The following is a 72,089-nucleotide window of genomic DNA, read 5'->3' as shown; positions in this document are numbered from 1 at the left end:
TACGCATCTGAAACATATCATTTCTTATCTTCAAAGTGTACTAATATTGGTCTGAATGATGTGTCTTTTGATGATCTTGATTGCAAACAAATATTTTTTAATATATGATTTTATTTTGATATTGAAAAGATTTATTGTGCTTCATATATACATTGCTGAAAAACCTTGATTAAGAAATTGAGTTCTATAAATACATATACTTCAATGGTCATCTATATTTTTTTTTTCCTCTCCTACATTGTTAAAGACTTTCATCAAAATATATATGTATATATATTATTAAAAGAGTGAATGATCTCAAGTCTAGAAATATTTCAGCTCACTCAAATGATTCTTAAAAGAAAGAAAATGTAAATGCTCTTGAAAGAATTTGAGCTTTAAATGAATCATTTTCTGATTAATATTTCAGTACATTTTCTCAAAGATTAAGAGGAAGCATAACTTGTTCTTAAAAGATTAAAAAGAGTGATTGCTATAAATTTTGAATAACTCTAGATCACTCTACATTCTTGATATCATAAAGGTTCAGTTTTATTCACGTTTATCATTAAAATCTGAAATTCAACTAAAGATAAGAGAAAGAATACTAAATGTAAAGTGGTATTAAACTTTGTGCTTCATTGAATATCTTTTGAAAGTTGGATTTTTATATGTACTTAATTGGTAAATCACTTGTTTTGAAAACTAAGTGAAAAGGATTCCATTTGTCTTAGTATTGGAAATTTACTTTGGAATCTACTAATGAGCTCTTATTGGCTTGCACTTTAGTGTTTCAATCATGAGCCAATTCATTTTAATTGATTTTGATGCTATGATCTTTAAAGGAGTAAAAGAAAGTCTTTAAGAGAGGTTTAAAAGAACTTTCAATGCCCTGAATTTTATATATCCTACATTGCATAAATTCATGTCTTGGTATCTATGCTCCAATACTTTTATATCATGAAAGAACTTTGAAGTCATTAAGAATTAAGGATTCAACATAATCTTATATTTTTTGAGTATATAAGTTTTGATCTTTATCTGCTCTTATACTATACTCTAAAAATTAATTAGATTGCTCTCATGTTGCTATATACTTAATATATTAAAAAAAAAAAGGAGGATATTGGATTTTCATTCGTGCTTTCTTTGAATATTATTCTTGATACTCCTTGAAATAACTTGAAAAAGATTCCATCTACACTTGATTTCAAAACTATCTTTGGAATCTACATTTAGAGATCACTTCTGGCTTATATTCTAAATATCTCATTCCTAAAGCCAAACACATAGAAATAAGATATCATTTTATTAGGGATCATGTGCAAAATGGAAACATATGAGCATATATGCACTGAAAAATAATTAGCCGACATATTCACAAAACCCTTGAGTGAAGATAGATTCTGCACGCTAAGGAGGAAATTAGGCATATGTGATCCGTTTTATTGAAGAGATATAAAAAGGAAGCAAGCAGTCTCATGATACATTCCTCCCATTTCTAAAAACCTATGAAACATGAGTCAAACTTGTAATCTATAGATTCCTTACTCATGTATCATTGTCCCAGAAAGAATTTATAAGGATTGGAAGCAAGAAAAATTTTTAGAAGCAAAAAGGAAGAGAAAAGAAAAATTCTGCACTTGGGTCGACCCAACCCAGAATAGGGTCGACCCAACGTTGAGTCGACCCAAGAAAATTCTTGAGTCGACCCAACGTCGGGACCCCACTGTTAAAAGGGGGACCCGTGAGCTATCTAGGGCACTGTTTACCCTTTGTCCTCTTCCGAAAACCCTATTTCCCACTCTCAATTAGAGTCTCCCTAGGCTGATCTTAGCATCTATATTTAGAGCCTAGGCTAGAAATCTAGTTCTCGTATGTATCTTGCCTTTTCTCATATGTATCTTGCTTTTTTCCTTATGAATCTTGTCTTTCCCTTATATCTTTAAATCTTGATTGTGGAACATTGTACTTTTCATCATTTTGAGCATTAATATATGAAAATGTTCCTATTTTGATCAATGAAGTCTGAAGTTTGTTCTTTATTGCATCTTTTCCCATATATATGTTTTTGATGATAACAAAAAGGGGGAGAAGAGAAGGAAAGAGTATATAAAGGAGAAGAGAAGGAAAGAGTATATAAAAGAGAAGAGAAGGAAAGAGTATATAAAAGAGAAGAGAAGGAAAGAGTATATAAAGGGAGAAGAAAGAGTATTACTTTTGTGAGAAAGAGTGAGTAAAGAAGTTATGAAAAGAAAAGAGAAATAAATGGGCAAACAAATTGAAAATCATATAAGAAAGCTTACATATCAAAGGGGGAGCAATTTGTAACAATGAAAATCATCAAATCAAAAATTTCTATCATAATTCAGAATTTGGCACATATAAATTCAGAATTTGGCACGCTCCTTTCTCACCCCGATACATAAGCTGAAACTCTTATTTTATCTCAAATTTTTGAAGTTTCATTGCTAATGAATTATAAATGAAAGGGGGAGCCATTCAAAAAATCAAATTGGCAAATTTTGAATGATATAGGGGGAGATTTCACTTATATATATGAAAAGCTGAAATTCTGAAATTCAATCCCTTTTATAAACTGATTTTAAAGACAAGTATCAATAGGCTTATACTTTTTATTTTGTAATCATCAAAAAGGGGGAGATTGAGGATGATAGTGTTATTTTGATGATTAACAAGCAATTCTCTAGAGTATGCTATAAGTTAAAATTGATACTTCATTTATAAGTTCATTGCTCTCAGTACATTTGCTTAATTGGAAATATATATATGGTCTTGTTCATTTGGATGAAACTAACCTTGAGAATGCAGCAAAGTGTGGATTGAGTCGACCCATAGGTTGATTGGGTCGACCCCGGCACATCGAGGAATCATCTGGCACACTCCTGCAAAAACAGCACAAATGAACAGTGAGTTGGGTCGACCCAAGGTAAGCAAGAGTCGACCCAACCTCCAAAGAACCTCAAAATGCAAAGGAAGAATGCTCTCTGGATTTACTGAGAGGGTCGACCCAAGAAGAAGTTGAGTCGACCCAAGTAAACCTTGAGTCGACCCAAAGAAAGGTTGAGTCGACCCAAGTGAAGAAAGGCTGAAATTCAAGGCTCTGAATTTTCTGAAGCTGACCTTGGGTCGACCCAAAGAAAGGTTGGGTCGACCCAAGGCAACAGAAGGCTGAATTTCAAGTTTCTGTGTTTTCTGAGAGGGTCGACCCAAGAAATGGTTGAGTCGACCCAAGTGAAGGTTGGGTCGACCCAAGGACAGGTTGAGCCGACCCAAACACGGGCTGAACATAACGGCTAGTTGTGCAGAAATGCTTTTTGGACTCCCAACGGCTATAAACGGCTAGTTTCTTCAATCCAACGGTCAGAAAGGACTATTTGGAGGTTGGAGAAGTATTTAAGAGGGAGTATTCATCAGAGGAAGCAAGCTTTTGGGGAAAATACATCAAGTGCATTCAAGAGAGAACCCTAGCAAGACAAGCTTCATCAAGAGCTTCATTCAAGAATCAAAGAAAGGGATTGAGCAGATTCAAAGAGGCATTAAGAGCTCCTTCCCCCATTGAAGAGTGAAGCTTCCTTGACCAAGAAGAGCAAAGCGACTTCAAAGCGATAATTTCTTTCTAACTCTTCTTGTTGTTCATATTGCTTTATATGCTCATCTAGGAGTTTAAATCTTTTCTTTTCATTTGTATAAACACTTTGTAAAGGTTCGTTGGTAAGCCCGCAAAACCAACAAAGGTTCGTTGGTAAGCCCGCAAAACCAACAAAGGTTTTTGGTGAACCCGGAAAACCAAAGTTGTATAGGTTCGTTGGTGAGCCGCAAAACCAACAAGGTTCTTGGTGAGCCCGGAAAACCAAGTGTATAGGTTCGTTGGTGAGCCCGTAAAACCAACAAGGTTTTTGGATTGTGAGCCCGGAAAATAATCCAACTGTAATCCGCAAGATTATAGTGAATTCCCAAGGGTACGCTTGGGGAGTGGACGTAGGTGCTAAGGAGAGCACCGAACCACTATATATTGGTGTGTTTGCATTGTGTTTGTGCTTTCATTTTCTCTTGCTTTATCTTCTCTTCTTGCATTAGATTAACTCACTTAAATAACCTAAGAGAGCATCCATTGCACTTAATTTAGAAAGTTTTAAAAGTACCAAAAATTTAGAAGAAACCAATTCACCCCCCCCTCTTGGATTGTCACCTTGGGCAACAAAGGGCCCGAGTAGCGATCATGAAGTTGAGAAGCAAGGGAGCCTCCAACATCTCCCGGCGTCCCCCGCAAAGTTCTGGACGCTCCGTCCAGAATTCTCCAACTCCGGCTGACCCAGTTCCTCAGGTCCAGCCGGAACAGTTCAATGCCCTGGTGCAGCAAGTCCAGGCCCTGGCCGCCGCCGTTCAAGGCTTACGGCGCGAGGAGGCTTTACCAACGCTTCCCCCGCAGGCCCAGGTCCTGCCGGAATTTCCTCCCAACGACCCGGTTCTCCCCGGCCAGAATTTGCATGGCTCCTCCAGAGCCAACAACGAAGAGCGGACTTCCCCCCAGAGAGAGCTACCGGGGGAAGATTTCAACAGAAGACTCCAGCCTTCTGAGGCTGAGTCAGCCCCGGACCGCCGTGAGCCGGTGCAAACCACGGCGACAATCCCGCGGGTGGAGGAGCTCGACCGAAAAGTTGAGCATCTGGAGCGCCAGATTGCGGCGCTCCACAGCAAGAAGGCGAGGCAAGAGGGAGACTTTGAGTTCACTACCAAGTCCCCCTTTTCTTGCCAGATCGAGGATGAGCCGGTTCCCGCGAGGTTCAAAATGCCTCAAGTAGAGCCCTACAGCGGGACGACCGACCCTCTCGACCACTTGGAGAGCTATCGGGCCCTCATGGCCCTACAAGGGTCCTCGGAGGCCATACTTTGCAAGGCCTTCCCAGCAACCCTCCGAGGGACCGCTCGGCTTTGGTTTTCTGGACTGAAGCCGAACACGGTATCCTCTTTTGAGCAGCTCGGCAGGCAGTTCGCCACCAATTTTGCTGCTAGCCGGCGCCAGCGACGGACGTCAGACTCCCTCCTGGACATCAAACAGAAAGAGGGGGAGTCCCTCAAAGAGTACCTGGACCGCTTTACCGCCGCCACATGGGAGGTTCGCGAGCTAGACCAGTCGATAGCCATGTCGGCTCTGAAGACTGGGGTTCGCTCCTACCGGTTCCTCTTCTCCATCGAGAAGAGCTTCCCGGCCGACTTCACCGAGATGTTGGCCCGAGCCCGGAAGTACGCCAAGGCCGAGGAGGCGATCGCCTCCAGGCGGGGAGCAATTGAGCCTGCCTCAAAGAAGCAGAAAAAGCGCCGCGAGGAACGCGGCCGACAAAGGAGCCGATCGCCCCGCCGTGAGAAGAATCTCCCCCGATTGAGGAGCCCACCATGGCAGCAGGAACGACCTCAGCAGAGGACCCCTCCTCGACCGAGGTCCTCGCCACGGCCTCGGACGTACCCAGGGAGGTACGAGAACTACACACCCATCAATGCTCCCCGGGCTGAGATCCTGATGGAAATCGAGGGCCGGGACTTTTTCCGACCCCCGCCTCCTATGCGGGACACGGGAGTTCCCCGTAATCCCAGGAAATGCTGTCGCTTCCATCGAGACCGTGGGCATGACACGGAGGATTGCTTCCAGCTCCGGGACGAGATAGAAGCGCTCATCCGTCGGGGAGTACTCAACCGGTTCGTGAGAAACCAGCGCGAGGAAAGGAGGCCGGCGGAGAATGTCGTACCGACCGAGAATCCGGACGACAACAGGCCTATCGCCGGCACCATCAACATGATTGGAAGGGCCTCGGCGGGAACGGCCGCCCAGGGAGCATCCCCGAAGCGCCCACGCACTGATGAAGTCATCTCGTTCTCGGACGAGGACTTAGAAGGGGTCGAGACCCCTCACGATGACGCTGTGGTCATCTCAATGATTGTAAATAGGTTTGATGTAAAGCGTGTCCTAGTTGACAATGGAAGCTCAGCCAACATTTTGTATTATCATGCCTACCAAAAAATGGGGTTGACAGAAGGACATCTCCGGAGAATCAATGCCCCGCTGGTCGGGTTCACCGGAGATTCGGTCCCGGTTGAAGGTGAGGCCAGCTTCCTTGTCACAGTTGGCCTCGCTCCCCGAGAGAGCACTGTGAGAACGGACTTCCTGGTGGTCCGTCTGCCCTCGGTCTACAACGCCATCCTTGGGCGGCCAGGGCTAAACGCCCTTCGAGCCGTGGTTTCAACACGCCATTTGCTCATGCAGTTCCCCACCGGCCAAGGAGTAGGCGAGGCCCGCGGAGATCAGCTCGTCGCCAAGCAATGCTACATGGCGGCTCGCGGAGTAAAGCAACCAGCAGAGGCGACGATTCAGCCAACGGACCCCTCATTACCTATAGAAACCCTCGATGCGAGGGACACCCTCTGGAAGAAGCAAGTAGAGCCCGGTGAGCTTCTTATTCAAGTTCCACTACAACAAAATTTTCCCGAGCTAACTGTGCAGGTCGGCTCCGGCCTCGGCGCCCGCGAGAGGAATCGCCTCGTCAGCTTCCTGCGGGACAATGCTGATGTCTTCGCCTGGTCGCTCGCGGACGTGCTGGGAATTGACCCTGAGGTCATGGTCCACCGACTCCAGGTGAAACCAACTAGCAGGCCTATAAAGCAGAAGAAAAGAGGCTCTGCCCCGGAACGACAACGAGCTGCGGCCGAGGAGGTGGACAAACTTCTCGGAGCCGGCTTCATCCGGGAGGTCTCCTACCCGGACTGGCTCGCCAACGTAGTCCTCGTCAAAAAGGCCAGCGGAAAATGGCGCATGTGCGTGGACTACACCGACCTGAACAAGGCCTGCTCGAAAGATAGCTTCTCCCTCCCAAGCATCGACCAGCTCGTCGACTCCACTTCAGGACACCAACTACTAACTTTTATGGACGCCTTTTCAGGATACAATCAAATCCGAATGGCGCCAGAAGACGAGGAGAAAACAGCCTTCATCACCGACAAGGGCACCTACTGCTATAAGGTGATGCCCTTTGGCCTGAAAAACACCGGGGCCACCTATCAGAGACTGGTCAGCCAAATTTTCAAAGACCAGATCGGCCGAAATATGGAAGTCTACGTGGACGACATGCTAGTGAAGAGCCGAGCGGCGGAACACCACATAGCCGATCTCAACGAGACATTCACCAAGCTCAGGAGATACCAAATGAAGCTCAACCCGGCGAAGTGTGCGTTCGGGGTCACCTCAGGCAAGTTCCTGGGTTTCATAGTGACCCAGCGCGGAATTGAAGCCAACCCGGAGAAAATCCGGGCACTGCAAGAGATGTCGCCTCCGAAGACAGTTAAGGAGGTGCAGCGGCTCGCAGGGCGAGTTGCTGCCTTGGGAAGGTTCGTCTCTCGGTCAGCCGAACGCTGCCTCCCTTTCTTCAAAAGCCTCAAACGGCCGAAAGACTTCCGGTGGTCAGAAGAATGCCAACGAGCCTTTGAAGAGCTCCGGAGCCTTCTGGCCTCTCCCCCGTTGCTCACCAAGCCCCAGAGGGGCGAGGTCCTTTATTTATACCTGGCCGTATCCCCGGCCGCGGTGAGCTCAGTCCTCGTCCGGAAAGAGGACAAGCTCCAAAAGCCGGTCTATTACACCAGCCGGGTTCTCAGGGATGCTGAGACCCGATATTCTAAACTTGAGAAGACCATCTTCGCTCTCATCATCTCGGCACGGAGACTCAGGCCTTACTTTCAAGCTCACACAATAGCTATATTGACCGACCAGCCTATGAAGCAAATATTGCAATGGTCGGATCGTGCGGGGAGGATCGCCAAATGGGCGGTCGAGCTCGGGGAATTCGACCTCGAATACCGGCCCAGGCCGGCTATCAAGGCCCAAATACTCGCCGACTTCATCGTGGAGTGTACCCTGCCGGATGACCCCGAGCTGCCACCCGAATCCGCGGAGGAAGCCCCGAGGCCACCATGGGTCCTGCACTCGGACGGGTCTTCAACCTCGGGGGGTAGCGGGGCCGGACTCATCCTCACCAGTCCAGACGGAGTGGTGGCCGAGCAAGCCTTGCGCCTCGAATTCCCGGCCTCGAACAACGAGGCCGAGTATGAGGCCCTCATCGCCGGGCTCAAGCTGGCGAAAGAACTGAAAGTGGAAGACCTGAGAGCCTTCAGCGACTCCCAGCTGGTAGTGAACCAGATCCAAGGAGACTTTGAAGCTAAAGAGCTATCCATGCAAAAGTATCTCCAAAAGGTGCGGGAACTCACATCTGCCCTGAATTCTTTCAGTATTCAGTATATTCCCAGAGTGAAAAACCTCAGGGCAGACCAGCTGTCCAAGTTGGCGACCTCCCGCATGAGCGAGCTTTCCAAGTGAACAATGCTCGAGTATCTCCGGACCCCCAGCACGGAGGAACCGGAGCCCACCATGTGCATCGACTCCGAGCCAAGCTGGATCGACGGGTTTGTCCGCTACCTTCAGGACGGGACCCTACCTCATGACGAGACAGAAGCTCGCCGAATCAAGCGCCAAGCCCCCCGGTATGTCTTGTACGGGAATAGACTTTATCGTCGATCATTTACTTCTCCCCTTCTCAGATGCCTCCGCCCCTCCGAGGCGGACTACGCTCTCCGAGAGGTCCATGAAGGAATCTGCGGAAATCACCTGGGGGGTCGGGCACTGGCCCATAAGATCCTGCGGCAAGGATATTACTGGCCCACACTCCAGAAGGATGCTACGGATTTCGTCCGGAAATGCGATCGGTGCCAACGGAACGCTAATGTCCAACGCCGACCTTCGGCCCTGCTGACCTCCATAATCGCCCCCTGGCCATTTGCCCAATGGGGGATCGACATCCTGGGGTGGTGGGGACACAGACCACCGTTTCCAGCATGTGTATAGGCGTCGCCGGCATGTATAGCACTTTGGCTGCCCTAGTTTTATTTCTTATGTATTTTGGTTTATTTATTATGTATTTTCGTCCTTGTTAGTTGTTGACTTGTTATGACTATATTTAGCTATGTTGTGGGGATCATGGGTAGTTATATGATGTTTTGTGGGAATCATGGGCAGTTACATAGAGGGCTATATATGAGACCCTCATGTCTATTGTTGTGAGGAGAATATTTGGATTAAAAAAAGGACTTTGCTTTGGCATCTGGTGGACTCCAGACTCCTCCCTCCTCCTTCCCCTTCTTAAATTCTTTTCTAAATCAGCTGTCCCGCATCAGTTTGGTATCAGAGCACTGTTGGGCTTTGCCTCTGTGCCAACGCCCCGATCCTCAGTCTACTTCCCTTCCCTTTCTTTCACTGCCATTTTCTGGGCCGCAGTGGGACAGTCTGCAAAAAAAAAAAATCTTTTGTTGTCTCCTCTGTCCCGAAACTCCCACAGAAATCTACCAAGTGTATGGCAGAGCACCACCGGATCCCAGGATTCCGGTGGGCACACGAAATCTACGCGGTAACCCGACCCCGGACGCCGGAGCGAGCTGACGGACCACGGGTGACTCCCTCTGTCAAAAAGAAGAGGAGCATCGCTGCCCTTCTTTCAGATCTGTCCCTCGGACCCGCCGAAGCGTCTGCCGGCCACCGCGCACACGAAGAGAGATGGGAAGACATTCCTGCGAGGAAACCCAGTGCCAGAGCAGGTGACCGGTCGACGGCCACCACCACAGACCACTGAGACCCCCCCGCACTGCTAGCGTGGACTTCGGCACGATCGGCCGCCGGGAACTGCCAGCAACCGTAGCCGCAGAGCCCGGTACCACCTCTCGAAACCGTCGGGAGGTTGAAGAAACACCAGCTAACAGGTAAGTCCCTCACCCGTTACCCAGTCTATTAACCCGGATCCGTTTCCAAAAAAAAAATAAAAAATAAAAAAAAAAGAGAGAGAGAAAAAAAAAAGAGGTCACATGACCCTCATGTGAGCCTCGCACGTGACTTCACACGTGACAGCTCCAGACGCAGCACGTGACTTGCACGTGCTGTTCAAAAAAAAAAAGAAAAGAAAAAAAAAGAAAAGAAAAAAAAAGAAAAAAAAGAGAGAGAGAGAGAGAGAGCAAGAAAGATCGTACCTGTTGCTCGACGGAGAAGAACCCTAGATCTAGGGTTCCGCCACCACTGCCGCCGTCGACGCTTCGCTGCCACGCCTCCACCGCCACTGTCGCCGCTCCCTGTTGCTGCCGCCGAGCCGCCTCTCCCTTCCGCCGCCAGGCCCTTTTCGCTCGCCGCCGCCGCTCACCTCAACGCTCGCCTCCACCGCTGTTTCCCCTCTTTTTCATCCCTCCGTTTCCCCAACCCTCGGGTTCTCCCATTTCTTCTCCCTTCAGCTCACCGAGACCCTTCTCCCTTCCATACTTCATCCCTCAAACCCTAATCTTTTTTTCTTCTCCCTCCCTTCTCACTGAGACCTCCCTCCCATCTCTTTCCCCGCGCCACCACCTCCACCTCCGTTGCCGACTCCATCGTCCGCCCTCGCCGCTTCCCTCACTCCCTAAAAAAAAAAAGCGAAGCTCTCCGCTCTCCGCCCGCTCTCCCTCAACTCTTTTCTCCACTGCTCAGAGAGTCAGAGGGACCCGAAGCCATTCCAGAAGCTTCGAGTCCCCTCTTTAATTTGTTTTCAGGCGAGCGGACCGATCCCAACGATTGGCCCGTTGTTACATGAGCCCAATAGAACCCTTGGCCCATTGCCACGCGGGCCCGGCTTTCAGGCTTCTACAGTTGGATCCAGACCCTGCCGTGAGTTGGACTTCTACAACGACACTGCAGTCAGCCATTTTTCAGCAGCATCTTCTACAACTCGTCGGGTTCCGGTTCTGCATCCTACACTCTGACATCCAAACTCATCCACTGAATCAGATCTGTAAGAAGAGGTCGTATCTTTCCTTTACATAATTATTTTTCAGCCTTTCCCTATAAACTAGTATATCTTTAGATTATTATTGTTTTCACTTCATGTTGTCGGTTTGAGATAGGACCTTAATTTTATAAAAGCCTATGCCCCTTGAAAACACATATTGAGCCTTACAAATTATTTTCAAATCCTCGAAAGGCAACTAGGAAATTTTACTTGAATCTGGTGAAACCCAAATCAATTTGAAGGACCCCACTTTCATTAGATTAACCTGCAAAGATTTTTGCATGATCCAAACCAAGGGAAGCAGTACCTAAGGTCCTAATATTTTGTTATCACCCGTGCTAATTTGAAGGTAACCGAGACCATATCAATAGTCGTCTTTTATTCAAGATTGTTGATTTTATTCTGAGTGTTAATTATATGTTTAGGATTTTTGAATTCTAGAGTATGACAACTCGCAGCGGTACCTCTTACTCACATGAGATGTCGACCAACCCAAACCAACAAGTGTTAGATGCCATAGCAGCATTAGAAACCAGATTGGGGGCAAGAATTACTGACCTTGAAACTAGGCTAAACACCCGATTGACTATGGCTGAAAATTCAATCACCAACCTCCAAGTTACTCACAACGATGGAGAGTCTGAACTTGGTGAGATTGAACCGTCCCGCCCCAGAGGCCTTGGACCCCAACACCAAAGGGACTATCTAAGAACACGTGAGACACCAGATGAGCACGTAATGCGCAGTATTAAGATCGATGCACCAAGTTATGATGGTCGTCTCGACCCAAAAGTCTTCATTGACTGGCTCGCTGATATGGACCATTACTTTGAATGGTATAATCTATCAGAAGATCGCAGAGTTCGTTTTGCAAAAATGAAGCTCACTGGTCCCGCAAAGTTGCATTGGAACACAATAGAAAATATGCTTGCTAGAGCTAGGCAACCCCCTGTGGTACAATGGGATGAAATGAAGGAGAAGTTAAAGGAAAAATATCTCCCAACATCCTATAAGAGTCGCCTGTTAGATCAGTGGCAACGACTGATTCAAGAAAACAAACCTGTGTCTGAGTACATCGCTCGCTTTGATGAGTTCTTCATGCGATGTGATGCACGCGAGAGTGTGGAATTGACCCTTTCTAGGTTTAGGTCCGGATTGCGAGATGATTTACAAAAAGAGCTTATTCTGCGTGAGGTCAATTCATTAGAACATGCTTATCAACTTGTCCAAGACATTGAGCGTTATACTAATAAGACAACCTTTAGGCGATTTGATCTTAAGGAGACCAATTATAAGAACACCCACGGTAGTCAAACTAATACTTGGAGTAAGCCTAATATTAGAAATCAAGCGACCAAGTCCCCAAAAATTAATGATCAAAAGAGTATGGGAATTTTAAGTGAACCATCCAAAATTTCTCGAGATCAGTGTTACAGATGTTTTGGTTTTGGGCATAGAGCTAGTCAATGTCCTACTAAGAAAACATTGGTCATCGAAGAAGATAGAAATGATGAAGAGAATGAGTTGGTCCATGAACCAGAGATAGACCCTGAAGAGTCAGATGAAGGTGAGGAACCGGACTCACTTGAGGGTTCCACTCCTTTAGGCGTAGTCAGGTGTGTCCTTACACAACCAAAGCGAGAAGATGATGACTGGAGGCGTCGATCCATATTTCACACCTATATCAAATGTGGCGAACATAGCTGTAAGGTTATCATCGACAGTGGGAGTTGTGTCAATGTTGTATCCACAAGAACTGTCAAGAAGCTACAGTTAAAGACAGTGCCTCACCCTAACCCCTATAATGTGTCTTGGGTGGATAAAACTGCTATACCAGTCACTGAGCGTTGTCTCGTCCAAATCAACTTTTCTGAATATAATGATAAGGTCTGGTGTGATGTTATTCCCATGGACGTCGGACACATCATCCTTGGTAGACCGTGGCTTTATGATTTGGATGTGACCATTTATGGCAAATCCAATTCCTGTTCTTTTGTTCACCAAGGAAAGAAAATTCGACTAAACCCTCTACCGCCTAGACCTTCTATTGCTGGAAAGAAGGATGTGAAGGTTGAAAAGCGCCTTCAAATCATTAGTCTTAAGGAATTTGAGAAAGCAGCAGCCCAAGGATCCATAGTCATTGTGTTAGTGTCCAAAGAAGTTGTTCCTGACTTTCAAGTAGATTTTTCGAAGGAAGTTCATCATGTTCTGGAAGAATTTAGGGATCTCTTTCCTGAGGACCTTCCTGATGAGCTTCCCCCTATGCGTGACATTCAGCACGCCATAGACTTGGTTCCAGGGGCGACTCTCCCGAACTTGCCTCATTATAGATTAAATCCGATTGAACACGCTGAATTGAAACGGCAAGTTGATGAACTACTCCAAAAAGGGTTCATCCGAGAAAGTCTTAGCCCGTGTGCGATGCCGGCGCTTCTAACGCCCAAAAAAGACGGCACTTGGAGAATGTGTGTGGATAGCAGGGCAATTAATAAGATAACGGTTAAATATCGGTTTCCAATACCTCGATTGGATGACATGCTTGATATGATGACAGGTGCCACTATCTTTTCCAAAATTGACCTTAAGAGTGGTTACCACCAAATCCGTATCCGCCCAGGTGATGAATGGAAAACAGCTTTCAAAACCAAGGATGGGTTATACGAGTGGCTAGTCATGCCCTTTGGATTAACAAATGCACCTAGTACATTTATGCGAATTATGACCCAAGTGCTAAGACCTTTCATGGGTAAATTCCTTGTAGTCTACTTTGACGATATCTTAATTTATAGCAAAAACAAGGAACAACACCTTGAGCACCTACGTTTGGTTTGCAATTCACTAAGAAAAGAAAGCCTATATGCGAATCTTAAGAAGTGTTCATTTATGACTGATCGTGTAATCTTCTTAGGATTCGTTGTTTCTTCTGAGGGTGTTTCAGCAGACCCACAGAAGGTCCAAGCTATTCTTGAATGGCCCGAACCCACTACATTATTTGAGGTGCGAAGCTTCCACGGCCTAGCCACCTTTTATAGAAGATTCATCAAGAATTTTAGTACGATCACTGCACCGATTACGGATTGCATCCGGAAAGGTGAATTTCATTGGACCGTTGCGGCCTCAAGGGCATTCCAAGAGATCAAGACTAGAATGATTGAAGCTCCGGTAATGCGTCTTCCAGATTTTACTAAAGTTTTTGAAGTCTCTTGTGACGCATCTGGTCTAGGTATAGGTGGAGTCTTAAGCCAAGACAGACATCCTATTGCATACTTCAGTGAGAAGCTAAATGATGCCAAACGAAAATATTCCACCTATGACAAAGAATTTTATGCAGTTGTACAAGCGCTGCGTCACTGGCGTCACTATCTATTACCTCAAGAGTTCGTATTATATTCTGATCATGAAGCTTTGAGGTACTTGAATTCTCAGAAACGATTGAGTTCACGACACGGAAAGTGGGCTGAATTTCTTCAAGAATACACCTTCGTGTTATGTCATAAAGCAGGAATTGACAACAAGGCAGCTGATGCCCTAAGCCGACGTGTCGCACTACTTTTGTCAGTAAGCATAAAGGTTACTGGATTTGATCGTATGATTGCCGGTTATGCAACTTGTCCAGACTTCGCTGAGATCTATGCTAGTGTGTTAGAAAGTCACACCAGGGACAATAGTGATTACCTTGTGGTTGATGCATTTCTGTTCCGAGGAAACAAGCTATGTATCCCTCAAACATCCCTTAGAGATTTTCTTGTTTGGGAACTTCATGCGGGAGGAATAGCTGGCCATTTTGGTAGAAATAAGACCATTGATATGGTCGAACAAAGATTTTATTGGCCTAGCTTAAAACGGGATGTTGCAAAAATTGTTAGTCAGTGTCGTACTTGTCATCTATCCAAACAGCGCAAACAAAACACTGGCTTATATACACCCCTTCCTGTCCCAGATCGTCCTTGGCAGGATATTAGTATGGATTTCGTGCTAGGATTGCCAAAGACTAGAAGTAAGCATGATTCCATTCTCGTGGTAGTGGATCGGTTCTCTAAGATGGCACATTTTCTACCCACTTCCAAGACTTCTGATGCCTCCAAAGTTGCGAGGATTATCTTTGATGAGGTCGTTAGGCTCCATGGGCTTCCAACCTCGATAGTGACTGATAGAGATGTCAAATTTGTTAGTTATTTTTGGAAGACCCTATGGAACTTTATGGGTACTAAGCTTAAATATTCCACAGCCTATCACCCTCAGACAGACGGGCAAACTGAGGTGGTCAACCGCAGTCTAGGAACCCTTCTACGATGTTTAGTAGGTGACCACCCAGGTAATTGGGATCTTCTTCTATCCATAGCTGAATTCGCCTACAATAGCTCTGTAAACAGGACCACTGGCTTGAGCCCTTTTGAAATTGTCTTAGGTTATGTACCGCGAAAACCTGTTGATCTTATCCTAGTAGCCCCTAACAATAGAATCTCTGAGACCGCTGAATCCTTTGCGCAACACATGCAAAATTTACATAAAGAGATTAAGAAGAAAATTGAAATCAACAATGCGAAATATAAAACGGCCGTTGACTTACGTCGACGTTATCAAGAATTTCGAGCGGGTGATGATGTAATGATCAGAATCAGACCTGAACGGTTTCCACCAGGAGCCGTTAGGAAATTGCACGCCCGAAGTATGGGTCCATACAAAATTCTGAAACGGGTTGGATCTAATGCATATGTGGTGGATATTCCAAGTGATTTTGGGATTAATCCAGTTTTTAATGTAGAAGACTTAGTTGCCTACCGAGGTCCGACAACTATTCCTACTGACCCATTCAATGAGCCTGACACTGACCTCACATCCAACTTTGAGACCCTATTTCCTGCTCCTGCCTTGCCTCCTGTACCTATTTCTCCGCAGATCACAGACACAGTGGAACAGATTTTGGACGATCAGATTGTCAGTACACAGAATGGTGGTTATCAGCGATATCTAGTCAGGTGGCATGGTCGACCTCCGTCAGATGATACTTGGATTAGCAGAGATGAGCTTCAGCGACTTGCTTCAGACCTGTTGGAGCATTACCAGACCTCCGTTTCGCCAGAGGCGAACTCCTCTCAGCTGAGGGGAGTTGGTGGGGACACAGACCACCGTTTCCAGCATGTGTATAGGCGTCGCCGGCGTGCATAGCACTTTGGCTGCCCTAGTTTTATTTCTTATGTATTTTGGTTTATTTATTATGTATTTTCGTCCTTGTTAGTTGTTGACTTGTTATGACTGTATTTAGCTATGTTGTGGGGATCATGGGTAGTTATATGATGTTTTGTGGGAATCATGGGCAGTTACATAGAGGGCTATATATGAGACCCTCATGTCTATTGTTGTGAGGAGAATATTTGGATTAAAAAAAGGACTTTGCTTTGGCATCTGGTGGACTCCAGACTCCTCCCTCCTCCTTCCCCTTCTTAAATTCTTTTCTAAATCAGCTGTCCCGCATCATGGGGCCTTTTCCCCTGGCCACTGGACAGAGAAAGTTCCTGGTGGTCTCCATCGACTACTTCACCAAATGGGTCGAAGCCGAGCCTGTAGCCCGGATCACCGAGCAAAAGATGCGGGACTTCGTGTGGAAGTCCATAATTTGCAGATTCGGATTACCCTGTATCCTTATATCCGACAATGGTCGGCAATTTGACAATGTCCACTTCAGGGAGTTTTGTTCTGAGCTCGGCATTGATCACCATTTTACCTCGGTTGCTCATCCCCAGACAAACGGGGAGACTGAGGTAACTAACCGTACTATTTTGCAGGGACTCAAGGCTAGGCTTGATCGGTCCAAAGGACAGTGGGTCGAGGACTTGTACAATGTCCTTTGGGCGTACCGGACTACGTTCCGACTGCCCACGGGAGAGACCCCATTCAACCTAGCATACGGCACTGAGGCCGTCATCCCGTTAGAGATCGGCCTGCCTTCTCCGAGGGTGGAGCACTATGACCCTGACACCAATTCCTCCCAGCTCAGGAGCAACTTGGACTTTGTTGAAGAGACACGAGAGGTCGCCCGGGTTCGTATGGCAAGATACCAACAGAGAACGGCCCAATACTACAACTCCAGAGTCAAGCCCAAGCTCTTCAAAGTGGGGGACCTCGTCCTCAGAAGAGCCGAGGCTTCTCAACCGACCGAGCAAGGAAAGCTCGCCCCAAATTGGGAAGGGCCGTATCAAATCGCTCGGGTACAACGACCAGGGGCGTACAAATTGAAGTCCCTGGAGGGGACTCTGATCCCGCGAAGCTGGAACTCTGAGAATCTACGAGTGTACTACCAATGAAACCCCGTGGGGTTTAAGACGATCGGGACCATAGATTCAATCTCTTCTCTGCAAATGAATCGCCTATTTCAATGATTACAATTCTCTTCTAATGTTGGGTCATTTTGTGATCCTCAGATTCCTCGACTGAGATCGGGATGCCCCGAGGCTCGACCGTAGAGTCCCAAACTCCCTCGACCTCGGAAAGTATCGCAGGACGATGAGACATCAGCTTGGCGCAAGATTCCCTCGACTAAGGTCGGGATGCCCCGAGGATCGACCGTAGAGTCCCAAACTCCCTCGACCTCGGGAAGCGTCGCAGGTCGGTAGAGCGTGCCCAGACCCACCGGCCTGACGAACGATCCCTCGACTAAGGTCGGAATGCCCCGAGGGTCGACCGTAGAGTCCCAAACTCCCTCGACCTCGGGAAGCGTCGCATGTCGGTAGAGCGTGCCCAGACCCACCGGCCTGACGAACGATCCCTCGACTAAGGTCGGGATGCCCCGAGGGTCGACCGTAGAGTCCCAAACTCCCTCGACCTCGAAAAGCGTCGCAGGTCGGTAGAGCGTGCCCAGACCCGCCGACCTGACGAACGATCCCTCGACTAAGGTCGGGATGCCCCGAGGGTCGACCGTAGAGTCCCAAACTCCCTCGACCTCGGGAAGCGTCGCAGGTCGGTAGAGCGTGCCCAGACCCGCCGACCTGACGAACGATCCCTCGACTAAGGTCGGGATGCCCCGAGGGTCGACCGTAGAGTCCCAAACTCCCTCGACCTCGGGAAGCATCGCAGGTCGGTAGAGCGTGCCCAGACCCGCCGACCTGACGAACGATCCCTCGACTAAGGTCGGGATGCCCCGAGGGTCGACCGTAGAGTCCCAAACTCTCTCGACCTCGGGAAGCGTCGCAGGTCGGTAGAACGTGCCCAGACCCGCCGACCTGACGAACGATCCCTCGACTAAGGTCGGGATGCCCCGAGGGTCGACCGTAGAGTCCCAAACTCCCTCGACCTCGGAAAGCATCGCAGGTCGGTAGAGCATGCCCAGACCCACCGGCCTGATGAACGATCCCTCGACTAAGGTCGGGATGCCCCGAGGGTCGACCGTAGAGTCCCAAACTCCCTCGACCTCGTGAAGCGTCGCAGGTCGGTAGAGCGTGCCCAGACCCACTGGCCTGACGAACGATCCCTCGACTAAGGTCGGGATGCCCCGAGGGTCGACCGTAGAGTCCCAAACTCCCTCGACCTCGGGAAGCGTCGCAGGTCGGTAGAGCGTGCCCAGACCCGCCGACCTGACGAACGATCCCTCGACTAAGGTCGGGATGCCCCGAGGGTCGACCGTAGAGTCCCAAACTCCCTCGACCTCGGGAAGCGTCGCAGGTCCGTAGAGTGTGCCCAGACCCACCGGCCTGACGAACGATCCCTCGACTAAGGTCGGGATGCCCCGAGGGTCGACCATAGAGTCCCAAACTCCCTCGACCTCGGGAAGCGTCGCAGGTCGGTAGAGCGTGCCTAGACCCACCGACCTGACGAACGATCCCTCGACTAAGGTCGGGATGCCCCGAGAGTCGACCGTAGAGTCCCAAACTCCCTCGACCTCGGAAAGCGTCGCAGGTCGGTAGAGTGTGCCCAGACCCACCGGCCTGACGAACGATCCCTCGACTAAGGTCGGGATGCCCCGAGGGTCGACCGTAGAGTCCCAAACTCCCTCGACCTCAGAAAGCGTCGCAGGTCGGTAAAGCGTGCCCAGACCCACCGACCTGACGAACGATCCCTCGACTAAGGTCGGGATGCCCCGAGGGTCGACCGTAGAGTTCCAAACTCCCTCGACTTCGGGAGGCACCACAGGTCAGCAAAGCGTCCACAGACCCGCCGACCTGACGCGAGATCCCTCGACCAAGGTTGGGGCGCCCCGAGGTCCGACCATAGGGTCTCAAGCTCCCTCGACCTCGCAAAGAGCTACAAATCAATAAAGTCTCCCCAGATCCTCTCAACCTCGGCGGGTGCCGTCGGGTCCGTGAGAAGCCCGAGCCCCCTTAAAGTCAAAAATGACTCCGGAGGTCGACGAGGAAGGGAGGCAACCTACTCCGCCATGTGAAGCACAACTCTGAGATTGCAAGAGGTACATCTAACTCGATGCCCTCCTTGTCAAAATTTATCTACATACTGCTAAGTGGAGTCTCATCCAGGCTACTCCAATGGGTCGGCTTAAGACCGATCTCCTAACAATATTATGCATGCTCCGCTCGTCAAATCTCCACAACTTTACAGTCTTCACAAATTAGGGCCCAACTCGGCCCCCATACGTAGACTCCGATATTTAGCTGAGAAAGTGACCCCGGCCGCGAGTGTATCAGCCGAACACGGATACCAAGGCAATCTTTAAAGACCCCAGCCTTGCTCACCAAAATTTCGGCAAAGCCCGAGAACGATAACTATGAAAACCTTCGGCGATAATTCGACTATTAGCCCGCGCTCCCTACGAAGGACCCGGGAGTCAAGTTCGGAAACCCGACTAGACTCCCCGAATAGCGGCACGAACAGACCTAGCCCGGTCTTACTTGAAGGGCTAAGGCCCGACCCCGGTGCCTTGAGAACCTAAAGGCCAGGCATGGCAACTTCTGCGATTCTAAGATCCGAGTTATAGGACTTGGAAAAATTTTCTAAAAAACCGGGGCTCGGAGCTCCCTTTGGTCGGAATGACTGGGATCCGAGAAAGCCCAGATATAGCCCAGGAAAGAGGGCGACTTTGTTAAGCAACCCGAAAACTAAAATACAAAGTTAAAAGTCGGTGAGACGGTTAGCTAAGACTCTAGCCTCATTCACGACAGGAAAAGGAAAGACGAGCACAGAATGACAAAGTATTTTCTCATTGATAAGGGGTCGGAAGGCCAATTACAAAATTGGAGGTCGGCCATTCAAAAGCCGACCTCGGATACAATGAAAAAGAAAAAATACGCCCAGTCTTAAGCGGCGGCAGCAACATCCGCGGGGTCGTCTGGCACGGCGATGACCTCGGGACCTTCAGCCGGCACAGGCTCGGGGTTGGTGGCAGGGGCCTCGGGTGCCGCATCCGGGACGCCGTCCGTCTCGGCCACCCTCGTCGAAGGCTCGGTGGGGTCATGTTCGTACAATCCTGCCTCGGATGTCAAAATGGCAGGAAGGTCTTCCGTGTCGGACCCGTAGCCCAGGTTCATCCTCGAACGGACCGTCAAAAGGTCGAACTGGGGGCAGAACCGGGCCATCTGCAGCCGGAAGTTCTCGAAACCCCGGAGGAACCCGTCCACTGTCTCCTCCTCGAGCATGTCGCGGAACTCCTGCGACCCCTTAAAGAGATCCACGGCGTTCTCGGCTCGCTCGAGCGCCCTCCTCTCCCGGGCCTCGAGCTGCTCGATTTTGAGGCGGGAGACTTCGTCTTCGTACTTGAGGCCCGCAACCTCGGACTGGACCTCCCCCAAGCGCGCCTCCGAAGCGCGCAAAACCGACCTGGTCAGGGCGTGAGCAGCCCTTTCCTCCTCAAGCGCCTCCGCCATAGCAAGGCGCCCGGCCTCGGTGGCCTCTCGCCGAGCCTCGGCCTCGGCCAACGCCGCCTCCAGCTCGGCGAGCCTTTTCTTAGCCGGCTCCAACTGCCGGCTGACCCGCCGGGTCTCTTCCTGACATCCCTGGGCGATGAACACCAGGGTGTCGAGCTCGTGAATATGCTGTAAAGAAAGAGACAAAATGATCGTGAGTTAAAAACATATGGATTCGCTAATAACTTTAAGGAAATCGAGAAAAGGACTTACCCGGGCGGTGTTGCAGTAGATACTGTCAACGACCTCTTCCAGCGAAATGTTCCGGAATTCGGCCCGGTCCGCCGGAAGCATCGCACGCCGGAACACGGCGCGTGCGACCTCAGCATCATGAATAGCTGAACTCCCCTCGGGGATAGGGGAGTCCAGCTCATCCGACTCCTCTTGAAAGTACCTTGAGGAGCTCGGCATGGAAGGAGCGAGGCCACCTCCTGATGAGCTCGGGGCCCCGGAAGCTAATTTCTGAAACCTAGCTTTGCACTGCTCGCACAACCAATGCACTTGTAGTACATCACTGTCTGGTATCTTGTCCAGGCAATATCTGGAACATCACCAGTAGTTCATCTTATAAAAACAAAAAGATACATCACATGAATTGAACATTGTGTAAAGATTGGCATCATACCGATGCTCGGCAGCAATCATGCAAATACTGCAGTGAACTAAAAGCTCTGAGTAACCTGTAACACCACATTTCTGACAAACAGTTGCCTACAATCAAGGAAAGATAAAAATCCAGCATTCACATTGTTAATTCCTTCTATCAAATTGTTAGAAAATATCTAACATACACAAGAGGACAAATACGATTTATGAAACAAGATATTAATGCCTGAACCTCATAGAATGCAGAGACTAGAACAGTTGTCAACCTTGCTTGAGGGCTATGCTTAAATCCAAACCATGTATTGTAAGATACAACTGCAATGCAAGTATGGTTGTAATATGCAACAGAAACATGGATGTATATATTTAATCCTCCAAAACTAATCATACATTTAAAATCATTTATTGCCAGACATCCAAAAGGTATAAAGCATCAAACACAGCAGTTCCAACCTTGGAATTGAATAAACAAACTTACGTTGCATTTCCAATTTTTTATACAAATATTTTCATTTTCAATATTACACTTAGTTAATTTAACATGTACATATAGTCACACAATTCTTTAGACATGTAATGCAGAAAATTAAAGCATATTACATTTAAACATCAAAAATGAACTCACTAAACCCTTGGCCGACCAGCGGAGGAACTTCAAGAGTCAGGAGTCGGCGAGACGCTACCAAGAGTTAAAAAGAGGAAGGACGAAAGTGAAATGGGGAAACACTTTGTTTGCATTAACTTTCGTTGCATCAGGGCCGAGACCCATACAACATGGCAAAACGCCAACATACAAAGAAAAGAACAAAGAAAAGTACAGAGTCAGCTTGGAGGAACCCCTGGGTCGGGAACGGCGAGCACGTCCGCGAAGGGTAGGGAGACGGTTGGAGAATCGGCAGGCAATGGCATCGGAGGGGAGTCGAGGAGGGAGACCCCACTCAGGTCAATTCCGGGGTATTTAGCGGACACCCTTGCTAGGCCTTCATCGAAGCCTAAGGCAAAGGAGTCGGACCCCGCGTCCGACATGTCACGGATGAACTCGGCGGACTGACGATAGGCCTGTACCGCCTGACGCCCGATTTCCGCGCTCTTCTCGGCCAGCGCCGCCTCCGCTCGCTCCGTAATCTGAGCTTTCGCTTCCATGACCTTCGCCACAATCCGGTCGTCCGCCTCGGAGGAGACCCTCAGCAGATCGGCCCGAGCCTCCATGTGCTTCGCCTCGGCAGCGACGCGAGCAGCCTCAGCCTCCTCCAGGCGCGAATGAAGCTCCTGGTTGCTCGCACGAGTCCCCTCCAAGGCCGACTCCAATTCGGCCAGCTTGGCTTCAAGAGATCGGATTCGGTTGCGGGCGTTGTCGGCCGACTGCTGGGCCTTCTCCCACCTCTCCCGGAAGTCGGCAGCCTTCCGGGACTGCTTTTCGGCCCGCTCCTCCGCCTTCCTGATCTCGCTTTCGAGACCCGAGGCAACCTTGAGTTGCTCCTGAGCATCCAACAGTTGCCTCTCGAGGGCAGCGAAGCCGAGTGCCCGCTCTTCGGCCACCTGGAGCCTCGTCTCGAGGTCCCTGGTCGTCCTCCCCGCCGCAGCCTGGCCTCCCTCCTCTACAGCTTTCAGTCGGCTCTCGGTCCTCGCCAGAAGCCTCGCCTGTTCCTCGTGGCTCTCCTCCAGACGGATCATGTACTGGGCGAGCTAAGAGATAGGAAAAATGAGAGCGTCAGACGGGGATCAACAGAGCCTATAAATGACGAAAGCGACCAAAAGAACACTCACCGACATGAGACAGACGCAGCTGGCAGCTCCGACTTCAGGGATCCTCATCTGCCGGACCTGCCTACGGTCCCTCTCCAGCAGCACCGTCTCGACGAGGTTTCGGGCGCCGGCGAAAGTGAAGGCCGACCCCGACTTCGCCCCGGAGCCGGACGGTGGTTCTGCAGCCTTACCCTTACCCATCGCTTGGTGGTTCTGCAGCCTCGGAGCCCCGGAGCCGACCTCGCGAGCAACGTCGCCAAATTCGAGGGCCGAATTGTCCTCGAACAGACGACACCCGGGCTGGAACGGCGTCCTCTTGGGCTTAGAAGGAGCGAGGCCAGCTCCTGATGGGCTCGGGGCCCCGGAAGCTAATTTGTGAATCCTAGCTTTGCACTGCTCACACAACCAATGAACTTGTAGTACATCACTGCCTGGTATCTTGCCCAGGCAATATCTGGAACATCAACAGTAGTTCATCTTATAAACACAAAAAGATACATCACATGAATTGAACATTGTGTAAAGATTGGCATCATACCGATGCTCGGCAGCAATCTTGCAACTACTGCAGTGAACTAAAAGCTCTGAGTAACCTGTAACACCACATTTCTGACAAACAGTTGCCTACAATCAAGGAAAGATAAAAATCCAGCATTCACATTGTTAATTCCTTCTATCAAATTGTTAGAAAATATCTAACATACACAAGAGGACAAATACGATTTATGAAACAAGATATTAATGCCTGAACCTCATAGAATGCAGAGACTAGAACAGTTGTCAACCTTGCTTGAGGGCTATGCTTAAATCCAAACCATGTATTGGAAGATACAACTGCAATGCAAGTATGGTTGTAATATGCAACAGAAACATGGATGTATATATTTAATCCTCCAAAACTAATCATACATTTAAAATCATCTATTGCCAGACATCCAAAAGGTATGAAGCATCAAACACTTGCAGTTTTAACCTTGGAATTGAATAAACAAACTTACGTTGCATTTCCAATTTTTTATACAAATATTTTCATTTTCAATATTACACTTAGTTAATTTAACATGTACATATAGTCACACAATTCTTTAGACATGTAATGCAGGAAATTAAAGTATATTACATTTAAACATCTTTTTCTTATACAGTTTGGTCAGGGGCTTAGAACCTTGAGTGATTCAATGCCAAACTTTATTGGAAAGGTGTTAGTGCAATGCTTAGTAATGCTCAAGCAAAACCGTTAACACGACACTATGAAATTTTTATTATCTTAGTGAAAATAGTGACAAAAATTCCTTACTGCAACCCCTCTGAATCAATGTTTCACATCTTCGTATTGTCTCTATCGATTCTTCATCAATTTATCACAAAACACAAATTCTGCATAAATCCTTCACCCTATATTTTACAAACCGTGTCCTTATCCCTACTATTTAGAATCAAACTTATGAATCCTCCTTTGCCTATTCATAAACAGGCTTTCCAAAATTTCTTTCATCTCTCTACCATGTGATATCTTGCCACATCTCCTTCCACCAAGTCCATAAAAATCCAACAACCTAAACTATCTTAATCGATCCCTGACACTGTCAAATACAATCTCAATGGATTCTCCGACGCTTTGTCATCAATTAATCAAACTCAATCTCTTATCTCTTAGATACTATTGAAACCATAAAAGCCCAACACAGCGACAACCTATTACTTTCACTCGTAAAAATCCAAAATTCATACCATTTCAATCAATCCATCTCGAACATATTCAAAACAGTTCAGAAAATCTTACACAACTTATATGATCTCAAACGATTACCTAACACTTTGTCCTGAATTGATGAAACTTCATTTTCTAAAACTTAATTTTTTGTTGAAAACAGAAAACAACATTGACTGTCTACTACTTACAAAAATTCAAGAATCCACAAGATCTTAAACAGTCCATCTCAAATGTACCTAGAACATTGTTGACAAATCACATGCATTCTATACAGTCTCTATCAATTCCCCAACACTTTGCCCTCAATCAACAAAACTCCATTTCTTCATATTAAATCCTGTTGAAGTCATAATGATACAGAATGATCTATGGACCAATCTAACCATTTTGGATAAATCTGAACAAACTGTAGAAGCAAGATCCATCACAACCAAGACTTAGTCAAGTACCAAATCCACAGGAAGCTATAACTTCTAATCCAGAAAGAATTTGACAATGCAACTGAAATGGAAACAATGTGAGAGTCAAGAACTAGTTTCTACCCAAATAAAAAAAAATATATGAAATTTTTTAATTTTGTAATTTATACCTTTTAATTAGGAAAGAAATCTAACCTAATTTGGATTGGACTTCTTAGAAAAATTTTCATCCTATTCTAACAAGAAATGGAATCCAAATTAAAGAAAGAAAATGGATCTCTATTGAATAGTTGAAAACTTACAAATTCTCCTCTTCTAATTAAAAAAAGTATCTGACTCAAAAAACAACAGTTTATAATATAAATAGGGAACATATATCATGATTTTGAAGAACGGGAATAGAAAGAGTGAAATCATAGATCATAGACTCCACTTTCCATCCACTAAAACGGGAGAAAGCAAAATTTTATTGCTTATATTTTATTTGAAAATTTTCAGCAGGTTGAAACAAATCCTTCCTTTTCTCTGGCCGGATCATATAAAAATTCTAGCCATCACTAACCTCCTACTTACACTTGCACATAGTACAAAATCTTATAAAACTCTAATATCCCCAACATGTTATCGATAAGAAGATAATACTGCTGCCTCCAAAAGCCCATAATTTCTCACATGTCTTCCCCTACCATATCTAAACAACTATCAACAAACAAAAAAAAGCATGCAAACAAAAAAAAAAAAAAGACCTAGAGAATCAAAACAGCGAACCCTATCCAGATTCAACGAAAAAAATCCACATTACAACTTCAAAGAAGTGCAAAACAACTTAAACCATATAAAAAAAATTAAACACAAAATAGAGAGGGAAAAGAAAATGGAAGGAAAACCATTGAATAGAAACATACCATCTCCCAAATCTCGGAGTTCTGACGCGCAAGAAGTGTTCGAAAGAAGAGGAAGAGCCCAACGCCCAAAACTATAAAAAAGAGTACGGATTCAAGAACCAAGAAAACAAACACCAAAGGAACGAACAGAAGGTATCAAAAGAAATGAAGACCCGAACAGATTTCAGTACGTCTCCATGAAGAAAAAAGTCTCATTAACCAACGAAGAAAAACAAAGGAAACAATATGCAAGAGAGCTCAAAAATAACCGAAAAGAAGGGAACAATGGCGCAGAGAGGGGGTGAGAAACAAAACCAAAGAGAGCTCCATGACAAAGAGACAGAGGAAACGAAGGCAGAAAGACGAGAAGACGGAGAGACGGAGATCAGGGAGAAATCCATCACTACCCTCACGGCGTATTTATAGGACGCCACGGAGCGCGACAGGGGAAACGCAAGAAAGGAAAACGGGTCCCCTAGCCACACCAAACCGCCCCTACGACTTGGGTAAAGATTTTTTCAATTTTCTTATTTTTTAAAAAAAATAACTCTTATATCAAGATGTTTCTATTATTTTTTAATAAATTAAAATATTCTTCTGAAATTTATATTTATTACATCCGCATCCAAATAATTTATAAAAACTACACGCACAACTAATTAAATTAACAGTATTAATAAAATTATTTATTTTGTATAAAAGATGAAAATTACTCTTAAGTGAAAAAAATATACTTTTTTATATTCTTTCGATGGTGGTTATATCATTTAAGGTTATTTTGATCATTTTAATTTTTTTTAATATAATATTTTGATTCTATTTAAAATTATATTAAGTTATGAATTAAAATGTTGGATGAAACTAAATCTTAGAGAATAAGCTTAGATTTTTTTATTATTAGATGAAAGTGTAATTTACTTCTAATTTTAAAGGAGTCCTTGGACTAGTGTAATAACCCAAAGAACTTCTTTTTGAGACCTGCCAATGGAATGGTCGAATGGGTCTCATGGACTAGTGTAAAGTTGTAGGATAGGGTACCATATTTAGACACCAAATTTATTAGAAATGAGAATAAGGATAAAACAAAGCTATTCTAGTTAATGCTATATAAGATTGATTGTTACGGAGAATGGTCATGAAAATGCTAGATCTATACATGCATTTATAAATTAAATGTGCAAACAAATGTTGAGTTAGCGGCACATGGCACAAAATTTCATAGACAATCATATGAAAATTGATACATGTCCCCTAAATCAATTGCCATTTCATGTTTGGTTCTTCTTGATGAATAACAATGTTTCTAATTTTTTGTTTCACGGACATTTTATGCTTTAGTCCTTGATCCAGTCTATAGCAAATTTAACCATATGTCAATGACTAACTATAAAATTCTTTAAATATATAAAGATTAATCATCGACATAAGTCAAACAGATGAATAGGCGCAAAGTTTTCTAAAAGCCAAATATTCTTGCATAATATCTTTCATAATTTATTTACTTTTCAAAATTTTAATTTGAAAATTTTATTTTTTTTTTAAGTTTCGCAAGCCTCTTTTACAAAAATTGATTTAAGTGCATGTAACATTTGATGTTAGCCAAAGTACCTATCCACAATTTAGGATGAGCACATGATTGGGAGCTTATATGCTAGTAAAAGGATGCCAAGTTAAGGTTCAAAAAAGTAAGGTCACTGAAAAGGTAAAATAGATCAATATATACTATTCAAGATATACAATTGCAAAGAAGGCTTGCAAGAGTGCTATACTTGTACACTAGTTTGGAAAGGAAGCTTACGCACGTTATAGGCCTGACTTTGAACTACTAAGAATAAATTGTTGGATGCTACCATTCATTGGTGGTCCAAGATTCCTAGGATTCACACGCTCGAATCTTACTAGCTTGGACATGAGTTTCTATAAATACGCTTACATGACAACAATCTAAACACGTGTAAGTTTGTCTAAGGAAATAGGCAGCAAGACAAACTGATCATAATGAGCGGTGATAATCCATTATGGGAGATCAGGCAAATTGTTAAACGTTGATTTAGTGCAAGATAGTCACTTACTTTTAGATAACGAGACAGCACAGAGCTGATGTTGACTATTACCATATTATGTGCCAAGTCCCTATTGCGTGCTCGATGTTGGGAATCATTGCCGCTGAGATTTATTTCTATCTGTATTCTTTAGTATTATTCTTTAATAGTAATCAAACTTTATTCAAAAAAAATTATGGCAAGATATAAAAAGCACTCTAGAATGTATGGCAAGGACATGCACTATTGTTAAGGCTGCAAATAGATCGGATTGACCTATGATCTGACCTGACCTGACCCACTTAGATCCGATTCGATCTATTTTGAAGGACCCGTAAGACCGAGTCGGATTTTAAAATCGGACCCGTATTATTTTTTGTGTCGGCCATTTGGGCATGGAAGGAGCGAGGCCACCTCCTGGGCACGTTCGGCCTCGGGATCTCGGGGCTGCTTGCTTCAGGGCCCCTGGTCGGCTCGGGCCCCGGGCGCTGTGAGGAACCCGAAGCCGGGCCCTCCCGATGGGCAATGGGGGCAGGGCAAGGAGGGGCCGCTGGGCCCGCGTCGTCGACGACCCTCGCCCGCCTCGGGTCGGCTGTGGAGGCCCCCGCCTCGGGGCCACTCGTCCCGGCCGACGTGGAAGCGCCGGCCGACCTCGCCTTCTTCCGAGGCTGGGGCATAGCTCCCCCGGCCTCGGCCTCTCGCCTCCTCAGGCGGGAGAAGAGGGACACGTTGCTGGTAGGCATGTGGGGGATGTCTGAAATCAAAAATTTCCCAAGTGTTAGACCAATATAAACGAAAAGAAAAGACAAACAAGAAGGTAATGCAACTGCTCTTACCCTCGGGGCGCGCCGAGCTCAGACCCACGCTCGCCAGGGCGTCCTCCCGTAGGAGCTCGGTCAGGTCGTAGCCCTTCCCGAGGGCTCGCAGAGAGTCCAGGACCCTCAGCTCCCTCCCCGAGGGCTCGGAGAGCTTGTTGAGGGCCTTCAACCGAGGGTGTCCCCACCTCGGATTGAACCCCCACGGCGCCTCGGACGCGAGGAAGAAAAATTTCCCCTTCCACTCATGAATAGAGGAAGGGGCCCCGTGAAAAAGCGACATACCGCCTCGGAAGGCGAAGTATAGTCACTCCGCGTCTGCCGGGTTCTTCTTTAATAAGAAGCACCGACGGAAGACGCTCACGGTAATCGGGATCCCATGCCCGAGACACAGGGAGAGGAACCCGATGATGGTTCTCCACGAGTTCGGAGCAAACTGTGCTGGGACGAGTTGGTACTCGACCAGCAAGTTGTTCACGAACTCATGAACGGGGAACCGCAGGCCCGCCCAGAGGGTCTCGCGGTGAACCGCGATCCGACCTGGGGGCGGCCGCGTCACCCTGTCTTCCGGCCCCGCAGTTTCGAGGCGAAACCCGGGCTGGAAGAAAAACCGGGAGCGGATTAACTCCAACTCCTCCCCCGACAGACTTGACCCTACCTCCTCCGGACCAAGACCCATTTCACAGGAGAGCGAAATGAAATTAAAAACAGAGGATGAAGATTGGGGAGGAAAAGAGAAGAGGAACCCTAGCAATCACAGGGTAGGGACCTACTGGACATTGCCGGAAATCGCTCCGGGCACCGACGACGAGGTTCGGTTGAGGAAGGAAGCAAGGGAGAAAGACAAAATGAGAGGCAACCAAATAGAATCCTTAGGGCAGACTCGCGGGGTTTATATAGACCCCCCCTGACGGCCCAGATCAACAGGGTCGGTTTCCATCTCCCGACCAGATTGCGCCACGTGTCGACCTCGGAGGCCGAGGCACCGTATTCACTCCGGATCAATAAATTGGGTACGAAATCGAAGCCCTGTCCCATCGGATCTCGGGGCCTCATAATGGGTCCGCAGAATCGAATCGCCTTGAAGAACGAGCGGACGGCACCCCCGCTCCCCTCATTTAATAAGGCCCTGGGGCACGTGGAGCCACGATGTAGCCTCCACCTCGCCGGATCCATAATCCAGTAATACGAGATCGGAAGCGTCCGACCCTAGGTCATGCCGCGTGTCCGTTTTGAAGCCTGTAACGGCACACTCATTGATGAGCGGGGAGTCTCGATTACGGGATCGAGGCGCCGCCTCGTCGAGCTTGAGGACCCTCATCATGGGTCCGCCGCACAAAGCGACCTCGACGATCCAAGAGACGCCACCCCCGCTTCGAGAAGCGTAAGGATACGAACTTCATCATAAGTTCGCTGAATAAAGCAACCTCGAGGCGCCAAAGGGCACAGGTTTCACCATAAAAACTCCGAGAAACACAAGGATGCGGATGAGATTCGCCCCCCAACTTTAATGATAGACTTTACTTCCCACGTCCGAGCCCGCAAGCCGCTCGAACTCGGAAGTCGGGGATAGTGTTGGGGGAATAAGATTTTTCCCCCCAATGACACAAATGCCCCCAAGAAGCCGCACAATCGCCGACCCTGGACAGCCGAAGTCGGCGTCCGACCTCGGAGCGCCCGACCTCAAGACATCCGACCCCGAGACCTCCGACCTAGGAAAATCCTGATGATCAAAGTCTACCCTTGTCAACCACCTACTACGGCCATGCCCCTCTGAGGTCCGGCCGAGGACCATACCCTGACGCCCCTCCGGCATTTATTGCGCATGGCCACTGTAACCCTCCGGTTCACTCAACAATTAATGCGGATCTCCGGCTTACTCCACAATTAATGCGGATCTCCGGCTTACTCCACAATTAATGCGCATGGCTCCTGTCATCTACGGATCCTCAGCTCTCCACAGCAAGTTAGCCCAGCAGAGTCTAGTCAACTATGATAAGTCTCTGATCTCGGCCATACCTCCGACACCAATGCAATAATTCGCCTGGCAGCGCCCCAGTTCGGGTCGTACGACGACCTCACCGCCGACATCAATGTAATAATTCGCCTGATCGTGCGCCGACCTGGACAACATGCCGATCCGTACTACGGCCTCGCCCCGTCACATCACAGGTACACCGACCCCCGCCTATAAAAGGGAACCTTGGCTTCCCAGGTGAGGGGTTGGAAAATTACGCCTTCTACAAACACTATTGCTCTCCTTTTTACACACTTTGCCCCCCTCTCTAACTTGAGCGTCGGAGGGCCGGCGCCGGAAAGCCCGGCCACCGGCTTGTCTGCAGGCACCCCAGACGGAGGACGCCGCCCGCCGACGGATCGCCGCCCCGCCGCGAGGACATGCTGCTCCTTCTCTCCAACCACCCCAGACGGAGGACGCCGCCCGCCGACCGGTCGCCGCCCCACCGTGGTGACCTACCGCCGCTCCCTCTCCTCGACCGAAGATTGCCCCCGGGTCCAATTTCCAGCAACAAGACTATATGGGGTGATAAAACTTACGAAAAGATAAAACCAATGATGCCTTGATCTTCAAAACCAGTCTGACTGCAACTACGAGAAGATCCAGATGTGCCCCTCATCGCTCACGCGTAACATCTTGATTTTCCATCAGAAGTAATACCGTAAAAATGGGTGTTATCTTTGCTAGTTTATGTAAAATTTAATTTTATCGTAACCACCACAAAATACATCGCATCACCATATTGAAGACTAGTTTTGAATTAGAGTCCAAATCAAATTAAAACAACTACAGCAAATTCTGGTGTGTGTTAGTATGGGCCACATCCGGATGGGCTCAATCGAAACAGTTTGGCCTTCTAGCTAGGTTGTGAAGAAAATTTAGAAGAGAAGAAGAGAGAAGAATAGAGATGAGAGAAGCTGTGGAATGAATGATGATCCCATTATTATCAGTCGGTTTGAACTACATGAGCTTATATAGAGCTCACTCCCCAGTTTAAAGAAATACAACAGATTGTCGTTGGGAAAACGGATTCTGGTGGGATTCCGTTTCAGAACAGAATTAGTCGAGCTTGAAACATTTCAACTGAAACGTTTTGGTCTGAGGAGGGAAAGGGCTGTAAGGCTTTCGGTATCCGTTGAGAGGTTGGTCGCATTATAGTTTCCAACCATCTAAGTGACCAAAATATTGTTGTCCGTTCCTGTTTACCTAAAAATATGCTAAACAGATCGTTGTTAGAACCGACAAACAAAGTTTAAATTAATTTTACTCTTACCTGTTCTACTCGAAGAATAGTGGTCGTAAGAGGTCGATCCACAGGGAGACGGTTGGAGTTGCATAAAAATCAAAACATTCACTCGGATTCGAAATCGATTTTTGAATGATAGAAGAAAAACATTACTTCGAGGATGTTAAATGATTCTCTGATCTACCATAGAATGTTTTCTATTTGAAAATAACGAAAAGACAGGTTCTTAGAAATCGAAGAGCATTTATAAATTTGATGAAAAAGAAGAGCTCTGGCATAAATTAAAATGGATGAAAACAGTACTAAGAAGATTGAAGCCTGGAACATAAATTGCATAAAAGAAAATTTAATATATTACATAAAAAATTACAGAATCTGCATAACAAAATAAAAGAATAGAAATTAAAATTGCAACAGAAAGAAAAAACATAAAGCTCTCAAATAAAACTAAAACTAAAACTAAACCCAAGAACACATTGCTCTGTTTTCAAATTTCTTTGAAAACAGAGCACGGCTTCTTTTTTTCTTCTCTTCAAACAGGGCTATCTTCTCCCAGCCGATGGCCTCCTTTGTTTCTTGGCCCCCAACCGAGAGCTCCCTCCCTCCATGGTGCAATGCCCCTTATATAGATCCCCACAAAATATCAGCCAGCAAGCACGTGGAGAGTAGGGGAAAACAGACGGATGATCAATGGGAGGAAGGAGAGGGCGGACGCGATCTGTGAGGCGGACGCTTGGGATTTCAAATTCGGAAGAGAGCTGGACTGCCGGTGATGCGTGGGATGATTGCTCGCGGATGCTGGAGACGTTGATCCGGAAAGGAGGATGCTGCGGGATCACTGGGAAGCATCACGGGATGCTGAGAGGCTGACTTGGAACGGACGCGAAGGAGGCTGGGAGAAGGACGTGATCCATGGAGGGGGTGATTCACGGATGGCTGAATCACGGGTGATTGCTGGGACTCCGGGAGCTTCGAAGAATTCCTTCTTTGGACCACGGAAGCGTGGGAGTGCTGGGTCGGAGGCTAATTTGGACGATAGGGAAGATGCTGGATACTTGCTTGGAATGCTCAAATGGAGAAGGAAATAGACATGGATTTCCTTCTTTGGGCCACGGTTGAGAGGCGGGAGTGCATCACGGGATGGACGTGGGAGGCTGAAGAGCACTGCAGGATTCTTGGATGCGGGATTCGGGAAGCTTGGACGCGGCTGGAACACTGCGGGAGGAAGAAGATGAACAGTGTTTTCACGTAATACTGTTCATATGAACAGTGTCATCGCGGAATACAGTGATTTCAGCGATGAATAGTATTTTCAGCTATTTTTCATTGGATTGGAGGTTAAAAAGATCTTTTTGTGATGAAGTGAGAGTCAGAATCTCTATTTCGGAAGAGTGCGGGTGCTAATCCGGAAAGGAGGGAACGCGATGATCACTGGAAGATCGCACGCGGGCTCGGATGTTTGGGTGCAAATGTGCTCGATTAGATCATGGCAGGATTGGGCCCGTGCGGTTTGGAGCCATGATGCATTAAAATTTTAATTTGTAATAACCTGTGTCAAACAAAAATATAATATTAAACCAGTGAATTTATCATTATCAGTTAGTAATAACACTAATTTAGGTGATATGTAGATCGCACTTTTATGCTCTCATCATGACGTAAGTCACAACAACATATGATTGCCGCAATCAAGATGCGATGACATTACAAAAGTCACACTAAAAGATTGTTAAAAAAGAAACTCTTAACAAAAATCACCGAGATAAATCAAACTAGCATGATCAATATCTTTTGCTAACAATCATTCTTGACCGTGAGTTCCCTACTATAGGAAAAAAGAATATATGAGAAAAAAAAATATTGTGGAGATCTTTTTATACCTACCTTATGAGGCAGACATCATTTATATTTATAGTTGAGAATATACAAGAGATTACAGCTAGGATGATACAAAGATAGAAAAAAATAACAAATAGATCCCTAGGATCAATTCTAAATTTATGCTATTCAAAATTCGAAATTCTTAGAATTATGGATCCTTAATAAGGGGCTTGATATGGAGCAGAGATGAAGATACTGCTGCTACCTACATTTCAAAGTTTTCCTGCATGTACCCCTCAAAAGCACTACATTTCTCCGTTGAGGATACTTCCATACATCAGCTGGATGCTTTGGACTTCGAATTTCCTCATGAAAGAGCAAGTCAGATGTGAACCACAAGTTTTCCCTCGGAAAGTTTGGACACAGGTAGTCGTATAGACTAATACGTTATTACTGGGTAGTTTCTCTTTCTAATTTGCATGCCGGAGAAAATGATAGCTCTGGTCCAACTTTCTCATTTCTTGTTGAATAATGAACCACTCCCTTTCCTTATTTCTTGTCCTCTCCATGGATGTAGTTCGTTTCTCCTTCCCATCCTTGTTGTTTAGTTACGTGCCAGCTCACACAATTTCCAACAAAGATATCATTCCAAATGCAAATGAGTAGCATAAGTTTCGACAGGGAACAATGCAAAACCGACGTTTTATTTTTCTAAGTGATCCTTTTCCTTGATCTTTGAACACGTACTTGAGCAACCCGGATTGGAATGAGTGATTTCAGTGCATTAGAAAAGAGTTCTATGTCTTTTGGGCCATGTCACTTGTGATATGGAGCTTGAATAACCGTGAATGTGGACAGAACATTGCAAATAGTAGTGTCTGTAAGAGATTTATTGACAAAGAAATCTGCATTCAAGTGATTCTAGAGAGAATCGGTAATGATGTATGCAAAAGTGCTTGATAGGACCAGTTGAATATGCATAAAGATAATTGTGCAATATGGTATTGAAAAGTAAATCAAATGGTGCTATATTATGGAATCTGCATTAGAGATCAAGGCAGCCCATAGTAATTATATTGACAACTGATGCTGTTATTAAATTAATATGGTTCACACAAGAGAACAACTTGTATGTATCATTGTTATGTAAAAGAAGTTAATCAAAGGCATGTTTGCTGATATCTTATTTTATAAAATCTACTATCTTGCACACCCTAGCAGATTTTAGATTTTGCAAGAATATGATCACTTTGTCGAAAGAGGCATATTATAGGCATGCATTTGTAGGCCACAACTGCTTACATATGACATCAACCAAAATTACCCCTTAGTACCAGATACATGATTATTCATTATCAAGAGGAAAGGAGTTGGAGGGAGGGAGGGAGGGAGGGAGGGAGAGAGAGAAGGTACCATATTTCAAGTTGGAGGTGCAATGAGAAGTGCTCTGTTGAAGCTTGTCATGAATTAGAGAACTTGATATTCTTTTACTGCACAATGCATATTGTCACAAATTTGATTGATATGTTTTTATTGTAATTTGTAACAAATGCACAATACATGTAAATTTCAGTAATTTTAGGAGTAATTTTTATCCTCTGTCAGTCTGGTTAACAGAATGGCCAAGCAATCCTAAGTTAGAGAAAGGCTTGAGAGACTTAGTAGGAGTAAAGACGACTCTGAAGATAAAGAGAAAATGGTTGGGTGATGATAAAGATAGTTTGACAAAGGAGACTATCTTCTAGTCCTAGAAATGATCATACTGAAAATTGAAGCTGTAAAGATGAAAAGCATGAAGATGGAAAGCATAGAAAAATATACAGGGATGATTAAGGCTTCAGCAAGGTTTCATCTGTGAGGTCTGTCTAATAGAATGCAAACGTTGGCAATTATCTTCTGATATCCCGCAGGCTATAATCCTTGTCAAATCAATTCATGTACTTATGAGGTTGTTATTATAATGGCCAATTTTAGTTAATGACTCACAAAATAGAGATATCGAAGTTTCGGGTTTTGGTCAGATTTGGCTTATACTTTCCAGTTGATTAGGGTATATAGGGGCACATTGGCATTACCAGGCTTTGGTGCTACCATGACAGTGACTATCCAATGCAGATTCCAAGTGTAGATCAGTTACTGAATTTTAGGTTTTCCAAGCTTCTATTTTTTTCTGAGAGAAGTGTAAAGCAGTCTTAACCCATATATTCTGAGTTTCTATCAAATGAGGAGCCATTTTGGTCATGTCTGTTATCATCTTCTTTTGATGAATTCTATTAGAAGCCTTATTAGAAAATATTCACTGCTAAAAAACATGTTTAAAATTCATATTGTTCCTAGAATGGATTTTCTGTGTCCAACATTTATTGGTCAGCCAGTTAAGGTTTCAGGTAGTGTGTAGAGAAAAAGCTTACTTGAACATGAGAATCGAACTTCATTCTAGCTTAAAGCTTTTTAGGCTTCTTCAAAATTTTAAGGCTGAATTAAACTCTATATACTTTAAGACTCCAGGATATTCCTCATTGGAACCTGAGGAGCTATCAAGGCTTTCAATATTATTATTGTCCTCTACTTCTAGTTCCTTGGTTACTAGTCTATGATCTTCGGTCTCCTATGCATACTTGCCTTTGAATCCAGTTTCCAGCAGCCACATTTTTCAGGTCCTCCTTAAAAACTATTTTAATAGTGTACTCCCTAAACAAGGCATTATCATCCTCATTAGTCTCATTAAAATAACTTAGTGCCACACTAGTATCACTTTCACTATTACAACCCTCATCACCATCTTCACCTTCTTCAGTGGATCTCTTCCCACGGCTTCCACTAGTAACTTGAACTGCTGTATTAATAGTACTCTCTGCATCACCTTGTCCACCTGCACCCTCATATGCACACACTTGAACATTTGCATCCGCAAAACCATCACTGGAAGTCTGGAAACCATCATTTGTCACAGACCCTTCATGTTCACCAGGCACTTTAGCACCCACATCTATAACCTGTGATCTTTCAGCCTCGCCTTTTGTCACTGACAACTTCTGCTCTTTTAGCATCTCCACCATAATCGACATCCATTTGTCCAGCCCCATGACCATCATTAAGATCAACTGCTACACCCTGACCATTCATATCCTCTACCTCGACTTGGGTAAGACGACCATCATCTTCCTATGTTGATGGCAGTGAAGAAGGAAGAGGCAGTGGAACACTCTAGCAATCCATTACTTCTTGAACTCTATGCTCAACATAGATATGTACCATATCTCTTCCCTAGATAGCTTGTAGCATGTTCAGCACATCTCTATCATTGTTCATTGGTTTCAAATCATCTTCTGGACTTGTTTCTGGCACCAGATAGTAAAATTGGGAATAATCCATATAACCCAGTCCTTTTTGTCATATCTTCAATCTCTATCAAGGAAATCTTATTTGGATCACAATTGTCATAGCAAGATACATATCCCCCATTATAGTGCATGATTAGAGTGAAATGCAGTGACCTACTATGGTGTTATTCAATTTAGGATAAAAAACTAGACAAGCATAGTAGGGACCATAAAAATTATGATACAAAACTGTGATTAACATGCTAGGGATCACATCAGTATTTGACTTGCAATAGAATAAGAGTTAAACTTAAACTACTATAATTGTTATAGACAACTAAGCATGGGGACTTTGTCAGAGCATGAGACTATTGCTACACTTTGTTCCAAAGCATATAGACAACTAGCATAAATAAATAATATCTCGAAGTATCTTAGGATACACTTTGTCCCAGTTCCAAAGAGAATATACTTCCTACTTTTACAGAAACCATGTATGATAAATAATATCAGAGAAAACTAAGACTAAAACCCCTAAAACGGAGCCAAAACTATAAGAAAATTACACCATGCATGATTTAAGTAACCACATTCTATTTGTAGCCATAGAACAAATGAAACCAGAACCACGTCTCAAATCTGACCTCATATATCAACTATGAGAAAGAAGACAATAATTTTGTTTGGATTTAAGTGAATTCATAAGCTTATCTTTCAACAACACGGCCATAGGACAAGGACATGGTGGAGGAATGGCCCGAGAAGGCACTTCTAGTTAGATTCCTCTTTTGTTTGCTGGAAATTTTGCTACTTTTGAATGCATTTTGCTTGGATTAGGATAGTGGGGTGCTATATCTTGATGCAATTTGCTTGGATTTAGACGGTAGGAGGAGAGAAAGGCTAGTTTTAGATTTTTAACCTCGATACTGCTTTAGATGAGAAATGAGAATATTACTTATTTTTTTTTACTAAAACGAATGTATCATATATTACGGGTACGGATACAACCAAAAAAGTTAAAACATAACAAGTTTCGGAGCACACCAGGTAGCTTTCTCTCTCCTATTTACAGAGTATATCTAGAGTGGTTGGCCACATATGAGGCCACCCAATTTACTGTTCTGTTGGCCTCTTCATACATATCTTCGTCTGCAAGTCTATCCCACCATAGACCATAGGCCGGATGTCTTTGAGCAACGGGTGGTAGTCGCCTACCCCACCCATGGATATTTTGGTCCTTTGATACCCATCATTAAGGGCTTTGCTACCTTCTAAATTGCCACAGAAAAATAACGGATTTGTTGCAAAAATTTAAACAAAAGGGGATTCATGTGAAAAATGTTGAAACATTAGGGACCCACTTTTCCATAAATTCTAAAATCAGCGGGGGTCGGTCGCACTACCACGGTCCGACGCCCCTTTCTTCTTGCTCGCTCTCCTTCTCCATCGTCCAGCTCGATCTCTCTCTGAAGCTGGTGGAGGATAAAGGAAGAAGATGGCTTCGACGACGACGATTCTCCGGTCTCTATCGTCGGCGGCGGGCCGCCGGCTCCTATGCCTCTCGAGGGCGAGCTTTTCCTCTCTCTCAACCGGCGCCGGAGCCCGCACCACCACCACCACCACCACCAGCATCTTTCGTCCACCCTCCGCCGTCAATCTCATATCAGGTTCCGATCCTATCTCTTCTTTCTTTTCCTTCCTCTTCTTCTGTCCCCTCCTTAATTTCAAGAATTTGAAGAAAGGAAAAGAGATCGTCTTCTTGAAATCACTTATCTCGAACAGCTCCTTTATTTCTTTCTTTCTTTCCTTGAAAAAAAAAAAGTTGTAGATTTGTACTTCAATTAACTGTAGGATCTGTAGATGGTGATTGTTATTTTCTTAGGGCTGAATTTTTTGGGTAAGTTTCCGGAGGAAGGGAGAAATTAATGGATATAGAAGAGAAGTTTAATCGTTTTCCGTTTAATAGGAGGAGATCAGGGTTTTCCTTTTGATCAGATTTCTTAACTAAAATTTGATGTTATTGATTTCACAAAGGGGTTCTCGGATGGAAGGACTAGCGGACTTGGGTTCAGATTTGTTTAAGTATGACAATAATATACGTTTTGAAATTTTTCACGATAGGACAAATAGATTGTCGGCATTCCATGTTAGGTTTATAGAAGTGGATGAAGCTTTTGCACAGATCAGAGTTTTTGGAACTGATGGGATGCCTGATTGACATAATGGTGCTCGTTCACCTGGCATGGGCGGTTTAACTGCTCAGAGAAATAATGGCTACAAGCATGCCACAGGAGTGGAGGGAGAGCATCGTTTTGCCAATATACATGAAAAGATGTTTTAGAACAGCTAGACTTAAGGGCTTTCACTTGAAGATTAAGACATGCAGGAAAAGAATTACTTCCATTTATGGAATTTCAACTATAGAAGAAGTGAAAAATGAATATGTTAATTTTATTCTGATGAACAAATTGTTTATGGATTACACCAGCAGAGGGAAATGATTCAGATTCAGTTAGAGTTGGGTAACAAGCGGTATTCCAAATAAATACTTGTCATAGCTCGTGTTGATTATGACTTCAGTGTGGTTTCGTTTGTAAGTTCTGTCCAACTGGATGCATGATACTTTTTGAGAAATTCTAAATAGAAGATCTTTGCTGGTATGGCCTTCTTATTCTACAGTTTTTGTTTAAATATATGATGATTGTAGATTACTGCAACAGGTTCTCATTGCAATAGACAAGTTTTAGTGATTTTTTTGTTTAATTGAGGTGCATTACTATGTTTTGTTGTAGGCATATAACCCTTACACAGAGGAAAAGTTATTCCTTAGAGATCTAGTCCAGGATTCAAGGTGTAGATCAGACAAAATTTTACATATTCAGAACCTTTATCATTAAAGGCTCAACAAGGGTGGATTAATAATTTTGGTCTTGTTTGTTGTTATCGTTAGTTGATGGATTCTATTGAGAGTTCTGAAAGTAAAGAGGATCATTGCTTAAATTATGTTTAACATTTACTTATTAATTGTCCTAGAATTTTTGTTCTATGTTTAATGTCTACTCATCTAGTTGCATCAAAAAAAATCATCCAAGTTCATGTGTGTTTTCAAGGAAAAGCTCATGGAGGGAAAATCTATTTTCTCTGGGCTCTATTTGATTGAGGCCAAGCTTTGTTGATTTCTTTTGGCAAGAGTTGGCAGACGCACATCTTGCAAGCCTTTGGGGATTCTAAATTCCAGTCCTCGATGCATCTGGGCAAGATCAGGGATCAACTTTGGTTGGGCCCTTGTGACATATATGACCTAGCAAGGCTCATACCTAGAGATATTCTTAGTTTGTACTTCTTTGTGCATGCATTGAGAGGTTTTCCCGCTGTAAACTTTAATAGTAATCCTTCCCATATAAAAGGAAATCTTGCTTCTCTTTGCTTGATCTTTCTTGTATTTCCTTGATCTCTCTGAGTAATATGAAGGAAGATATGGCAATGATGTCCTAAACATTATTCTCTTCCTCTGGCAGGATACTTTTGATGCTGTTGAGGGCAAGCTTTTTGTCCCTCCCCACCTTGTTCCATAGCATCTTTCTCCACAGCCATTCCACTTGTCTATCCCCAATGTCTATATCGTGCTTGGTTCCTCCACTATCCTTTTCATTTGATTTTGAATAATGACAACAGTAGAATGATATGGAGGGTATACTAATAGGAAGACTTGAACAAATTGCTTAAACTTGAAGTTCAAGCATGTTCCTCATCTTTTTCAATTGGGTGCACCTTCTCCAATCCTTCCTAATGGTTAATGGTAATTTGTCTTTTCATCTGTTGTTCCTTGAGTTAGTAGGTACTAATTATATTACTTAGAATGAGAATCCTAGGAAGAAGGCTATGGGTTGGATATCGAAGACCCTATGAAGTTTGGATATACATACAACATAAGGATAAGACAAGAAACGGATACGTCGATACAACAAATCTTGGAAAAAGGAAGATAAGATACAGCTAGGTTATGTCAAGAAATATATATGCGTGTATATGTATATATGTATATGCACACACACATGCATACATGCATCTGCATAAATACATATGTATGCATATGAAAAAAACATTCATAAAGCATAGTAGGTTAGCAAAATAACAATGCACATACTTGTTGCAGTAGCATTAACTATTTCAAGCTTATCATTGAGTCATGCCTCCACATACTGTGATTCATACTTCATATTTTTAAATTAATATCATAGTTTACAAAATTGATCCTCCCTCTCATTTTGAAGCTATTGGGAAAGTATCTAAAGTGTATCTGGAAAGTATTTGGGGTGTCTCTTTAACTTTGGAAAATGGGATACTTAATACAAGTATTGGACTTGTATTCGAGAAGTATCCGATGAGTATCAGTATTTGATACAAATATGATACATACATGGCATGTGATTTGAACTTCCCATGCCTCCTAGCCAACACCATGTAATCAAGCTCAATGTGCATACCACTTTTTGCTAGTGATTGTAAATTGAGTAGGTTGGTTGGTTTAATTACAACCCAACTCAAGTTGGACCATCCGAGCATTGATCCCTTACCTAAGCATTGTCTCGCTCCCAAAATTTCTACCCAAATAGAATTATTGTGGGTTTTAGGTTAGTTATGTCATTGTTGCTTCAAGTTATACTATTATATGGTCCTTGATTGTAATTCTGTAAGATTTTTGGTCTGTTAAAGATTCGGTTAGATTGAAGCTCTCTATAGAAATCTGCACTAGGTTTAGGTTAAACCATGTTTGAGGTCCAATCATAAAGAATCAAGTTTGGCTGCCTTGTTTAAGCCTTCATTGTGATCCCAATCCAACTAACAATTTGATTAACATTTTCTAGCCAAGACCAATGCTAGCCAAGTTTATAATTCCAAACACACCAAATCATGAGCTGGGTTAGGTTGGGATTTGAGCTAACTTAACCCAAACTGGACACACATTGTCATCAGTTTTACAGTAGGTCCACAGTCTAAGGGTCTGTTTGATTGCAAGAAAAACACATGGTGACCTAGTCTTCTCTTGGAAAACCTTTTTGCCATTATTTGTTGTGCAAGATAACTCGAACTATGAGGAATCATTTTCTTGTTTAATTGCTTTTTTTTTAAAAAAATATCATTTCTTCTAGCAAATCAAACAAATGAAAAAAAAACCCCAAAATCAAATGTAGTGCTTGGTTTTATCATTATATTATTTTTTTATTACCGTTATGTTTGATAAATTTATACTTGATGCTGGACGGTGACACTTCTTCTTTAGGAGCTTAAAAAGCAAATGGTCCTTATCTTCTTAGAATTGACAAATTTTACAATTGTCTAGATTTAACTGTACAACTTCTGGTTCCCCATTAATTGATGTCCACTTTGACTTCCACTCCATTGTGCCTTTTCTTTTTTCCCTTTCTATGGGCCACTTTGGTATACCTGTCAGTCTCATTTTGCAAGAGTCAAAAAGTGTATGACATTGATCAACTATCTTAAAAGATTGAATGTTTTATATTTGGAGGGTTATTTGGCATAAAACTGATAACCACTATCAAGCACCATATGGACCCACCATGTACACATTCATTGAAAGAACTCCAAGAAGAGCCTGTTCCATTGGAAGAAGTCGAGGAAGAGCATATTCCATCATAATTCTTCTCTTCCAAGAACTCGTTAGTAGAATCATCAAGATGAGCTGGGACACTTAGGAGCATGATTTTCAATTTTCTTATCGAAACAAATAGAAGTGGCTACCCCCCCCCCCCCCCCCCCCCCAACACACACACACACATGCTTTTAGAAATCTGAAAATAGAAAGGGAATGAGGTTTTTGCTTTCCTTTTTCCGGAAAACAGGAAAATGATAATAATTGGAAATGCAACCTAAATTTTCCAACAAATGTGAAAAACGGTTTTGAGTATCTCAAGTTTTATTATAAAACAAATAACTGAATAAAGGCTTTTCCAAGAAGTGACTGATATCCCAGACCTTTGTCTACTTCACCTTAAGTCCAGAACACAAGATCTTCTATACAGCTGCTGATAGGTCTAGATAGCCTTGTGCCAGTCATATTTCTGCAGTCAAACACAAGATTTTCTATATAGCTGATGATAGGTCTAGGTAGCATGCTGTAAAAACGAAGAAAAAGAATTTACAATGTTGCCACCATTTGGAGGAAAATAGGCAGCCATATTTATTCCTTATCTTAACTAGTTATTGAAAATAATTATATAATCAGTATGGTTTATCTTCCTGCTATTGCCTTTGGTAATCACATAGTTGCAACCGTGATGTTGCAAATTCATTTATTCTACTAAATCTGAAGCAATCCTTGTTTTAACCTGATGTCTCTATCATTTTGCACATGGTTTGTAAAATATTATACATCATTAGATCACATTATACTGTTCGAAAATCTTTTGATTTGTCTAGTCAAATTTTGGTTCTAACTTGAAGCTTGTTTTCCTTGTGTGCAAGCAATCGCAGATTGCAGTTTTCCTTTCACATTAAACATTAGGCGTGCATTCTGTTCAAGTGTAAGCCAGTTGCCTGCTATAACTGATCCTGATATAGAATCTGCATTCAAGGATCTAATGGCTATGAACTGGGAAGAAATTCCAGACTCTGTTGTGAATGAGACAAAGAAGGCACTTTCTAAAGCTACTGATGATAAGGATGGCCAAGAAGCTCTGGTAAATGTCTTTCGTGCTGCTGAGGCTTCAGTGGAGTTTAGTGGGGTTCTAGTTACCCTCAGAATGGCGCTTGATGATCTAAATGGATTAAGTGGTGAGGTCTGGGCATTTTCTCTGTTAGTTGTGTCACTTTTGTGTTGGAAAAATGTGCCAATTTGCACCTTGCTGCTCTTTGGTTTTACCCTTCGGTATTTTAATTAGGGTTATCCTGCAGAATGTGGGACGCTTACCAGATTATATAGAGGATGCCATAAGAGCTGCATATAAACGCTACATGGCATATCTGGATTCTTTTGGCCCTGGTGAAGCTTATTTGCGGAAAAAAGTTGAAACAGAGTTGGGAACAAAAATGATACACTTGAAGATGAGATGTAGTGGCATTGGTTCTGAGTGGGGAAAGGTAAAGTTGCCCTTTGGTATTGCATGATAAATAGCATATAGTTATATGAGATTGTACTTTGTGCTTTAAGTTCTTGAATTGTTCTTTTAACACAAATGCACCAAATTGCTACTTAGAGCAACAGGAAATTCTTCAGACATCATGCTTCCGTGACTAAGATAATAGTAGCACGCAACCTCCATGTGATCAGGAAGGTGACTGTAATCTTGTTGTTAATTATCTTATTCAGCAAGTCTTCACTGTTATCTTCCTCATTCTAGTGTCTGCCTTTAAGGAAGTGCATTTGCTGCTACTCTAATATGCTTGCCATTGATTTCCTATTCATCTGCAAAGAGAACCAAGGCTCATAACACTGTGGTCCTTGGAACTTCTATCTATATAGAAATTTATTCTCTATGTTCCAAGATATCATTTCTTTTTCTTTTTTTTTTGTAGTTTATCATTTCTAATACACGTTCAGCTGCTTTTCAGTTCCATTTCTTTTCTTTTCCAGAGGGCAGGAGATACCAACTACTATGCCCATTTTAAGAGTTGGTTGCAAGGAATATATCTTATTTATTTTATAGTATACATTAAAAATTTTCAAACCAATTGTTTATGCAAAACAAGACCCTGTGATCTATGGGGTTTATTATTATCTTTATATTGGGCTGTTTTCTCGATGTGGGAACTGGGAGTGCGACATCTGTATACTCGAAAAAAAGAGAACTACTCAGGGTATGTGTTTACCAGGATCCCCTGATTAGTTCTTAAATTTTTTCCATTCCAAGATAGCTATCTGGAATTTCTGCATCTTTCAGACCATTCAGGTTTTGAACTTTTAACTTCATTTTTACTCCCACTATAGTACTGTAATGTAATTCTGAACCAATTGATCAGGAAAACAGCCTTTTGAAATGGATTAGTGGAGGATTTTTTATTATATGCTGAGCATATGATAATACCTGTGACTTGAATTCTTCTTTTTCCCCCTTTTTTGCTGAGAGACCTGCAACTCGTATTCATCTCTTTCTTCATGCACTGCATGCTCCAATTTTCGTAACCTTCAGAGAAACATGCTTCTGGATAGTGATATATCATGGAAGATTTGTAGCTAGTTATAGGAAATGCTTGGTAAGGAACAGACCATGTTAAATTTTTACGTTTGGCTGCTTGGTTTTTTCATTCTGAATCTCTGATATATTGTTCAGATAAGGTTCAGGAGGATCAAAATGCATGTTTGCCTACTTTGTATCTTGACACTTGGACATCATACGTAACCCATCACCTCAGGCTTATCTATTTTCATTTCCAGGTTACACTTCTTGGTACTTCTGGGCTTTCTGGGTCTTATGTGGAGCTTAGATCATGAGAAAGATGGTGGGAGGGTGGCCAGGCTTCTGTCTTGGCTATTAATGGATGTTTATGAACTATCTTATGAATGAGACAATTTGATCAGTTAAGTCTCAAGTTATACTTGCAGGTTCAGAAAAATGGTTTTATCAAAATAAATATGCCTTTTGCAGTTGTGAGTTGGGAATGCCTTTCCTTCTCAGCCCCAAAAAGTTCATTTGATGGCATAAGGCTGCTGCCATTATTTTTGTCACAGCCATGTGATGGGATGTATGTGCCATGCTAACAGTGATACACAAGGCTTCTTATTAGTTGATATTCTTTTGTTGCTGATGATAGATCACAATTTACTTTTGTAGTCTTTATCTGGGTTGGGGTTATCTTTCCAAATTTTTATTCTGTCTATCTAAAATACTCTTAATTTTGAGGCTAGCTGTTACTTGAAGGTATGCAGGCATGCATTTGATGAAGTAAGTTAAGTGTTTGTTTTGCCTATATTTTTGAAATATGTGATTTTTTTAAGCTGGCGGTGACCCTTAGTGCAATGGTAAGGTTGCTTTATTGTGATCTAGATATTACGGTTTTCAAATATAGAAATAATTTCTTTGCATGCAGAGGTAAGGTTTTGTACATTTGACTCTCTCCAAATCCAACGGTAGTGGAGGTTTTGTGCCCTGAATTGTTTTTTTTTTATGATTTCCTTGAGCTCTGGTTGGTAAGTGGGAACAATTTCATAGCTTTTTAAAATACGGCTGCATGATTTGCATGATTGCATGTGTTAAGTAGGTATAGATTTGTGACTTTAATCTTATATTCCATTTCTTCCGCATAATTACGGCATGACTCTTACAAATACATGCAATATCTTCTGTTTTTGTTGAGCTGGATTATTTCTCAAGAATGCTTGACCTTCTGGTTTAGATGGTGTATTATGAGTTTTATTCTACCATAATCCGCTTTTCACAGAATTAGGGAATATTTGAATTGAAGCATCCTCCATCTATTAGTGGAAATTTTTGGGACAATAAAGTTATGTTTTTTTATGTTGAATATTCATAGTTATCTTTTCATTAGGCCTAGTTTGGAAACAGAACCTGATTGATCAATACTGTTCCAAAATGATCAATACTGTAGGGTGAAAACTTTGGAATAATCCTGTCTCGAGAGGGATGAAGAGGGTCAAAAGAGGAGAGTAATTTTTCCGAAATGATCAATATTGTTCTTGGTCGTTTCTGATTGCCTTCTTTCCATCCATCTTCTTCACCTCCTTTTCACTCTGGTCACAAGCACCCTGATTTGTGTTCCATCCAGATATTTCAAACCAGTGCTTCACCATTACTCTTTTTCACTGCTTGGTGGTCTGTTTAATCCAACCCTTGGGGTTTCTTTTTTGCCTTCTGCTTATCTGCTAGTGTTGAAGGTGTATGGTCATCAATCCTGCAATAATGAATTTGTATTTCATAATTTATATTTTAATATATTACAAATAATATGTTATTTTGTGTATGCAATAGCTTAATATAAATAAAGCTATTGTAACTTCTTACCCTTATTAAAAAATATATTTTTTTATCTTAATAATTAATATCTTCTATTATTATAATGGCATTTCAATTATTCTTTAAAACAATCTATATTGCAAATAAAGGGAGAATCGGTGGTATTGCAGGGGAAAACTTGACCAAGCTGAGAGAATTTCACCTTTTTTTGTTACTTATCCTCAAATTTCATCCCAAACACTATTTTCTTATCCTCAAAATGCATCCAAATAAAACAGAAAAAGCATAATTAATCATTACGTGGAATAAAATATCTAATATTAAACAAAAATGAGGATGATTTCCAGCCAACCTTATCCTTTTTTAACCCCATCATAGAGATAAAAACCTATTTGTATCAAAAATTCTAATTGTCTTTCCAGACTGGACCTTAAGCGTATTAGTAGAGAGATGAATCAAGAGGCTTCTGTACACAAAGCATTGGGCCTGTCATGACTTGTGTGATTCCTTCTCCCCTGCTGAGTAATGATGCATCGGTTCTTATATCCAGACCAGACGACACACTACCTTTTCTGGGTGCATGATAGCTGGGGAATGTAAAGTGTGCTCCAACCCCATGCAGCAACTTCTTATCCTCTGGAGATTCCTTCTTCAAATATACCGTCGTATGTATCTTATACTAATAATTCTCAAAAATTTCAATAATAACAATAAAAACCACCCTTTCTGGAAAGCTTATTATAACTTGTCATGGATAGCGAGCAACTTACACTGCTGCTTGACAAAGCATATCTCAGTTTTACGCCTAGCACAACAAGTGAAGAGATTCACCAGGGCCTCACCGTCTTTAAGCCATGTTATCAATTAATACTCATATCCATGAAATATGAATGCATCTTAAGCTCAGCAAAGATCCGGCGGGGCGACAAGCTATGCTATAGATTCTACTGATTGGGTTAATTGCTAGTCTTTTGTGCCTGACTAATGCAGATGTTAAATGATCTTCTGAATCTAAGCAGGAGTTTGGGAGATCAGCAACAACCTACAGTTTGATCCTGTTTCACATCATGTGATAGGCTTATGCTTAGCATGCTCTTCAACATGATTATAGTCCTCCATTTATTCGATCATCATGTGCAAACAGGTTAAACCACACACGCACTCTCTCTCTCTCTCTCTCTATGTGCTTTCTAAGGCCGACATGCCATTAAAGCCGATGGATGGATCTAGTCATGCAGACATGTTCATCCAAGCAATCAGCAATCTCTTGCTGCAGGAAGAACAAAGTTCATATGATGCCAAAACAAAAAAAATGATAGCTTCTTGTATTTTCATAGAAATAAATTGTTCATTTTTTTTCAATTTACAACATTCACTTTTATATCATGCTCTCCTGAATATCTTATGAAGGACAACTAGAATCACCAACTAAAAGAGTGGCACATCCAGGAGATGATTCATATAGGAAATAAGATTTCTGCACACACACACAAGCATAGCCTCTTCTCATTCTCATTTATAAACTAGTAGATTCTCTTCTCGTTTTGGCGAAAATCTATCCTATGTTCATCAGCATAGGACGTCTGAGGAGGAAAGGGATATGTGCCAGAGGCCCAGATAGCTAACTATTTTTTCTTTCTGCTTTTTGACTTACAAGGAGGTGGTGGGAGAAATGGCAAAGCCGGTGCAGCGACTACATCTAATTGCAGACTTGACCAACCCCACCTGCCTCAAGAAGAGTGACCATTTGTCTAACAAAGCTTTTCAAAGTCACCCAGCCATGGAAATCTCCATATATCAATGAGTAATTAAGGTGACAGGGGGCCCCCATCTCAGACTTCAGAAGCTTGGAAGAACAAACACTTATTAAGCACATGAAAGCTAAACCAATCTCTCTCTTTGTGATAGAAAAGCAACCAACAAGTCTTCATGAGCGGCATTTGTCACCGACGTCGAGGAATAGGGCTTTCACGTGGTGACGAGTTCGAAGAAGTTTTCAGCGAAAGGTTTAGACCTTCAATAGTCGGCAACATTATTACTTTCTACAAGTGGCAAATTTTGTTGGATGTTTGGTGCTCGTGATTTAGTATGACATGGAAGAATAACATTAACTCTTAAGAAATCGGAAAACATAAGTACATGTGGTTGGTCTTTTCCTGTTGCAGTAGTACTTACGAGCAGGCTTATAGCTTATGGAAATGAAAGAGCACAGTGATGATGTAAATAAACCTGTAGCGCTCCTAATAACTTCAGAAAATAGCAATAACAATGAATGATTCTTTGGATTATTTGACCTGCCGAGATTGCGGAAATTAAAGCTTGAAATTGAAGGGAGAACTCCCAAGACAAGCTAGCTACTTTGAACAAAACTAACAGGTGCACATGGATACGTATATATGGACATTTTCAAACTGTGGACACTATTTATGGGTTGTTTGAAAGAATAGTTAATACAGCATAACCATTGTCCTGGTCGGAATAAAACTCTCACTACGCTGATAGCTATATAAAGTCGGGTATAATGTATCTCAATTTGTTTGCGACTAAAACCTGGTTGGAATAAAAGATACTGTTGATATTTGTTTGAGATGGATGTTAAGGCAACAGGAAGCCTAAATAGGCGAGAGAAGTGGAAGAAAATTAATAATAACGGTCATGGAAATGTACTTTCCTTGGTAAATAAAGCAAATGTGATGATGAATGAAAACAATCTCACCATCAAACTTCTTGAAAGAAATTAGAGTATTCTGATGAGTATTTATTGACATAAGGCCACTTGCCGAGAGCGATGGGGTGAGACCAAACCCCGTGCAACGACCAAACCAACACCTTCTGCATGATCTGGTACGTGGATCTATCTATATCTTACATTTTGAATTATCTTTTATGTTCAATCCTCAATTCTCTACTTTTCTTACATTTTTCTTGTGAAAAAAGATGGGACGTACTCCTAACTTGTGTACTTTCTTCTGTAGAAGTTCTGAATCTTTCAGCCTAGTTGAATTATTCCAAGATGCTGAACTAGTGACTATGAATGGAAGTGCCATCACCTACTTTTTTACCTTGGCAATTTACAAAGAAAATCCCTATATTCCATCCCCTCGTTTGACCTCTGACTCCTCTAAAAAAGAGGATATAACATGCAAAAGAATAAAGCACATCCCTATATTTTTTTTGTAGGCACTATCCAAAGGTGTAGGATTTTATGTACGTACGTAGTTACCACCCCTAACATGCGTCCATGCCCCTACGCTGCAAACATAGAAGAATGGCTGCAAAATCTGGAGCCTGCCAAGGATCAGATCACCCTACATCTAATCCATCAATCAACTCAAATCCGTCAGTCTACCTACCCGGACCGTCATCACGAAACATAAGCTGTGCATCAAGTTTTAAGTGAGACATGACTACTTTTGAGAAAAAGAAAAAAGAGTTGAAGGAAAATACCGTATACCAACTCTCAAGCTCCCACAAAATAAGCACCATGATCAGACCCACCTCCTAACCACTCTGAAAGCTCATAGCACAAGAGAAAAAGAAAAGGAAAATGGATATCTATAGCTTTCTTCTTGCATAAAATACGAAGGGATTAAATACCCCATCCTAACATTAATATTGTCTCTCGAGAAAAGAAGCCATGTATCAATCTCGTCTACATATATATTTTCTTGCAAAACCCTAACATCAAACTATATATATATATATAGATATAAGGTAGAGAAATATTAAAAAAGAAAAATTCAACTTTGAGCTGGCCAATCCGGAGGCTGGCAGGTCTTCCCAAGATCACTCAGTCCATCTCTCTCTCTCTCTGACTGAGGCAAGGTAATCATCCCTTCGTGATCAAAAGGCTGTTAAGAGATTCAGAGAGAGAGAGAAAGAGAGAGACTTCTGAAAGACTGTGTCCAAAAGTAGAAGGAAATAAAGAATGTATCCCAAAAGAAAATTAAAAGAACCCAACCATGTACATTAACTTCCGATAGCTTCAGCTTCCTTCAAGGTGATCTGCGGCTCTCAAGGCCAATGGAGTTGTGATGCTTCGACGGTCCCGAAGGCGGTATCGACACCCCCTTCGGCAAAAAACCAAAGTAGAAGCCCGAATTCCTCCTCAGGATTGGCCTCTCGTCGAAGGCTTGCAGGTTCCTAGACCCATGACAACACGACACCAATAGAAGCAGCAGCAGCAACAGCAACAACCTAACTACTAGAGCTGAGCCCCTTGTGAGATGACCCATTTGGCCCGACCAAGAGAAAAAGGAGAGGCAAGGGAGTCCAAACTCTAACAGATGGTAGTAAAGAGGTGAAGAGGAAGAGAGACAAGATATGGTGGGAGAGAAGAGCTTGAATTCTAACCAAAAGAAATGGCAAAGGATAGGGTGAGGGGAAGATAGGTGAGTTTAAGTATGGATACGGGCAATCATTAAATATATATAGTATGGGGGGCATGGGGGGTGTAATTTAATGGAGGGTGGAATGGGATTGGCCAGCTGCTAGCTTTAGCTTAGCTTCTTGCAGTGTTGTCTAATGTTCACGAAGTGGTGGTGGGGTTGGGTTGTTAGTAGAAAGGGTTGAACGGATTCTTGGGAGGTGAGGTGGGGAGAGGGCTTTAGAAAAGCATGGAAGAGGGGAGGGAGGTAAAAGGAGAAGGCAAAAGCGTTTGGAAAAAAAGAGAGAGGAAGCGTTCTGTCCACCGGTTAGGTGAGAGAGTGGGGCCACAACAATTGAATTGCCGACTGAGGAATTGGAACCCCCGAGCAGGACGCCCGGTCTCTTGGGTTTCGGTGATGGGTGCTTTGATGTGATGCTCTCGCGCTCTCTCTCTCTCTCTCTCGTATGTTACATGGGAATGGCATAGAGAAGTTTAATGCCTGGGCGTGATATTCCCTTTCTTTCTATGTGTAAGTATGGATGGTTGTGTCGTATATTATTTGCATTACGTGCTCACCTAAAATTTTCAAAGCTATGGGCCCGCAGGTAGGCCTCCGAGCACTACAATTAAAAGACCACCTTAGTTGTGGATACTATAGAAAGATTTTGGAGTTGGAAATAGCTTAAATGAAACTTAGTGAGCTAATCTTAAATAAGGGCGGGACTCCCACCACTATAGAATTTAGAAAGATAAGATGTATGCAACCTTAACTCTGAATATAGAGAATTTTTTTAGACCTTCAGGTTATACATAAAATAATTTTGCTGTTGAGCCTACGATCACCTTCCATGAATTAATCTCAAATAACATGTGTTGCACCTTGAATGATGCTTCAAAAAAGATGGAGAAATGTGGCAAATCTAAATGCCTCTAGGATAGATGTTATTCCCGCAGAATATGTTTTTTTTTTTCCCCCTTCAATGACCCAAATAGCCATGTGGCAGTATGTTATTGGCCCGGTATGTCGCTGAGCTAGTATATTGGTCTTAGGATATAATTATATTAAAACCAAAAGTAGGATAGGATACATTGAGTGCTATAAATTATAATTCAAGTTGGGTTACGCACAGACACTCCATGTTTATATTGAACACCTTTTTTTTTCCGCAATCAAATATTTTCCAAGTCAATCCTTTAATTTTATCTCGAGTAACAGCAAACTAGTCAAGCCTCATGGCCCATGCCTGGTCCACTCCGGAGATATTGGTAAGGTCAGCTTAATAATTATGGTTCCATTTCTTCATCTTACCACTTAAACAAGTCATTAGATCCTCCGGACCCTACAAGAAATGCAGGATGATACGTTGCCACAGTGGGGATACATTAAGCACACTAATGTACGTAAGAGGGCAGCATGTTACCCCTATGCGAAATTTCGTGTGGAATGGGTGAAAGGTAGGGAGGTGAAGAAGTTGGTACTCTGAGGAAAGGACGAGATTTGCTTACTTTGGCGGATTGCTAGTCCTTTGTCCAGGGTAGTGTAGAATAATAGCCACGAAAGAAAGGAAGCAAGCTTCACATTTAATATTTTTTGTGGGGACTAAGGATGTGGGGCTCAATGTCTCCAATCATAGTGCATGGTCTCCTGACTCGTGCGATATATGGTTATTAAGCTATGTATTTAAAGAAGCCAGCGAAACTGTAGATTAGGTGGCCACTTACGTAGCTAACCATGCCGATAGCACTCTGCGGGCAGAGGATAGGAAGCTGCCTCGAGAGCACTTTGATATTTTGTTTTCTAATTTTATTGGATGCATCCGTATACATGTTGTGTGAATCACCCGGTCTAATAATAAAAAAAAAAAAAGAAAGAAAGAAAAAAAGCTTTTCATATTTAATATTTTTTGTGGGGACTAAGGAGGTGGGGCTCAATGTCTGCAATCATAGTGCATGGTCTCCTGACTCGTGCCATGGTTATTAAGCCATGGCCCGCCACCTCCCAGATCTTTGTCCGGACAATTCGAGTGTTATGGGGGGTGTTTTTCGTGTCGGATAACGGATGTTTCGTCCTCTCTCTGCCAAAAAAAAAAAAATTTCTGATGCTTCCTCCTCCCCATGTTTTAGTGGTAAACAACTGCTCGCTAGTTGCAGTCATTGGACCGCCATGCTTTTGCTCTTTGAAAAAGCATGTTGTCACCTTACTTTGTTCCAGATTTTATTAGCATCCTTTTTCTTAACAAAAGGTGGAATTGTTTCTGGCTTATGCTGACAAGCTCGCATGTTGGAGTATGATACTTTTTTATTGGTTGGAGTCAGCAATGATTAATTCTACGTGAAGCATTCATGGGATCCAAAACAAAAGAATGCAATGGTTATGGGGTCTAATTTTGAACCTAACCCATGAGAATACTTGGATCTTAATCTAAATGTGGATATGCATTGGAATTTGGTTTCACTACCGACTCCTTTGTTTCTTCAGAAAAGTGTTATTATATCTCCTCAGCGGGTGCATATTTTTTTCGTAAAATTAGTTGCGACTAAATAATGTTCAAACCTAGCCTCTTCAAGCCAAAAAATTTTGTATGACTGTATCTTACTGGGTCCTACAGGAGAAAGAAAATTACAGGACAAAGAAAATTATGCGAAATTATTTGTATGAGTTATAGAATATATGATATTGCTGATACTGCTCCGTAGGTTCCCATGGCAACGTAATAAATCAACCTAGTTATGGTCATGGTTATTCATCAGAAAGAAAAAAAAAAAAGAAAACCTTGTCATGGTTATGAACAAGCTTAATTAGGCTGTAAGAAGAGGAAGTTGTCGATACAACCTGACAATAAAGAAAAAAAATCATTAGAACGTAAAAGATAACAACTTAGTGAAGGCTTGTCGTTCGTGATTAGATCTACTGAATATACAAACAATATATGATGCTAAAAATTATATAAAGTAGAGTATGGAACATAAGAGGCATGAAAGGGCTTCCAACTCCTTTACCCCACTAATGTAAGAATAAATTACTCCACCATGTGGGTGTTGTAGTTTATTCCGGAGTAATAAAGGATAGGACTAAGTTAAAACCATGTGCTTTAAATTAACTTATTTCTGCTTCCAAATGCAGCTAGCATTAAAGACCTATTTAAGATATGATTTACCATCTCTAGACTATTTACACACTAAAAAATATATGATTTGAAGATTCTTAGCCTATGCATGAAGTGATTAATTTTTCTATATTATTCAAACTGTCTAGTTTTAGATCATTTGATACATAAGTTAGAGTTTCTAAATCACATGATTTCTTGTGTGTAAGTAATTTAAAAATAATAGATCATATCCAACCGTCCGGATTATCGATGTGGGATCTCTATCATCTAATTCAGAAAAGATATAACACTATAGAAGTTACACGAGATGTAAGTTGAACTTGACTCATGTTATGAATATCAAACATATAATCAACAATAAAACATAAAGTAATAATGGCCTGAAACCATTTCTCGAGGGGACGAGCCGGGGGGATGCAGACAGGTAATCCAACATGTGGATTGGTAAAAAATTGAATCATTTAAACCATGATCATAAGCAAATGTGTAAATATATTCCTTAAAGAATAGCAGATATGGAGAGTGTTGTTGTCGAGATCTATCTATCCTTGTCGGTGTCCTCTAGATCCCATCTAAAGAAAACCTTTATGCTCTGTTTATTTTACCCTACAAAGACAGAGACAACTTAGGATGGAGTACCATCTTTTTCCGTAGAGTATCCCTGGTAGTTATTCATGTATCAGAGGATATCTATATCATCCACTACGCCTACACCTGAGAGCTATATATTACTTGAATATTCTTTCAGTAAGAGCTCCTCTCTTTGTCTAACATAGCAAATTAGGTAGATGCTAAGGATAGGATTGATACCAGTTCAAACTTTAGCTAACCTAGAACTCCTAGGACCTACCCTATCACATTATCTAAGATATATAGCGCAGCATTAACAAATGAAGAGTAATGAAAATAGAATGCTCTAATGCATGAAGCAGCTCTATTTTGAGAGCCATGTTAAAGTCATAAGCTCAGGGGCCCAGCAAAACAATTGGTTTCTTCAGAGCCATAACCAAGAAGCTATTCTAATTCACATCTCTGAGAGAGAAGGGAAAATAGCAAAATCTAATGAAAAGAAGAGCAGGATGTCACCTTCAAACCAGAACAGCTTGCACTAATATGATGGCAGCTGGATTGCACCACCTATTTGAATCAAAATATATATAGATTGACACCTGACATAGCGTGTGTGACGCAAATGAGGCCCATCTTTTGTTTCTTAATCACCGACTTCATTCTTGGGGTACTACATATGTATATATATATTCTGAAAAAGTAACCCTTGGACATATGTTGTAGCAAATGAAATGGTGGAGCATTTGATACAACGAAGAGATCAGGTTCACGAAAAATGGCTAATATGGACTTGGTAGTCCTGGTAGCCAATTGGCCCGTTTGAGCCACCTCTAGCAGCTGTGTATACTAAATGCAAAACTAATAAGGCATAAGAAAGCTCTTGTTGTAAAAGCTTACAGACAATAAATTCAAAGAATCTATCTTATAGAAAATCAGGTTTTATGAAGCAACCATCTTCGACAGGTTGATCCTTTAAGATTCAGAGGTTAATCACTTACTGACAAGAAAATTGTCGATGAAATGTACGTAAGCATAATTATTTAACTTATTTAATTTGTTTCAACCCATTGTAAATCTGATTAGATTATCTGTTTAATAAAATAGTTAAGTTTGGATCCGGGTTGGGAGATTTTTGATCTATATTGTATCCCCATCCGCCCTGTATCTAGTCCGACTTGACCTGGCTGTGAACAAGCATTACTCAAACATTAATATATGAACATTTGGTCATCTCTAGGAGTCATAGCACTTTCATTTCAAGTCTTCAAGAAACTTTATTGCCAGCACAAAACCAAAAGCAAGTTCTGGGCCACGATGAGCAGAACAAAATTGCCCATTTGGATATGGGGCCAAAACTTTTGTAGTGGCCAGGCCCAAGCTCAACCATTTTTTTTCCCTTCTTCAGATGCAACATGGGCTAAAGCCTATTTGGAAAGAATTTTAGGGTATATTTTTAGTGGACTTAGGTCAGGCCTCCAATTCATACTTTACTAGATTTCTATAACCTAACCTGGCACAGGGCAGCTATAGACTACATGAGACCAATGCCATTTAAGCCCATTTACCTTTCGATGAAGACGAGCAGTCTCTGAAGAAATTAGTATATTGTCTAACCAAAGTGAAAGTATTATATTTACCACGCAACAACCATTTATCCTCATTACATGAATATTTTAACAGAGACAACTACAATTATGCCACCAAATTAAAAGTAGTCGTAATTAATTTCATGGTGTACCAATTTTCATCCAATACCCTACCCACAATTTCAACCACCACACTGCAAACTTGACATTTGGGCCGGAAGACATGATGATTGAATCCCCAAAGAAAGGAATCCAAACCAAGGGTGGAGCAATGGATATGTTGTAAAAGTCCCACTCTACCTATTTATAATAATGAATGTTACATATCTATTATAGTATTTATATGATATTAATATCATGATGGTGTAAGCTCAATTCAGTAGTACAATATTTAAAAATGTTTTAACCATGCTGATACAACAATAAAAAGTTAAATTTGCAGTGGTTTGAAGAAAATTTTTAACATATCTATATCATAGTAAGAAAAATTTATCAAACTATCAAATTTTAATGACCATGTTCTTCTTCTTCTTGATATTATTTACTAAAAAGAAAGGATTAATTTCTCAATTTGTTAGGATATTAAATCACTAATCAAACACAAAGCAAAATCTATTTCAGAATATTTAGTTTAATATTACTATTATATTATGACCAAAATTGAAACAGACACTCTTCACAATTCCAACAAATATTACTAGATAACAGTAGACAAAATAAGAGAGAAAAAAAGAAACTTGATATTTATGAATTGACTATAAGATAATAGCATGTCCGATTGAAACAAGAAACAGAATAAAGATGATCACGTAACCTATATCTTCTACGAACCCAAAAATGAGGATCATGTAAAGTCTATATGTAACTTGATTGTGTTTCATGCTAACCATCATGAGCATTGTACACATGTGCATGCAAAAAGAAGTACACATATATGTATGTATGTATGTATGTATGTATATGTATATGTATACGTATATATATATTTTTAGTTTGTTTGTAACCAATGCGTGGCTCTAGAGAGCAAGGTGGACACAAATAGAGATGGATCCCTCATATAATATATCGGTATGGAACTGCAATGCCCCTAATTCTATTTGTAGATTTGATGTGTGACATATTCCAACTTGCATCTTCATGCAGTTTATACTCACCATGCACTACTAGTTAGTATCCCATTGATCCAATGCATGAAGTTGACTCTCAAATGGAATTTTTTTTGAGGATGTGAGAAGAAATCCTGAATGCTTTTGACAAAAAAAGTTAAGAGAATTGTGGAATATATCGACAATCATTTTAGACAAATTTGTATGTTCCAAAGGTGCCTCATGGAATGGTCATGTGAGGAATATCGAATATGCCTCTCTAGGTCTTGATGACAAATCAAAAGGAGAAGATCATGCAAGGACTATATTCTTTATGAACGCCTGCACTCCACAAAAACGACTGATACTAATTAATGCAAGCAATACCTTCGGTCACCGGGCACCTCCTCTTTCTGCCAAAAAAAAAAAAAAAGGTCACATCCCAGAAGGTGGAACAATGAAGCAGGCAGTGCTCTTTTTCTGCTCCACCAGGAAAATTTGAGGCTTGGCTGTGACCCTAAGCCAAGTTGTGTAAGCCAGTTGCCACCATGCTCGCAGGTTTCACAATACCTGTCACTAGAAATTTGAGAACTCGAACTCTTGCTTGAAAAAGGCAACCATATTAAACTCCTCAACATTTATCATCATATCGGTGCTCCTAATATTTCAGACATCACCCAAGGAAAAAATTTCATGCGATCGGCCCTTATTCAAGTCCTAATGATATTGCTTTCTAACACTGCATGGATCTGCAGGATCCCAAAATGCGGGCCCTTCAGAGAGATCAGCACCCTACCAAGCTGTTTACATTCAGAACAAGCAAATTAAGAAAGACCATCTCCCATTGGGCACCTCAACCACTTCATTTTTAATGTGTTTGGTGGAGTCCTAGTCAACACTTTAGACTTTCTTTGTTTATTCGGCCAACTTTGGTCTGGTAAGGGCCCATTAGGCTCGACCTCAACCGCACGTCCCCGGCATCAGGCAAACAAAAGACCCTCTCTGTCTCTACGACCATGCCTTGGGAATAAGATGTGGGTGGGGTCTCCTTCGTCCAATTGATGAGAATTCTATTCATTTGGAACTTTGACTCGAAGTTTAAAGCGTACCATTTGGTGAGTGGTGATGGGTTGGTTGGCGGTCAAGGATGGCAGCACACAGATCCGTGATGAGCTTAAGCTAGGTTGTCGCCTTTGAAACGGTGGAACAAAACAAGTGGGTGGGACTTTTCAACCAAAAGAAACCTACATTAAAGTCTTTGGTTTTCTCCAAGAGAGTAGAAAGGTGGCATACAGTGATTGTAAAGTTGGCACAGTTGGTAGTGGATGTAAGGAACCACTCTGAATTGGTAAGGCCAGATTGAGGCAATAGGGAAGATGATATAATAAGCATAACAGCAATTTTATCCGAAGATATGGCGACGCATTTGCATTACGCTGAAGAGGAATTGGATACGCACAACTAAAGAAGAAGATGTAATTAATCTAGGAAAGCAAGGTGTCGGTAGATAAAAAAAAAAAACAGATTGATATATAGTTTAGGATAAAGGGAAAGTTTATACATAGACATAGCAAATTCAATATTTATTCAGTCTTAGACCAATACTACTGATGTCTTAATCATTTCGGGCATTAGCCCTGTACAATTTCAATGCAAGAATGACCACACCAACTTACCGATATGATTTTTCCAAAGGAGATCCTCCCACCTAGCATCTAAACAGAGATGTCAGTTCATCTTCCAGTGTCAATATTTTCAATGGTACTCATGAAAACAGAAAACAATCACAAATATGTTGCAATTTCCTCTGAAGGAATATCGATAAAAAGGTCCCGGCCTAGTAATTCCTCTCTTAAGAATAACTCTCTGTCCAGGTTCCTGTGGGAGTCCATCTATTGGGTAAAGGAGCATTCAGTTTTTCACAACATAACTTCTGCCTTATGCAGACCCCTGGTAATATGACCTGCAATAGTTCCACTTTGGATTTTCACACCAAAGAAAACACTTTCTCCAAGGATTTTAAGCATTATGACCATTCTTTCAATGCTTCATCTGCTTAGGAGCCATCTTTACTCACCATATATCAAAAGCAATAGTATGAGTTCTAAGTCTGCATATATCAAATGGAAGAAAGAGGGTAAGGTGTGAATAGATGTGGCTAACTCTATCTGGATCTGCTGTGCCTTTAGTTTATATGGCACAAGTGACCTTGAGCAAATTGGGACCCAACTGCTATATATACAATGACTTAGAAATATAACGACAAAATATATCAGGCCTGCCATATGCATAAATGTTGTAATCTCATCTGCAACCTCAAGTGCACCCTCTTAAATCCTTTGATTCAAATTAACTTTTACAAGAACTAGAAAATGGAAGCATATTTAAGGTATGACTAAGAGTTTGAATGGGCGAAAATAACATGGTCGAGGTGTGATATTTTCTTTCTACTGGTAGAAAGTTCCAGCTTTTCGGTCCTAACGTTTTGGACGGTAAAAGGTCAATGTAGTGTTAATAGTCAACAAAGTATTGTACAAGTTGTGCACACTGGATATTAGTAAGTGCGCGTCTCCCATCAAGTTAGGGAAGCAAAACACGCGCTGCTAACTGAGTCACACCAAAACCTAACCTGAAGTTCAATAATAATAAAAAAATCATGTCTTAGGAGAGTCCGAGTTGCATGTATGATTTCCAAACCAAACTTTATCAGGTTAGGTTCCCACTTAATAAAGTACTAAGGTTCTGGCAAATCTCAGTCTTGCATAAACTGAAAATAATAGCACACATCTTGAACAGGGAGGAAGACCAATTAACAATTGAATATTATCACCAACAGTTGTAAGCAAACAAGGGAATGACAAATTAGCTTTCAAAAAGAAGTTTAGGAAAAAAATAAGTGCTGAAAGTAGTTGAAGCTATTCGGTTCCAACCAGTCTCATATGGGTATAATAATATGCATAAAAAGATGAAGAACTTAATTTCTATGGTTAAGCAATGACAAAGTGGGATGTTAGAAATCAAAAGCATGGAGCGGGTCGGTCAATCAACGAAATGACCTGGCGATCTTCCGCTGAAAGTGCTCGGCTATTGCGAATGAAATGCTTATGCCTTGCGTGTTGGTTGAACTACCAAAGTTCTACAGACAATGAAGAAGGGTCGTCCAAACTATTGGAAATTTAGCATCAGTAGACTACTGACTGCTGGCCATATGTCCTTGATGGAGTCGTGCCGTGAACAACGTGAAGCGAGCGATGATTGCACAAAATTTTCATATTTCTAACCAAGAGGATGAGCTTGGGGTGGCAAAATAAAATAAAAAAACAAATAGGCTGTATGACCACTCAGCAATAAAAATATAGGATGGGATCTAGATGGAAACGCAACAAAGTTTCTGATGTTTATTTACTTGTTTTTGGTCTTCTTTTAAGGTGCCAACAGCTTGCGAAAGCAAAAAAATGTGTAGGCTTTAAGGAAAAAAAAATTTAACAGCTATAAGTTATAACAGGAGAATGCAGCCTTGCACATGGTATGGCACCAAAGAAAAAGCGAGAGCCAAGCTTAAAATGTTGTTGATGGAGCAGTAAAGGGGGCGATGTCACTCCATACGAGTAATATGAATGATAGAATTGGATCCTTTGCAGAAAGATTCACGTTTCTAGCACTACGAATTAATTAGAAGAAAGAGTAGTTGCACAGACTTCTAGTAAAAGGTGATATATATAGTACTTCACCAAAAATGAAAATTTCCAGCAGACTAAGCAACTCGTATACCGTTGGATAGACATGGAGTATATGTGAATGATCCAGGTTTAGATTGGATTATCAACTAGCTATTCTCTCCCCGGTCCCTTTCTCCATAAACACCAGACGAGGAAAGAAAACAACTACTTGTTTGATATTTTAATATTCTCTAATTCAATTCAGTGGTTCAGAAAACTAATACTCAAGCAAAGATGATGCATTCTATAAAAAAAAAAGAGGAGAAAGCAAAGAAATGAAAGGGCAGCAACCAGCAGTCAGAAGAATAGTTACGTGAAACCCTCGTCAAGGGTCGGAGGGAGCCGATCGACGTAGTGGGCCCCATGCACATCCTATTCCTCGCTTTCCGCGGTCTTCTCCCACGACTCCACACTTACTGCGTTGAATGACGAACACGGAAAGGCTGGCAAACCCCCGTTCCAACCTCCGCCTTCCCCTACAATAATAACACGCACTAAACTTACGTAAAAGAACTGACCACTGCACCCAAAGCAATACACATATCTAACAAAATAAAATAGCAATCTAGGCCCCACCTTCAGTTGGGTCATTCTCCTTGTCCCTGTAACATTAGTGTTATTGGATATAGAAATGGGTTTAGTAGCATACTTTTCATTGTCAATCTTTGACCATTGACTAGAGACATTAATTAATGTCACTAAGAACAAGTGGTAGTAGCGGTTGAATGAGGAAATCAATGGAAAAAAGCATGTCATCTTCTTCTTTGACCCCTTCTAAATCTCCCCCTCCTCGCTGCTCTTCCCCCTTCTCCTCCTTTTTCCATTCCATTTTTCCTCGTTCGTCGCCGTTTACATAACTTTTTTGTGCGTGTACGCGTCGAAATAGAAGATATAAATAAGTAAAGAGAGATCGGAAGAATACGGAAGGAAGAAGAGAAGGGAAATGGGGAGGAAGGAAGAGAGGCTACGAGAAGCATTGCAAGTGAAGATACCGAGCTATTTCCGGTGTCCGATATCGCTGGACGTGATGAAGTCCCCGGTGAGCCTGTGCACCGGCGTCACCTACGACCGCGCCTCCATCCAGCGGTGGCTGGACTCCGGCAACACCACGTGTCCGGCCACCCGGCAGCCCCTCCCCTCCACTGACCTTGTCCCCAACCTCACACTCCGGCGCCTCATCCACCTCTGGTCCTCCACCTCCTCTTCCTCCCCCGCCGATGTCGCCGTCCCCCACCGCCAACGCGGCGGCGACATCCTACGGGAGGTCCGCTCCGCTTCGGCGGATCCCCGCGCGGCCCTCCGTAGGCTCGCCGACTTCTTCTCCGACGACGAGAACGACGAGTTCGAGAGGAACAATCTCGTCGACGTCGGTGGCTGCGCCGCCGTTCTCGTCTCTATTCTTGTGAAGAAGAAGATCGACGACGACGACGGATTGTTGGAGACGTCGGAGGCGGCGATCAGGGTTCTTGCTCTGATCTTGACCTCCGATTTCATCGAGGAGGGAAATAAGAAGATCGCGATCTCGGCCCTGATTTCGGATCTCAACGGATCGATTTCCGCTTTGCTTTCCGTGTTGAAGAAGGGAAGTAGCCTTGAGTCGCGGATCGACGCGGCCAGGGTTCTTGAATCGATAATTGGATCGCCGGAGACGAAGCTTGCGATCGCCGAGGAGGAGGAGGTGATCGCGGAGCTGATCCGGCTGATCGGGCCGTCGGATGATAAAGGGACGATGGATCGGAAGGCGGTGGAGGCGGGGCTGGGGTGCCTGGCCGGGATCGCCGGGGTGAGGCGGGCGAGGGTGCGGATGGCGCGGCTCGGGGTGGTGGCGGCGGCGACGAGGGTGCTGGCGGCAAAGGCGGAGGTGGCGCCGGCGGCGGCGGAGAGGGCGATGCGGGTGTTGGAGGCGGCGGCGGCTTGCGCGGAGGGGCGGGCGGCGATCTGCGAGGCGGCGGAGGAGAGCGTAGGGACGGTGGTGGGGCGGATGATGAAGATCGGGAGGGAGGGGAAGGAGGCGGCGGTGGCAGTGCTCTGGATGGTTTGCCATTACTTCCGGGACCGCCGGGCGGTGGAGGCGGCGGCGGCGTTGGACGGCGGTTTGACGAAGATATTGCTGTTGATGCAGAGCGGGTGCTCGCCGGCGACGAGGCAGATGGCGGCAGATTTGCTCAAGATTTTCAGAGTAAATTCTAAGAGTTGTCTCGCTGGATATGATACCAAGACTACCCACATCATGCCCTTCTAGAAGTTGATTCAGAGAAGATCTTTCCTCAAAATTAAAAATGGAAAAAGAGGAGGATTTTTTGTAGATGGATAGAGATTTTTGAATCTTGATTAATCAAAAGAGATAGAAACAAATCAAGGATCTTCTAATTCCATTTTGCTGACAAATTTCATAATTTTCCCATGGTTATCATGAAGGAGATAGTTATCTTGGTTTGAGATAAAAATTACTTGCATTCAATATTTTGACAAGCTTACAAATCATGAAGCTTGTTCATAGTTCCATAGTAATCATGATGGTTATCAAACAAAATAAATCATGATTATTCAAACGGGAGTATTTACAGATTCAAGGGGTAATCTCCCTACTCTCTCTCCCATGAGAATTCTCATGGTTTGTTCTTGTGTTTCCATGGTTTCATGCAAGAAACGATTACAAATTTTTAATAAAACTTGTTTGGATGTTGCTGATGAAGATCTAGATGCACTTCCGATCTCTTTCGATGAATACTTCGAATGCTTACGACTGGACATGCAAGAATGTGTCATCAGTTCGAATTCAGATAATGATATTCTGATCTCTTCATCATACATGCAGAAAATGCAACATAGATGTCTTGGGTAGATAAATCATGCCAAAAAGAACTTTTAGATGAGCTTGTTAGCCTATTAATTAATATACAGGGGCTGTGTTTTTCCATTGCTTGTTGCATAATAGAAGGAAAATAAATTTCAAATTATTAGTATCATCCATCCCTGCTGCTGCCTCGTTCTCAGCTAACCATGATGTTGTTTCTAATTTCGTTCATAAGATGGACGAAAACCTGCTTGCTAGTCCTATCAACCATTGTATGGAAAGCAAATTTCTGCATGCATACAAAAGAATGTAAACTATAAAAAGAAAATAGGAAAACTAACACTTGAAAACACTGTGGTTTAATTGCGGTGTGGCTGCTAATAATGTGAAGGTGTTAAATTTGAGCCCATCGCAAAATATAGCTTTTGCTCTAAAAATTCCATGGTAGTTTAGGAGGGGGAGAAAATATTCTCCTTGCATGCAGCAATAGATGCTAGATAAACTCATCAACCTGTAAGCCTCAAGAAAGATATTTTTAACTTTTTAGTCATTATATAAGCCTTGCTTATCCAAACCTGGTATAAGGAAGGCTTATATAATCTTGATAGCCCTTATTAGCTCCATAGGAGTCTAGTATCCATAACTCTCCAGAAGCCTCAAATGTCATGCATGAAACGTCTTGCACATCCTGATGAGATTTTTTTTTTTTTCAAAATTTTTTACTTTCTTAATGATACTTAAAACTATCAAAGTAGGATAGTTGAAAGACTGTAGCTCTGCATGGTCTGCAAGCATAGATATTAAAAGCCATTACTCCGGCTCCCGTGAATTGAGTTCAAAAAGAAAAAAACAAAGGAAAGGAGGGCGACAGGATGGCCGCAATTTCAGAGCAGGTTGCCGACCACACGCAGACTACTGGCACCAAGCTATTATTGATTGGGATTTCAAATCTAGGATAAAGACAACAAAATATTCAAACAAGAATCAATAAAAAGAAAAAAAAGAAAAGCAAGCAAGCAAGCAATCATCACTAATTAGTAGACGACGACTTTGTTTGTGCCGAGGTGACGGAGGAAACGAGAAAAGGATTTGAAGATTTGTTTTGTTTATATGCCATCTGACTGCTCTCCTTTTTGACCACATCAATCCCGATAAATTTATCACATTAGAAACAGAATATCTTCAATATTTAATCATATACAACAAGGCGCGAGGCAGCACGTAATGGAAAGTGCATGGGAACCAGCAAGGATGCGTCCTGAGCTGGTTCCGACCCATCAAATGGAATAAAGCGAAAGACATGAATATATATAGCGATACGAGAGAGAATGAGTGAGGGGGAGGTGGAGGGAGGGCCCAATCGCCGTTCTCTTTTCTTTCTACTGTTTTTTTTTTCTTTTTAGTTATGGTTGAAACTTGAGGGAGAAGGAATAGAATATATGCGACAGGTTTTGACTCGATCCAAATCCAATGAGGAATAGGATATGTCACGCAACCTCAGTGGGGCTTTCTGGACTACATGGGATTGGTATAAAAAAAACTTAATTATTTTTGAGAATATAATCTTCTATGTACATCATATTCTCTTGTATGAAGACATTGTTAGGTTGAGGATCCAAGGTTTTATCTACTTCAAATAAAATTATTACTATTATCATCGATATGTTTAGCTAAACAAGTTTTAAGAAATATTAGTGGAGGAGAAATGAGTGTTCAGCCAAGCCTGCTCATTTCTGAAGCAGAATGTTATGCATCCTTTCTTGATCTCTAAAACTGCCAAGAACAAAATTGACATTTAATCTCCAAAATAAAAGCTAAATGTTTCCTGAATTGAGTGAAAAGACAGTATAATATCTTGGAGTAACGTTATTCTTGGTAGTGCCAACGGAGAAAAGCATGTCAAAAATAACAAAACAGCAACATTTTGAAAAAATAATGTCGAGGGGGCATCTTCATGTTATTGTTCTTGGAATACGTCAGGATGCCCCACCAAATTCCTACACAGTTCCTTGTGCCCATATGGCAAAATATGCGAGGTTTCAAAAGGATATTAGCTTCAGTAAGCTACATTAATTCTCCCCTTTTTAGAGCAGTTAATGGTTCAAATCCTGTTGTTTCCTGGGAAAATCTATGATATTGGATTATTTACAAATCAATGACATAGACGATCGATGTTCATGATGCAGCAAGCAAATATGATTGCTCATGAAGTTATTTTGCACTGAGCTTCATCAGTATATACCAAGTAAAATAGCCATGGGAGAAAATACGATCGTGCTTGTAATTTTGGAGGGCATTTAAAATGTGGAATTCCGAGATGCATACTTCACCGCACTACATGTTTTTTATTTGATTTTTATACGTACGTAAATGGATATTTCTATACACAAGGATCAAAAACAAGCTACTAAATGGAAGTTTCGGTTCTTCATCTTTTATTTCGTTCTATGCTTGAGCTCTGAAAACCAAAACAATTCATCTAATCTTTTGTTCCACTAGTGGAAGAATTGTGAAATAATATTAAATTAGATTCATCCAATTGTAGAATATAAGCTGCATCTTAAGACAACCACATTGTTCATCGTTTGGCAGGTGACAGTGGCGACAACCATTTTTTTCATCGTTTCGGAGATGACAATGGTGGACCAAAGCTTGGAAATCGATAAGACATATGAGGGCAAGTTATTATAGTGAAAAACTTTTTTTTTCAAAAAAAAAAAGTACCAACTCCACTTGCTTTTTTTTTAAAAAAAAATATTTTTATATATCATTGTTAGATTAAGTAAAATATATATCAATCAAAAATAAATTATTTTACTGAATTTTTTGTGACCAAAATACTTCCACAAAATTAATCTTCTAATATGATATGGACTCTATTCATACCAAAATTTTGTTTATATCAGTAAGTTACTCAATATATTAGTTTTTAAAATATATCACAAATTTTGATTTCTCTTGAGTAAATTTCAGCCATTGAGGTTACTGAATTTATCTTTGTTTTCTGATTTTATTGGATATATTCGTATACATAATGTATGAAATACCTGCTTCAGCAAAAAAAAAGTCGCTGAATTTATCTCCTAAATTAGTATGCACATTAGTAATAGCAGGATTTTGTTTTTATCAATAAGATACTCGACATATTAGTTTTTGAAATAACATATTAATTTTGTTAATTTAATTTTAACATTATTTTAAAAAATGATGATATTAATAAACCAAATTAGAATATGGGAGTGTAAAGAAACTTCACATTGGGATAACGAAAACTTCCTTCTCCACTCCCAAAGTATTAATCGAGAAATCTAGCAGAATATGTGACCCAACAAGCTATAAATTAACTAAAAAGATAATGCTCTTGCAGCCACCACATGATCCATAGCTCCAATATTTCAGAAAAAGAAAAAAAAGAATGAAATGCAAAGAATCTCATGCGGCATTTTAGGATAGTTTGGATACTTATGTTTGCACTTTTTTCTCTCATTTTCCTTCTCCATTTTTATAACTAAAATATAATTTAGCTCGTATATTAGTTTCAACCGATCATTATCATACTTGGACTGTAATTAAAAAATATTCTTTAGATTTAACTTCTATTTATGTTTTAACTCTTCATCTATTCTTATCCATTTTATATCTTCTATATTTATTTGTGCAAATATTATATTTATCTAACTTTTTCAAATTAGTACAGTACATTCGTTTCATTTTTACATAAAGATATTTCTCCCTAGAGCAAGACATATGCAATTAAACGAAAGTCCTGTCTAATGCACCGTAGTCCGTAGATATTATAAGCATTCTATTTCTAGAGATATTGGTGCTACTGATATAATTCTAATAAATTTTCATATTTAAATCAACAAAATTAAAATACAGTTTTTCCAAGGATAGGATGGTCATTTGCTGTCCTTGGTTAACTTAACCAGAGACAATGATAATTGCAAGTAACAAGATCTTCTTGCAAATAAACATAACTTTTTCAGTAAACAAAGGTGTTGTATGAAACATTAATAAAATTCTAGGTGTTATATGCCAAAAAAAACCTTTTTTCCCCTCCTGGAACTTCCCTGTGTCAGTCAAGATATGAAATATCGTAAAACGTCAGCATTTCTTTGCACTGCTGAAGAAATCCCAGGAGAATATTACACAAGGTACCTGAATTTTCTTTCCATGTCTCATTTTAATCATACTCTTTCCCGCTTTTAACCCTTTTTCATAATGAATTCCATACCAACTTTCTCCTGTTTTACATGAATTGAGATCCTCATCTGATTCAACAAAGAAACAGAGGATGCTGCAAGTACGAAAACACGGAGGATGCTAGGCTTGGTCGGGTAACGCAGCAAATCCTCCATCATCATTTCTAGGACATGAAACACTGGTGCGAGCACCTCAACAGAGTACTACCGTCTCTCGAACTAGTACTGAAAATTCCATGTTCAGGTAACTCCAATTCCTTCACAGAGCCAATAACAGTGGAAAGCTGTAATTCCATTCCCTTTAACCGTGGATAAACTATGGCACTAAGCTCCTTAAAGAGCGGATAAGCTGGGCCCTTCCTGGAAAACCATGGCTCTGATTTACTGCATTACATCAGTTTTCATCCATCAAGAAAGACGAACTTTAGGCATATATGGTTTTGAGCTACCATGAGCTGATCGATATTGTTAATTTTAAGGGCCACATTCTCTTCAGAACACTTATCTGCAAACACTTTCACGAGGACATTCTCAATGATGAATCACAAAACAGATCCACAACTTCTGAACCTGCCATCTGTACCAGTCAAAAAAAATTCTGGAGTTTAGAGAGAGCAATGCATGATATCCAGAAAGTTATCGTTGAAAAGATCATAACCCCACCCCAACCGCCACAATAAAAAGATGCAAGGGAAAAAAGGAAAAGGAAAAAGATCAAAAAGATGTTAGTAAAATACTCTTATGAGTTCTCCGGTCACAATGCTTATGTCGAGTTCACCATAGAAGATTCACTACCCTAGCTACAGTCGTGTAGAAGATTATTGGAAATTGTAGTCAGTTATGTACTTTGCTTAAAGAGGACAGATACCTGTAGCTGTCCCAACAAGGATGCTTTTGTCTGCATACCAAGTTATTTAGTCGGTGACTGGAAATCTAACTAAATAAGAATGGAGTAAGTTAAATGAATGATGAGGTTGTGCATCTCGTTTTCACAGGGAGCAAAGTCCATGAAGCACTCCTAGTTGCATGGTTCTGAGATAGTGATTGCGATCAGGCCCACATTGTTTGTCATAAAAGGGAGTGGGCAGCATCTATCAGGGACAAGATAATGTGTGGAATAACCAAATGGCTTTACTAAACAGGTGAAAAGCAAGATAACTTCACCCAGTTACAATATTGCAAATTAGCTGCATATTGTAAGGTCTCAGCCATAAACTTAAAATGGATAATATAAATAAAAAATAGTATTCATGTATGCATGCTAGTCTAAACAGTATATAACAAATTCAGGTCCAACCTTATCATGATTTGTCATTAAGTTGTCAGGTGGATTTAGTCTTGACCCATGCCATTATATACCAGCAATAACCTTAGGTTCATCAAAACAAAAAAGCCAAAGATTTATTGCTAACCATGAGTAATTCAAAGACGCATTACCTATTCTTCCAGCTCTAACACAACATAATTACTCTCTTATAAATAACATCAGCTCAAAATATGATACGTCAAACTCCATGGATTCCTGAAGCCTAATGAACAATGCATCCATTAACGTTTCTTTTTGAGGAACAACACCCCCACTAATGTTATCCTCCTTCCTACAATACAACAAATGTCTCGTAGGAACAGGCAGTACTTATGTGTAGCTTACAACCTATGTGAAGAATCGAGACACAATGATCTATCAAGTTGGCAGAGGTCATCAATCATCGCTTTCAACTTTACAACATTGACGATAAGTTCAGACTATCTAGAAAATTTCCCAACAAAATAGTAGCATTTATGGAGACTAGCATTTGATGATCTATATACATGGCAGAAATGATAGCAACTGCAATTTCAGAAAGGACAACTCTTTCCTATCAAACACACGAGCCAATCTCACGAGAAGAATATCAGCAATACAGTTGGTTGCACGGAATATCACTATAACAAACAAGAATGGGCAACACCTGTCATGCAGTGAATCAGCAACCACCCAAGCAGTTACTGATTTAACGGTATGCTGCTTCTGCAGACTCTACAAAGCACAATAGATAAAAATAAGCACGACCTGGGGATATATAATACAGTTATCCCTTTAAAGTAGATCTAAGACACATAAATAATAGACTAGCTCGTTTTTTTTCCTTTTTCCTCAAACTAGTAGATGCAATGAGCATGAAACCCCAATAAAATATTTAAAATCTACACATATTACAAAAGTGAAAGAGCTTCATTTTTGGGAAATTCCTCTCATTGATGCATGGTGTCCATCGGAAATAAAATAACTCTGCTAGAAGCACAAAAACAGAGACATGTTTTGTGGTCCTATACATCATTCCTGCAGTTAAACAAAGAGAGATTTGTGAAAGATCACTAGTGTCTCATTGGAATAAAGATTATATGTTGCGCTAACAGATTAAAACAAATTTGCTGAGACCACCAAAAAGACTGCCAAAATCAAACTCACCTGGCTTCGCCAAAACTGAATGTGAAATTGATTTTTCCAAACATTAATATAAAGTGTCATCTAATAGCAAAGAATCATCTCAATCTTCCTCTCCACATAGTAGCACAGCTCCTCAAAATTGATTAAGTCCTTTGCTTCAAAAACCACAGATGGTAAATTTTTCTGCCGATGAAAAAATAGCTCAACATCTTCTTATCTTCAACTGATTCCAAGAAGTTCCAAATCAAGAATTCCAAGATCATGATGAGAGTCCATAATGGTCATAATAATCTTCCATGATCTCCTAAGCATCACAGCTTTTTAATCCTCAATAATCATTTTGAGAGTTCCTGTATTTATTGTGAATAATCATTTTGAGAATGCCTGTATTTATTGTGATCCTATAGGAGTCATTGAAAAAAGAAAAACAAAAGGAGCATGAGTGGGGATCTGGAGGGGTTAAAACGAGTGAAAAGAATCTTACATCAAAGAGCAGCAGAACAACAAGTTTGATAGCTATCTGATGCATATTTGGAAATTCTTGCAGTTAACTGGTCAGAGTGGTCTAGAAAATTGTATGAATTCAATTTATGAATAGCTCATTGAGTTAATAGTCCACTGGAATATTGGTAAGCCCCGAGTGCTTCTTCTGCAATGGAAGCAATGGAAAAGGAGAACAAAAGGAAGATGCATGAGCTAACAAAATACTGAATTACAGTTAATATAGAATTCTGCAAATGAAGGGAGCACAACAAAGTGAAGGAAACATAGCAGACATTGCAATATATATAAAAGCGCAAAAGAGAAATTGTTGACTTACAAGTTACAAGTATCATCAAACAAGCAAACGAATGGTTTTTAGACATCCAGTTATAAATGTTTGCCTCGCCCTGCAATATCCACACTATAATGACCAGAGAACCCTTTGAAATAGATTCATTGCTCCCCGAGATAACA

General features: G+C 42.1%; 3 protein-coding genes and 1 long non-coding RNA gene across 5 annotated transcripts; 2 read left to right on the top strand and 2 right to left on the bottom strand.

Annotated features, from left to right (window-relative positions):
* Nucleotides 1-20,089: 20,089 nt before the first annotated feature.
* On the bottom strand, nt 20,090-26,494 carry LOC148714155 (uncharacterized). The gene is made up of 8 exons (XM_089930408.1): nt 26,086-26,494; nt 23,586-23,671; nt 23,069-23,501; nt 22,271-22,987; nt 21,321-21,406; nt 20,909-21,236; nt 20,465-20,824; nt 20,090-20,368 (listed from the first exon to the last, which is right to left on the bottom strand). The coding sequence occupies exons 1-8, from the start codon at nt 26,086-26,088 to the stop codon at nt 20,090-20,092; spliced, it is 2,292 nt and encodes a 763-aa protein (XP_089786534.1). The 5' UTR covers nt 26,089-26,494.
* A 12,134-nt stretch (nt 26,495-38,628) lies between these two features.
* On the top strand, nt 38,629-46,210 carry LOC103714299 (succinate dehydrogenase subunit 5, mitochondrial-like). Of its 2 annotated transcripts, none has more exons than XM_008801503.5 (4): nt 38,629-38,995; nt 43,824-44,128; nt 44,244-44,429; nt 45,724-46,210. In XM_008801503.5, exons 1-4 carry the CDS (start codon nt 38,824-38,826, stop codon nt 45,778-45,780), a joined length of 720 nt encoding a protein of 239 aa, XP_008799725.4. In that variant the 5' UTR covers nt 38,629-38,823; the 3' UTR covers nt 45,781-46,210. The 2 variants fall into 2 exon arrangements, with proteins under 2 accessions (XP_008799725.4, XP_038989190.3); XM_039133262.3 differs by having other exon boundaries at nt 38,709-38,995; nt 43,815-44,128.
* A 16,238-nt stretch (nt 46,211-62,448) lies between these two features.
* LOC103714301 (U-box domain-containing protein 28-like) lies at nt 62,449-64,074 on the top strand. The gene has a single exon (XM_008801505.6). It carries the CDS (start codon nt 62,643-62,645, stop codon nt 63,939-63,941), a length of 1,299 nt encoding a protein of 432 aa, XP_008799727.4. The 5' UTR covers nt 62,449-62,642; the 3' UTR covers nt 63,942-64,074.
* Nucleotides 64,075-70,659: 6,585 nt separating this feature from the next.
* LOC148714154 (uncharacterized) lies at nt 70,660-71,533 on the bottom strand. The gene is made up of 2 exons (XR_015977431.2): nt 71,154-71,533; nt 70,660-71,024 (listed from the first exon to the last, which is right to left on the bottom strand). It is a non-coding gene; the product is annotated as an uncharacterized LOC148714154 (long non-coding RNA).
* Nucleotides 71,534-72,089: the final 556 nt, after the last annotated feature.

The sequence above is a fragment of the Phoenix dactylifera genome, chromosome 4, assembly GCF_051530095.1.
Source record: "Phoenix dactylifera cultivar Ajwa chromosome 4, Ajwa_hap1_PhDact_Kaust_v1.1, whole genome shotgun sequence".
NCBI lineage: Eukaryota > Viridiplantae > Streptophyta > Magnoliopsida > Arecales > Arecaceae > Phoenix > Phoenix dactylifera.
The sequence above is the reverse complement of the archived record's forward strand: the minus strand, read 5'-3'. Positions and strand labels throughout refer to the sequence as shown.

Bases quoted from the DNA above. Each gene is read 5' to 3' on its own strand.
- LOC148714155 (XM_089930408.1), bottom strand. The intron at 22,988-23,068 runs GTGAGTGTTCTT...CCTATCTCTTAG, and splicing joins GCTGCGTCTGTCTCATGTCG to CTCGCCCAGTACATGATCCG. The intron at 20,825-20,908 runs GTAAGTCCTTTT...CTTTCTTTACAG, and splicing joins TCTACTGCAACACCGCCCGG to CATATTCACGAGCTCGACAC.
- LOC103714299 (XM_039133262.3), top strand. From the start codon at position 38,824: ATGGCTTCGACGACGACGATTCTCCGGTCTCTATCGTCGGCGGCGGGC. The intron at 44,129-44,243 runs GTCTGGGCATTT...GTTATCCTGCAG, and splicing joins TAAATGGATTAAGTGGTGAG to AATGTGGGACGCTTACCAGA. The intron at 44,430-45,723 runs GTAAAGTTGCCC...TTTCATTTCCAG, and splicing joins TTGGTTCTGAGTGGGGAAAG to GTTACACTTCTTGGTACTTC.
- LOC103714301 (XM_008801505.6), top strand. From the start codon at position 62,643: ATGGGGAGGAAGGAAGAGAGGCTACGAGAAGCATTGCAAGTGAAGATA.